Source organism: Triticum aestivum, chromosome 1A, assembly GCF_018294505.1.
Source record: "Triticum aestivum cultivar Chinese Spring chromosome 1A, IWGSC CS RefSeq v2.1, whole genome shotgun sequence".
Lineage (NCBI taxonomy): Eukaryota > Viridiplantae > Streptophyta > Magnoliopsida > Poales > Poaceae > Triticum > Triticum aestivum.
The window spans coordinates 348,197,723-348,269,811 of NC_057794.1; the positions used below are offsets into that span (position 1 = coordinate 348,197,723).

A 72,089-nucleotide genomic window follows, 5' to 3' on the forward strand; every position below is an offset into this window, starting at 1 on the left:
CAAGTTAAAGTTGAACCTAATATTGCTATTGTTAAAGATCTCTTGGCTGATAATATTGATGGGCATGTTATTTACTTTTGTGATGAGACTACTAGAATTACTAAACCTGGTGCTAAAGTTAAACATAGACCTGTGGTAGGCATGCATGTTATTTCTGTTAAAATAGGAGATCATTGTTATCATGGCTTGTGTGATATGGGTTCTAGTGCTAGTGCAATACCTATTTCCTTATACAAAGAAATTATGCATGATATTGCACCAGCTAAGATAGAAGATATCGATGTTACCATTAAGCTTGCTAATAGAGATACTATTTCACCAATTGGGATTGTTAGAGATGTTGAAGTCTTGTGTGGGAAGGTTAAATATCTTGATGATTTTCTTGTTCTTGGTTCCCCACAAGATAGCTTTTGTCCCATTATATTTGGTAGACCCTTCTTGAATACTGTTAATGCTAAGATAGACTGCAATAAGGATATTGTTTCTGTTGGTTTAGGGGCTATGTCTCATGAGTTTAATTTTGCTAAATTTAGTAGACAACTCTGTGATGAGGAATTGCCTAGTAAAGATGAAATTATTGGTCTTGCTTATATGGCCGTGCCTCCTACTGATCCTTTAGAACAATATTTACTAGACCACGAAAATGATCTGTTCATGAATGAAAGAAGGGAAATAGATGAAGTATTCTTTAAACAAGGACCTATTCTGAAACACAACTTGCCTGTTGAAATCCTAGGGGATCCTCCTCCACCCAAGGGTGATCCCGTGTTTGCGCTTAAACCATTACCTAATACTCTTAAATATGCTTATCTTGATGAAAAGAAGATATATCCTGTTATTATTAGTGCTAACCTTTCAGAGAAGGAGGAAGAAAAATTATTGAGAACTCTAAAGAAGCACTGTGCTGCTATTGGATATACTCTTGATGATCTTAAGGGCATTAGTCCCACTCTATGTCAACACAAAATAAATTTGGAGAAAGATGACAAACCAGTTATTGATCACCAACGATGGCTGGATCCTAAGATGAAAGAAGTGGTAAGAAAAGAAATACTAAAGCTCCTTGAGGCAGGTATAATTTATCCCATTGCTGATAGTCAGTGGGTAAGTCCTGTCCATTGTGTCCCTAAGAAGGGAGGTATTGTTGTTGTTCCTAATGATAAAGATGAATTGATTCCACAAAGAATTATTACAGGTTATAGGATGGTAATTGATTTCCGAAAATTAAATAAAGCTACTAAAAAGATCATTACCCTTTGCCTTTTATTGATCAAATGCTAGAAAGATTATCCAAACATACACATTTTTGCTCTCTAGATGGTTACTCTAGCTTCTCTCAAATTCTTGTGTCAGCTGATGATCAAGCAAAGACCACTTTTACTTTCCCTTTCAGTACTTTTGCTTATAGATGTATGCCTTTTGGTTTATGTAATGCACCTGCTACCTTTCAAAGATGCATGATGGCTATATTCTTTGACATTTGTGAAAAGATTTGTGAGGTTTTCATGGACGATTTCTCCGTTAATGGATCCTCTTTTGATGATTTCTTGAGTAACCTTGATCGAGTTTTGTAGAGATGTGAAGAAACTAATCTTGTCTCGAACTGGGAGAAGTGCCACTTTATGGTTAATGAAGGTATTGTCTTGGGGCATAAAATTTCTGAAAGAGGTATTGAAGTTGATAAAGCTAAAGTCGATGCTATTGAAAAGATGATGTGTCCCAAGGACATCAAAGGTATAAGAAGTTTCCTTGGTCATGCCAGTTTTTATAGGAGGTTCATTAAGGATTTCCCAAAAATTTCTCGGCCTCTGACTAACCTATTACAAAAAGATATCCCTTCTGTCTTTGATGATGATTGTGTAGAAGCATTTGAAATACTTAAGAAAGCCCTGATTTCTGCACCACCTGATTGGAATTTACCCTTTGAAATTATGTGTGATGCTAGTGATTAGGCTATAGGGGCTGTTCTAGGACAAAGAGTTGATAAGAAATTAAATGTTATCCAATATGCTAGTAAAATCCTAGACGGTGCCCAAAGAAATTATGCTACTACTGAAAAGGAATTCTTAGCAGTTGTATTTACTTGTGATAAGTTCAAACCTTATATTGTTGATTATAAAGTAACTATTCACACTGATCATGCTGCTATTAAATGCCTTATGGAAAAGAAAGATGCTAAACCTAAACTTATTAGATGGGTTCTCCTGCTACAAGAATTTGATTTGCATATTATTGATAGAAAGGGAGCCGAGAACCCCGTTGCAGACAACTTGTCTAGGTTAGAAAATGTTCTTGATGACCCACTACCTATTGATGATAGCTTTCCTGATGAACAATTAAATGTCATAAATGCTTCTCGAACTGCTCCATGGTATGCTGATTATGCTAATTATATTGTTGCTAAATTTATACCACCTAGTTTCACATACCAGCAAAAGAAAAAGTTCTTCTATGATTTGAGACATTACTTTTGGGATGACCCACATCTTTATAAAGAAGGAGTAGATGGTATTATTAGATGTTGTGTACCTGAGCATGAACAGGAATAGATCCTACGCAAGTGTCACTCCGAGGCTTATGGAGGACACCATGCTGGAGATAGAACTGCACATAAGGTATTGCAATCCGGTTTTTATTGGCCTACTATCTTCAAGGATGCCCGTAAGTTTGTCTTGTCTTGTGATGAATGTCAAAGAATTGGTAATATTAGTAGACGTCAAGAAATTCCTATGAATTATTCACTTGTTATTGAACCATTTGATGTTTGGGGCTTTGATTATATGGGACCACTTCCTTCCTCTAATGGGTATACACATATTTTAGTTGTTGTTGATTACATTACTAAGTGGGTAGAAGCTATTCCAAGTAGTAGTGCTAATCATAACACCTCTATTAAGATGCTTAAAGAAGTTATTTTCCCGAGTTTGGAGTCCTAGATATTTAATGACTGATGGTGGTTCACACTTTATTCATGGTGCCTTTCGCAAAATGCTTGCTAAGTATGATGTTAATCATAGAATTGCATCTCCTTATCACCCACAGTCTAGTGGTCAAGTAGAATTAAGTAATAGAGAGCTCAAATTAATTTTGCAAAAGACTGTTAATAGATCTAGAAAGAATTGGTCCAAGAAACTTGATGATGCATTACGGGCTTATAGAATTTCATATAATAATCCTATGGGTATGTCTCCGTAGAAAATGGTTTATGGCAAAGCATGCCACTTACCTCTTGAGCTAGAACATAAGGCATATTGGGCCATTAAAGAGCTCAATTATGATTTCAAACTTGCCGGTGAGAAGAGGTTATTTGACATTAGCTCACTTGATGAATGGAGAACCCAGGCCTATCTGAATGCCAAACTATTTAAAGAAAAAGTTAAAATATGGCATGACAAAAGGATACAAAAGCGTGAGTTTAATGTAGGTGATTATGTATTGCTATACACCTCTCGTTTAAGATTTTTTTTGCAGGCAAACTTCTCTCTAAATGGGAAGGTCCTTACGTTATCGAGGAGGTCTATCGTTCCGGTGCCATAAAAATCAACAACTTCGAAGGCACAAATCCGAAGGTGGTGAACGGTCAAAGAATCAAACATTATATCTCAGGTAATCCCATAAATGATGAAACTAATATTATTGAAACCGTAACCCCGGAGGAATAGATAAGGGACACTTTTCGGAACATTTTAGACTCCGAAAAGGAATAGGTACGTGGTACGGTAAGTAAACCGACTCCAAAACAGTTCTAATGGCAATAATTCTTTGTTTTGGAATATTTAAGAAAATAGGAAAATAAGAAGCAGTCCGGGAAGGACATGAGGCTTCCATGGGGGTGGGAGGCGCTCCCTACACCCCTGGGCGCGCCCCCTGCCTCGTGGGCACCTCGTGCGCTTTCCAGACTCTGATTTCTTGCACGGTACTTCTTTTGGTCAGTAAAAATTCATTATATAATATCCCGAAGGTTTTGACCACCGTACCACGCAAATATCCTCTGTTCTTGTTTCGAGCTGTTTTCTGTCAAGGTTGTCAAGGCCAGGCATCATGTCATCCCCCTCCTCCAACAATGGTGACAATGATGCTTGGCTAATGAAGATAGAGCTGAAGAGGGAAGAACCCATGGAGATTAACAAGGATGAAGGGATCAAGAAGGCCACGTAGGACCAAGTTCCGGAAGCAGAAGACATCCTTCAACTTGATCACAATCTTCTTACCCCAACTGAGATCGAAGCTTTCAAGATGATTGAGTTAGCTCGTATACAAAACAAGTAGCTCACAGGTGAAAATATTTTGTTGAAGGAGCATATCATCGCACTCAAGGGCATTATCCGCAAGTTGGAGGACCTCCTACGCTCGATGTGCGACTATCCATCGTCACCTCCATCTCCTTCACCAGCAAAAGAAATATAATCACGTGGGTATGGGCACTCCCCTTGGCAACTGCCAAGATTGGGGGAGTGCCCCAGTATTGTATCACCATCACTTTTATCTTTACCATTTTTCTTAGTTTGATCCTTTTGATAATATCTTGATCTAGTAGAATAAAGTTTTAGTATGATCTAGTTGTGAGTTTTGCTTTATGATCTTCTTGTGTAATCGAGTCCGTGAGCTATATATAATAAAGTTTAGTGTTGAGTCAAGGGCCTGATTATTTTGCTATGATCTTGAGGGAATAAAATAAAAAGCGAAAGAATAAAAAGAAATAAAGAGATCATATGGATCTTATGGAGAGTAATGAGCTCACATATAAAGAGTATGACGAATAAAAGTTCTTGACAGTTGACAAACATAGTTTTGGTCATCGTTGCAATTAATAAGAAGTAATAAAGAAAGAGAGGTTCACATATAAATATACTATCTTGGACATCTTTTATGATTGTGAGCACTCATTAAAGTATGATATGCTAAAGAGTTGACGTTGGACAAGGAAGACAACTTAATGGGTTATCTTTTCTTTCATCTGAGATAAATTATATTGTCATGGCTCATCCAACATGTTGAGCTTGCCTTTCCCTCTCTTGCTAGCCAATTTCTTTGCACCAAGTAGAGATACTACTTGTGCTTCCAAATATCCCTAAACCCAGTTTTGCCATGAGAGTCCACCATACCTACCAATGGATTGAGTAAGATTCTTCAAGTAAGTTGTCATAGGTGCATGCAATAAAAATTGCCTTCTAAATATGTATGATTTATTAATGTGTAGAAAATAAGCTTTATACTATCTTGTGATATGGAAGAAATAAAAGCGACGGACTGCATAATAAAGTTCCATATCACAAGTGGCAATATAAAGTGACGTTCTTTTGCATTAAGATTTTGAGCATGCAACCATAAAAGCGCATGACAACCTCTGCTTCCCTCTGTGAAGGGCCTATCTTTTACTTTTATCTTCTACCTTACATAAGAGTCATGGTGATCTTCACCTTTCATTTTTACATTTTATCCTTTGGCAAGCACAATGTGTTGGAGAGATCCTGATATATATAGCTAATTGGATGTGAGTCTTCATGAACTATTATTGTTGACATTACCCTTGAGGTAAAACGTTGGGAGGCAAAACTATAAGCCCCTATCTTTCTCTGTGTCTGATTAAAACTTCATACCCATAAATATTGCGTGAGTGTTAGCAATTGTGAAAGACTAAAAGATGGTTGGGTATGTGGACTTGCTGAAAAGCTCTTATATTGACTCTTTCCTATGTTATGATAAATTGCAATTGCCTCAATGACTGAGATTAGAGTTTGTTGGTTCTCAATGAAGTTTATGATTCATACTTGAAATTGTGATTGAATTGTTACTTTAGCATAAGAGATCATATGAAAATATATATATATATGTTGTTCTAAGAATGATCATGATGCCCTCATGTCTGTATTTTATTTTTATCGACACCTCCACCTCTAAACATGTGGACATATTTTTTGATTTCGGCTTTCGCTTGAGGACAAGCGAGGTCTACGCTTGGGGGAGTTGATACGTCCATTTTGCATCATGCTTTTATATCGATATTTATTGCATTATGGGATGTTATTACACATTATGTCACAATACTTATGCCTATTCTCTCTTATTTTACAAGGTTTACATGAAGAGGGGGGATGCCAGCAGCTGGAATTCTGGGCTGGAAAAGGAGAAAATATTAGGGCCCTATTCTGCACATCTCCAAAAGTCCTGAAACTCCATGGGATCACTTTTTAGAATATATAAAAAATATTGGGTGCAAGAAATACCAGAGGGGGCCATACCCTGGCCACGAGGGTGGGGGCGCGCCCTACCCCCTGGTCACGCCCCCTACCTCGTGGGCTCCCCGGTGGCCCTCCGATGCCCATCTTCTGCTATATGAGGTCTTTCGTCCGAGAAAAATAAGAAGCAAGCTTACAGGACGAAACTCCGCCGCCACGAGGCGGAACCTTGGCGGAACCAATCTAGGGCTCTAGCGGAGCTGTTCTGCCGGGGAAACTTCCCTCCGGGAGGGGGAAATCATCACCAACGATCCTCTCATCGGGAGGGGGTCAATACCCATCAACATATTCACCAGCACCATCTCATCTCAAACCCTAGTTCATCTCTTGTATCCAAACCTCAGATTGGTACCTGTGGGTTGCTAGTAGTGTTGATTACTCCTTGTAGTTGATGCTAGTTGGTTTACTTGGTGGAAGATCATATGTTCAGATCCATTATGCATATTAATACCCCTATGATTATGAACATGAATATGCTTTTTGAGTAGTTACGTTTGTTCCCGAGGACATGGGAGAAGTCTTGCTATTAGTAGTCATGTGAATTTGGTATTCGTTCGATATTTTGATGAGATGTATGTTATCATCCCTCTAGTGGTGTCATGTGAACATCGACTACATGACACTTCAACATTGTTTGGGCCCAGAGAGAGGCATTGGGAAGTAGTAATTAGATGATGGGTTGCTATAGTGACAGAAGCTTAAACCCTAGTTTATGCATTGCTTCGTAAGGGGCTGATTTGGATCCATATGTTTCATGCTATGGTTAGGTTTACCTTAATACTTCTGTTGTAGTTGCGGATGCTTGCAATAGGGGTTAATCATAAGTGGGATGCTTGTCCAAGTAAGGACAGTACCCAAGCACCGGTCCACCCACATATCAAATTATCAAAGTACCGAACGTGAATCATATGATCGTGATGAAAACTAGCTTGACAATAATTCCCATGTGTCCTCGGGAGCGCTTTCCTTCATATAAGAGTTTGTCTAGTCTTGTCTTTGCTACAAAAAGGATTGGGCCATCTTGCTGCACCTTATTTACTTTTATTACTTGCTACTCATTACAAATTACCTTATCAGAAAACTATCTGTTACCGATAATTTCAGTGCTTGCAAAGAATACCTTACTGAAAACTGCTTATCATTTCCTTCTGCTCCTCGTTGGGTTCGACACTCTTACTTATCGAAAAGGCTATGATAGATCCCCTATACTTGTGGGTCATCAGGGAGCTTGAATAATGTCGGACCAAGCTAATTGTTGTCACCGCCGAACTGGAGAAGTCCAAGAAGGCGTCGAATGGTATGGTCAATCACTATCCGGAGAATACGATTCTGTGCCAACAATGTTTTTTAAATATACACTGTTTTGTTTACGGCGGTAGGATCACCGGATCAACTGGAGGATGGACTGAAGGCTGCGCAGGCGGATAAACAGCATACCGAAAGGCAAGAAGCTGCTGGTCAACGTATATTGACACGGACCAGGGATGAGAAGAACAAACTATAGGATGCCAACATCAAGCAAGCCGAGGAGCTAAAGGACGTAAGAGTCCAACAGTCAGATGCCTTGAAAGAGAACCGAAAGCTGAAAGGAGGCATATTTAGTATGTCCCTAAACCTAACTTTCATAAGATCCCCTGATGAAATTTTTTACGAGATTTATTCTTGTAAGTTTGTTAACTGGGCGGCCCGAAGGGGAAGTGTCTGAATTTCAGGGCAACCTGCTGCAAGAGCTATCCAAAGTGCACGAGCGAGCTCGGAAAGCAATGAGGAATATGGCTAAGGCTTTATGGCCATCCGATTCTCCTCCAGGACTAATGGGGGAGCTTGCGGAGCTATTCAAAGGAGCTCGTCTTCGTTTTCAGCCGTGGAAGGCATCAGCATGTCGAGAGGGTGCACGAGAGGCCTGGACCATGGTGAAAATGCGGTATACCGGTCTTGATCCGAATCATATGGCCTGGGTCGGACCTTGGGGATCAGACGGACAAGAAATTCCGGTTAGTTTGGTGTACGATCAAGTAAAGATAGACGCCAAATTTTCACAACAGGACTGTAAGCTAGACAGCCTGATAGGTGGCATAGATAAAGAGTAGGCGTGCGATTTTATGTGACAATACACTTTATTAGCAAACTTGTCTCCGGCCAAATTGTAAAAGATTGTTATGGCAGATCTACCGCTTCAACCTCCGAAACCCAAGGGTGGAGTGTTTTCGAATACTATACATGTGGGAAACACCAAGTATGTTCGGAAACCAGGAGATCCGGTCATAATGCTTGAACATACAAACTATATTCGGGGAGTTATGTTATATTAATTTTTAACGTAAGAAACATCTTCCAGAAAGAATAGTTCCATTAAGGGTTCCTCTCCCTGGGACGGCATGTGTTTGTGCATGACTAAACCGTGATGCGAAAGAATCACAGGAGTCCTTGTTTTTCGGTAGTTTATATTTCTACAAAGGCAGTTTGTCGTTTGTCCGCCGACCAAATATTCCCTTAAGAATGCTAGCTTCCGGCATCACCCATCTGAGGTACATGTCCGGATGACCCGATTGTAACAACCGTAGAGGTTCTCCCTTTATGCCCTAGTCGAACAAGCGGGAACGTAGGGCATAAGCACAGGAGCCAGGCAACCCACCTTGGCAAAAACTTAAGTCATAGAGGTGCATATAGTGGCGAAGACAGGACGTATGTGAGCAAACAACACATATGTATGGTGAGCTTTATGCCCAAAATAATAAGCTTCCATTGAGAGAAGCCCCCAGTTATGATGGTGCATGTGCATTTAAGGATGCATACCCCTCAATTGTGCAGCTTACTCGAACACACACTAGAAGCCGTAAAAGAAATGAAAATAAAAAGGGAAAAAGGAGAAAAAGGTAATGAACAATGTGTCCGGACTTGGGCGTAGAATATTCAGAGTCGAGCAATGTTCCATGGGTTCGGCTCCAAGCGATTATCTGATGCATTGTGAAGGCGATAGGCTCCTCCAGTGAGAACTTCATCTATAATGAAGGGACCCTCCCATTTGGGCTTGAGTTTGTCCTTTTTCTTCTCTGGTGGCGCAGAACGAGTTCTCCGACATTGTAAGTATTTGCCCGCACTTCTCTACTTTGGTATCTTCGAGCTTGTTGTTGATAGAATGCGGAACGGGCTTTTGCAATGTCGCGCTCCTCCTGCAGGCCGTCTAAGTCATCCTGCCGATCGAGCTCGGCCTCTCTCTCCTCATACATGCGCACTCGAGGTGAGTCATGAATAATATCACAGGGCAAGACAGCCTCTGCGCCGTACACCATGAAGAACGGTGTGTATCCGGTCGTGCGATTGGGTGTGGTTCGTAGACCCCAGAGTACGGAGTCTAGCTCCTCGACCCAGTATTTGTCTGACTCCTTTAAGGATCGCACTAGTCTGGGTTTGATGCCACTCATTATCAGGCCATTTGTAGGATCGAAAGTATGTCTAGAGGGGGGGTGATTAGACTACTTGACCAAATAAAAATCTAGCCTTTTCCCAATTTTAGTTCTTGGCAGATTTTAGCAACTTTGGACAAGTCAAGCAATCTTAACACAATTCAAGCAAGCATGCATAGAGTATATGAGCAGCAGAAAGTAAAGCATGTAACTTGCAAGAATGTAAAGGGAAGGGTTTGGAGGATTCAAGCGCAATTTGAGACACAGATGTTTTTGTCGTGGTTCTGATAGGTGGTGCTATCATACATCCATGTTGATGGAACTTTAACCCACGAAGGGTAACGGTTGCGCGAGTCCACGGAGGGCTCCACCCACGAAGGGTCCACGAAGAAGCAACCTTGTCTATCCCACCATGGCCATCGCCCACGAAGGACTTGCCTCACTAGCGGTAGATCTTCACGAAGTAGGCGATCTCCTTGCCCTTACAAACTCCTTGGTTCAACTCCACAATCTTGTCGGAGGCTCTCAAGTGACACCTAGCCAATCTAGGAGACACCACTCTCCAAGAAGTAACAAATGGTGTGTTGATGATGAACTCCTTCTCTTGTGCTTCAAATGATAGTCTCCCCAACACTCAACTCTCTCTCACAGGATTTGGATTTGGTGGAAAGAAGATTTGAGTGGAAAGCAACTTGGGGAAGGCTACAGATCAAGATTCATATGGTAGGAATGGAATATCTTGGTCTCAACACAAGTGTAGGTGGTTCTCTCTTAGAAAATATAGGTTGGAAGTGTAGGTTTGTTCTGATGGATCTCTCCACGAATGAAGAGGAGGTGGAGGGGTATTTATAGCCTCCACACAAAATCTAACCGTTACACATAACTTCCTAAACTCGGTGGGACCGAATGGTTAAACTCGGTCTGACCGATTTAGCAAGCTAGTGACCGTTAGGGTTTTCGGTGGGACCGACATGCAACTCGGTAGGACCGATATGATTAGGGTTAGGGCATAACATAATCTCGGTGAGACCGATTTTGGTAATAAGCTGACCAGAGAGTTGGTCAGGTAAACTCGGTGAGACCGATCGCTCATTTCGGTGAGACCAAAATGTTACGAAGGGAAAACAGAGAGTTTACATTGCAATCTCGGTGGGACTGATCGCTCATCTCGTTGAGACCGAAATGTTATGAAGGGAAACACAGAGATTACAACCCCATCTCGGTGAGACCGAGATCCCTATCGGTGAGACCGATTTGCCTAGGGTTTGTGGCAGTGGCTAAGACATTTGAAACTCGGTGGCGCCGGATAGGAAAATCGGTGGGGCCGAGTTTGACTTTTGGTTTAGGTCATATGTGGATGTGAGAAAGTAGTTGAGGGTTTTGGAGCATATCACTAAGCATTTTGAGCAAGAACCTCATTAAGCAACACCTCATCCCTCCTTGATAGTATTGGCTTTTCCTATAGACTCAATGTGATCTTAGATCAGTAAAATAGAAAATGTAGAGTCTTGAGCTTTGAGCTAGAGCCAATCCTTTGTCCTTAGCATTTTGAGGGGTCCACTTTTCTCATCCATGTCATGCCAATCATTGAGCTTTCCTGAGATATTAATCTTGAAATAGCATTAGCTCAATGAGCTATATGTTGTTAGGAATTACCAAAACCACCTAGGGATAGTTGCACTTTCAATCTCGCCCTTTTTGGTAATTGATGACAACATATAGATCAAAGCTCCGACAAATGATAATAAGAGTGAAAAACATTGTCGCTTTGAGAAGTGTGTGAAAAGCAAGAGCTCCCCCTAAGTTTGTTCATAGTTTAAGATTTGCTTTGGACTGCAAATGCACAAAGAATTGGGATCATGGGTTACTCTTCCATGTCACATACATCTTGGTGGAGCGCTCAAAATGATAATAATTAAAATACATGCACTCATCACCAAGCAAAGTGAGTGATCACATAAAAAGGATAATGTCATTCAGCAAGCATTAAGGTAGCATATGGTCAAACACATGATCATCCAAGTATCACAAAGGCATAAAGTATCTCAACCAAGCAAATAAACGAAGTTTAACCACAAAACAAAAGGAGAGAATAAAAAGCAACGCTCTCTCTCGAAGCCTATGATCTATACATTTTCTCCCTCTTTGGCAACAAGTTACCAAAAAGTTCATAAAAATGCATAGTGCTAAATCGACTCTCAGGCTTGGTCTTTAGGTGGTGGTGTAGAGAGAACTCCAAGGACGAAGGCATCAGTTGATGTAGATGGAGCGGGGTGGAGTAGGTGCTGGAGCTGGTGGCACTGAAGTTGTAGCTGGTCCAGATGAAGTTGCTCTGGTGTCTGGAATAGGCACTGCAGCAGACCTCTGACCTCTAGGCACTCTAGCAAAAGCATCAGTGGTTGTCTTGCCCTTCTTCTCCTGCACTTCATCCTGAAGTTGCTCAATGACTGATTGGATCTCAGTGACCTTCACATCTAGGTCATAGAACTTCTGCTCCACGATCCTCTCCAAGCTCTCCTGGTTTTGAGTCAGGGTAGCCAATCCCTTATCAATCCTCATAGTGGAGGCAATCAAGTAGCCAAGTTGTTCATGCGTGCTCTTCAGAAGATACTGAGATGCCTCTTCAGTGGTTGGCATCTTTGCAGCCTTTTCAGCCCTTGCCTTCTCCTTCTTGGCTTGTGCGTGCACAGAAGATGGTTCATTTTCATCCATCACCACAGTGTTGTCCTCAAAGTCTGGATAGATGGGCAAGTGCTCCTTGTCCAGCAAATATGTGCCAGTGCCCATCTTGGAGTTAATCGGCTCCTGGATCTGTGGGGCATATCCACAACTCCTCTTCTGATCTGCAGCTGTCCTCTTTATGGTTTCCACAATTAGGCTTGTGACTTTGAACTTCTGTGGGACATCAAAGATGTGAAGCAAGTTAATTGCATGGCCTCTGATCATCTTGTGATCACCTGACTTTGGCAAGAGAGTGTGCCTGAGGATCCAGTTGATTGTTGGCAAGCCTGACAAAAGGTAATGTACTGATCCAAACTTGTGTGTCTCAAGAGCAGCATGTGGGATCTCCTTGTACATGTGTGCCATCGTGTTGTGATCCTTCTTTTTCTTGGCATAGACATCCAAGTCATCTTCACTCTCTTCTGGGGCATTGATCAACTTAGCCCATTATGCAACTATTGTCTGGTACCTAGTACCTTCAGACATCCAGACAATCCTTCCATCTGGGTAGAAGTGAGCTGTGGAGTAGAACTGCATGATGAGCTCATCATTCCACTTTGTGAGCTTCTGAGCCACAAACTCATCAAGTCCACAAGCCTTGAAGTTGTCATATACACGAGGGAAGTGATCCTCATTCTCCTCAATGAATGTCCAATCGACCCATCTCATGTCACACACTATGGGCTTCTTGTCAAGTAGGATAGTCTCATAGAAGTCATGTTGTTCCTTTGTGTGGAACCTGTAGTCCACAGCAGTCCTTCTCCTGGTGGCATATGGATCAGACTCTCTTCATAGCCTTAGACCAAAATCCTTCCTTATCTTCATGTTTTCAGCTACTGGATGAGCATCATTGTGATCTGGAATTTTTGGCTTCAACTTCCTTAACACGACAGAATCATCTTCTTCAGTTGCAGCTTCAGGCACTGGGGCCTTGTTCTTCTATGCTGCTGGGATATTCCTGGTGCTCCTTTTGGGTGCAGTTTTGGGTTTTGGAGCAGCTGGCTTAAGAGTTCCTTTGGGCTTAGATGGAGCAGCCCCTGATCTTATGGCATCTCCCATAAGCTTCTGAGCTTTGGGTGCTGGTGTTGCATCCTCTTCCTCTTCTTCAGAGTCTTTCATTATTGAAGATCTCCCAATCACTCTGGCAGTGGTCTTCTTGACCCTTTCCTTTCTTTTCTTTTCTGCCACGACCTGCTCTTTGGGTGCAGATCCCAAAGTCTCTTGAGTGGATGTTCTGGCTTTTGACATTGGAGCTCTCTTGGCAGGAACCTTTTGCTTCATCCCTGGCTTAGTGGTAGCAGTTATGCCATATTCCTTTTTCAGGACTTTCCTCTTTGAGGTGGCTTCTTCCTCCTCAGCTACATAGTCCTCATCCTCTGACTCTGAGGTTCTTTTCTTGCTGGCCCTGGTGGCAGCCTTTGGCAGATTGCTTGGTGTGCTCCTGCTGCCATCATCTGAGCTGCTAGAGGGACTAGTGCCCTCACTCAAGTGAACATGTTCCTCTGACTTGTTCTGACTGTCACTCTGATCTGACATGATGCAAACACTGACAGCAGACCCTGTGAATAGATTATAGATGAGGTAGAGTGGATGAGCATCACAAAGTATAGAGGTTTTGCAAAAGAATGAATCAAAAACTTAGTTTTAGTTTTCCACAGAAAGCATTTCGGATCTACCGATTTGCAAAGTCGATGATACCGAAGCAGCTTTTGGAACCTAAATTAGTGAACTCGGTCAGACCGAGTCACAGTTCGGTGGCACCGAGACTGCTAGGGTTTCACAAAGTGCTGAACTCGGTCACACCGATTTGCAATTCTCGTTCAGACCGAGAATCACATGTGCAATGGCCTTAGCCAAATCGGTGGAACCGGTTTCATCAACTCGGTCGGTCCGAGATGGTTTCGGCGGAAACCTAACCCTAAATTTTCAATTCATGACTAAACTACGGAGTGTTTTCGATGGATAGAATGATCTCAATCGTGGCAAGATACATGGCAAAGCAATGTGTTAGGGAATCAGAGTGAGAATAGCACAAAGATCAAGTCCATAGCCTAGTTCGGCGATGAACTTGCTACGGCGGCAACGGCGGAGATGATCCCGTTGACGGTGGTGGAGACCAGCGACAGGAGGCGGCTGACGACGAGGAGGATGATCCGGAGACCCAGGGAGGCAGAGAAGGCTAAGCGCGGGTGAAGAGGTTCGGAAAGTTTTCCAACATTTGGGCCGCAGATATATATAGCCTGACTCTGTCGGTGTGACCGAGTGGAACAACTCGGTGGCACCGAGATTCACAACTACAAGCAGTTACTGAAACTCGGTGTGACCGAAAATTTCAAATCGGTTGCACCGAGAGTGAAAACCTAGGTCGACTTAGTGATCTCTGTATGACTGAAATGGATGAATCGGTCAGAGCGAAACACACAAAGAAGTTTTGTATTCTTAAGTCTATGACGAATCAGGGACTCCAAGTGCTCCTCACATAGAGTGGTTCGAATCTGACTTGATCAAACTTTGTGATGCAGCATGAATAGAGTTTGAGACGAGAAAAGCATAGATAGCTAGAGAAGGTTCTTAGGCATTCTTGTCCATCCACTTGGCAAAAGAAAAAAACAATCAATCAAAACAACAAGTGGATGTCCTTGAATGAGTAAATTATGCAACCAACATGCTCACATAATAAAATGACAAATGAAATATGTGGCAAAGCATTCACAAACAATTCTAGCATCTATCAAACAATTGGCGATGACTAGGTCATCTATATATGAGTATATTGACTTAGGAGTCAAATGAGAACATTTGATCATAGGTCATACTCATCGTTTAAGCACAAGTGGGGTTACCACTTTTACATAAAGTCTTGTTGTGTTCACACCATTAGAGTTGCTTTAGCTCAATTTTTAGAGTAAAGCTCCCCGTAGATGTGAGATCCCCCTTAAGAGGGGTGAACTAACCTTGGGTTTTGTCGATGATGACTTCATGTAGGTGTTGAAGATGTGGATGCTCTAAGTTGATGTAGATCATTCGGAGCTATCCTTTGGAGTGAGTTGCACTTTTAATACCTACACGGGTTAGTCCCACAAGGAACAAACAGGGATATCCATAGACATAGAGTGATGCACACACAAGATGATGTCCGTGAAAGCATTAGGTTACCTTGTCCCTTGCCTTACCAACAAGAGGGTTTGTGACTCCTTGAACTAGCGCAAGATGTGGAAGTTGATTGCACTTGTTCTTGCCAAAATGATAACAGTGAAGTATGTTGGTGGAGTCACCCTCAAGAACTCTCTAGTTCTTCTTCTTCGGGATCCACACCATCTTGATGGGAATCCTTGGAGTTGTAGTTGTACTTGATGAAGTGGAACTTGAAGTAGTCTTGGGAACCCACTTGACCAAGGCCTTAGGAGCTTCTTCAAATGCATCAATTTCCTCTTGAAGCTTGTCCTTACCTTTTTCCTTGTGGTCTTGTGGTGGAAGATCATCTTGAGCTTGTGTCCCTTTGAAAGAAGTAGGATCATACTTCTCTTGTTGAGGAACAAACTTCATCTTGGGGTATTGATCTTCTTCCCACTCAACTCCATTGGCATTGAACTTTCGTTCAAAACCAATACCTTGGTTCTTCCGGTGCCTTCCTTGCTTGCGTACAATTTCCTCGAATTGCTTACTCCCGGCAAGGCTCTTGTAAACACCTTTATCTATGATTCCCTTCAATAAGCTATTTTCTTGCTCAAGTGTAACTTGGCTAAGAGAATTATTAGTGGAATCAAGAGAACTACTAGAAGCAACAACATTGGATTTAGCATGATTATTGTTACTACTAGAGGAAGAATCCTTCTTGTTCTTGTTACTAGACTTAACTTGAGGCATGTAAGTGGATAAGATTAAACGCTTGGCAATGTAAGAAGAATTTTTCTTGCAAAGATCATCATTGATTGCCTTTAAGAACTCATGCTCTTGCTCAAGATTGAGCTTCTCAAAACGTAATTTCTCATGAGTCCTTAAAACTTCTCGATGATCTCCTAAGATAGTTTCATGAGCTAACTTAAGAGTGTTTAGTTCTTTAGTTAGAGACTCAATCTTCTCCTTATCATTGTCAATCATTTCATCTTGATTAGCATGATTAATTGACATTTGATCATAGTATTCATCACTAGAGTTGTCAACAAGTAAATCATCATCACCTAACAAGTCATCTTCATCACTATTGAAATCAACATACTCGGGTGTGATACCTTTGGGCCTTTAGCCATGAAGCACCTTCAATTCCTTCATTTGGTGAATCAAATATGTTGTAGGAGTTGGTTGACACAAGTGCTAGACCGGCAACACCTTCATCTTGAGTATATTCGGAGTCGGAGTGATAGCTTCTCTCAGAGTCATTGTCGGAGTCCGAGCCGGATACCCATTCACCAACATGGGCTTGATGTCTTCGTTTTGTCTAACTCCTTGATGACTTGTCCTTCCTTTTTGAATCTTTGCTTCTCCGGGCTGTTCTTCATTCATAACGATCATCTCTACTCCTCTCTCTTGACGGTGATTCTTCTCTTCTACTTCTTCCTTTTGGAGAATCTTCTCTTCTCTTGTAGGGTGTCGTACACTCATTGGAATAGTGTCCGGGTCTTCCACAATTGTAGCAGTTTCGCTCTCGACTAGAAGATCTTTTGTCATTGTAGGACCCTGACTTGGAACTTCTCTCTTTGCTTCTACTCCATTAGGCTCAATTCTTCATTGAAGGTTTGTTTCTCACTTTATGATGTGGGAGCTTCACATGAGGCTTTGTAAGCACCACTTGACTTGTTATGGAGCTCATCCTTATCCCTGAGTGACATCTCATGAGCAACAATTCTTCAAGTGACTTCCGTTGGCTTGAGATCTTTGTAATTTGGCATCATTTGGATCAATGTGCATACGGTATCATATTTTCCATCCAAGGCTCTTAGGATCTTCTTGATGATGAATTTGTCGGTCATCTCTTCACTTCCTAAGCCGGCAATCTCATTTGTGATAAGAGCAAGCCTAGAGTACATTTCAGTGACACCTTCACCATCCTTCATTTTGAACTTGTCAAGTTGACTTTGAAGCACATCCAACTTGGATTCCTTGACGGAGTCGATACCTTCGTGCATATCAATCAAAGTATCCCAAATTTCCTTTGCATTCTCAAGACGGGTGATTTTGTTGAATTCTTCGGGGCACAATTCGTTGAATAGGATATCACAAGCTTGAGCATTGTATTGTAGCATCTTCAACTCTTCCGCGGTAGCTTCACGGTTCGGTTCTCTCCCATCAAAGAATTCACCTTGCAAGCCAACACACACAATAGCCCAAACGACGGGGTTATGTCCAAGAATATGCATATTCATCTTATGCTTCCAACTAGCAAAATTAGTTCCATCAAAGTAAGGACCTCTATGGTGGTAATTTCCCTCGCTAGACGCCATACTCTCCTAGGTTGTGAAACCAAGGCTATGACTTCCAAAAGCTATGAAAATCAAAGCAAATGGAGACCAAAGCTCTGATACCACTTGTAGGATCGAAAGTATGTCTAGAGGGGGGGTGATTAGACTACTTGACCAAATAAAAATCAAGCCTTATCCCAATTTTAGTTCTTGGCAGATTTTAGCAACTTTGGACAAGTCAAGCAATCTTAACACAATTCCAGAAAGCATGCATAGAGTATATGAGCAGCAGAAAGTAAAGCATGTAACTTGCAAGAATGTAAAGGGAAGGGTTTGGAGGATTCAAACGCGATTTGAGACACGGATGTTTTTGTCGTGGTTCCGATAGGTGGTGCTATCGTACATCCACGTTGATAAAGAATTCAACCCACGAAGGGTAACGGTTGCACGAGTCCACGGAGGGCTCCACCCACGAAGGGTCCACGAAGAAGCAACCTTGTCTATCCCACCATGGCCATCGCCCACGAAGGACTTGCCTCACTAGTGGTAGATCTTCATGAAGTAGGCGATATCCTTGCCCTTACAAACTCCTTGGTTCAACTCCACAATCTTGTCGGAGGCTCCCAAGTGACACCTAGCCAATCTAGGAGACACCACTCTCCAAGAGGTAACAAATGGTGTGTTGATGATGAACTCCTTGCTCTTGTGCTTCAAATGATAGTCTCCCCAACACTCAACTCTCTCTCTCAGGATTTGGATTTGGTGGAAAGAAGATTTGAGTGGAAAGAAACTTGGGGAAGGCTAGAGATCAAGATTCATATGGTAGGAATGGAATATCTTGGTCTCAACACAAGGGTAGGTGGTTCTCTCTCAGAAAATATAGGTTGGAAGTGTAGGTTTGTTCTGATGGCTCTCTCCATGAATGAAGAGGAGGTGGAGGGGTATTTATAGCCTCCACACAAAATCTAACCATTACACATAACTTCCCAAACTCGGTGGGACCGAATGGTTAAACTCGGTCTGGCCGATTTAGCAAAGCTAGTGACCATTAGTGTTTTCGGTGGGACCGACATGCAACTCGGTAGGACCGATATGATTAGGGTTAGGGCATAACGTAATCTCGTTGAGACCGATTACACAAACGCGATGAGACCGATTTTGGTAATAAGATAACTAGAGAGTTGGTCAGGTAAACTCGGTGAGACCAATCGCTCATTTCGGTGAGACCAAAACGTTACAAAGGGAAAACAGAGAGTTTACATTGCAATCTCGGTGGGAGTGATCGCTCATCTCGGTGAGACCGAAATGTTACAAAGGGAAACAGAGAGATTACAACCCCATCTCGGTGAGACCGAGATCCCTATCAGTGAGACCGATTTGCCTAGGGTTTGTGGCAGTGGCTAAGACATTTGAAACTCGGTGGCGCCGGATAGGAAAAATCGGTGGGGCCGAGTTTGACTTTTGGTTTAGGTCATATGTGGATGTGAGAAAGTACTTGAGGGTTTTGGAGCATATCACTAAGCATTTTGAGCAAGAACCTCATTAAGCAACACCTCGTCCCTCCTTGATAGTATTGGCTTTTCCTATAGACTCAATGTGATCTTGGATCACTAAAATAGAAAATGTAGAGTCTTGAGCTTTGAGCTTGAGCCAATCCTTTGTACTTAGCATTTTGAGGGGTCCACTTTTCTCATCCATGCCATGCCAATCATTGAGCTTTCCTAAGATATTAATCTTGAAATGGCATTAGCCCAATGAGCTATATGTTGTTAGGAATTACCAAAACCACCTAGGGATAGTTGCACTTTCACCATTGGCCCGTTCAACTTGACCGTTTGATTGAGGGTGATGTACGGAGGCGTAATCGAGCTTAATGCCCATATTTGCACACCAAGTTTTCACCTTGTCAACTGTAAAGTTAGAGCTGTTGTTAGTAATAATGTTGTGTGGGACACCATAACGGTGTACGACCCCAGATATAAAGTCTATCATTGGTCCGGCTTCAGCCGTTTTAAATGGTTTAGCCTCTATCCATTTAGTGAATTTATCTACCATGACCAGCAATTTTTTTTCTTATGGCTCCCCCTTTAAGGGGTCCGACCATGTCCAGCCCCCAGACCGCGAAAGGCCAAGTAATGGGGATTGTTTGTAGGGAAGTGGGCGGCATATGGCTCTGATTGGCGAAAAGCTGGCACCCGTCGTAGTGTTGTACGAGGTCCTGTGCGTCTGCTCAGGCCGTGGGCCAAAAGAAACCTATATGGAAGGCCTTACTTACAAGGGCCCGAGCTGCGGTGTGATGGCCACCAAGACCAGCATGTATTTCGACCAAGAGTTGTCGTCCCTCCTCTTCGGAGATACATCTTTGAAGGACTCCAGTAGTGCTTTTCTTGTAGAGCTCTCCTTCATGAACCTTGTAGGCTTTCAAACGTCAAACAGTGCAACGAGCCTCATTCTTCTCCTTAGGGAGCTCCCGGCTATTAAGGTAGGCCAGGAAGGGTTTGGTCCATGGAGCGATTACTACCATGATTACATGGGCGAAAAGCATTGGTTCTGTGCCCGAGCCCCCGATGATGTCTGAATCATGTTCGGCGTCCGGGGGTGTGATCGGCGCCAGACTGGTATTTCCACTCTCGTCCTGCCATACCATGGATGGCTTAAAGAGCCTTTCAATGAAGGTGTTAGGCAGGACCGGGTCGCGTTTAGCGCCCATTCAAGCAAGGATGTCCGTTGCTTGGTTACTGTCTCGGGCCACGTGATGAAACTCAAGCCCCTCGAACCGAGCTAATATTTTGAGCACGACATTGCGGTAAGCTACCATCTTTGGATCGTTTGCATAGAATTATCCATTCATTTGGGATATAGCGAGGTTTGAGTCCCCGCGCACCTCGAGGCGTTGTATGCCCATAGAAACAACCATCCGGAGGCCATGCAATAGTGCCTCATATTCGGCTGTGTTATTGGAGTCCGTATACATGATTTGTAATACGTAACAGACTGTGTCCCCTATGGGGGATGTTAGGATGACATCAGCCCCCACTCTGGCTAACATTTTAAAGCCGTTTAAGTACATCACCTAGTTGGAGTATGTGTCGTACTCTTTAGGGAGTTCGGCTTCTGTCCACTCGGTGACAAAGTCAGCCAACACCTAAGATTTGATAGCTCGGCGTGGCTTGTATGTTATTTCAAATGGTAAGAGCTCGATAGCCCATTTTGCGATGCGGCCGATGGTGTCTAGATTGTTTATGATGTCATTGAGTGGTACCTCGGAGGCCACCATGATCGAACACTCTTGAAAGTAGTGTCGCAACTTTTGAGATGCCATGAAAACCGCATATGCTATCTTTTGATAGTGCGGGTATCGGGATTTGCATGGTGTGAGAACCGCCGATACATAGTATACTGGTTTTTGGAGTGGTAATTTATGTCCTTCTTCCTCTCGTTCAACGACGAGAACAGGGCTCACCACCTGGTGAGCTGAAGGTATATACATCAACATAGGTTCGCCGATGTTAGGTACGGCAAGGATTGGGTTGTTTGCTAACAAAGTTTTGATTTCTTCCAACCCGGCAGTTGCTGCATCCGTCCACTCAAAGTGGTCGGTGCGTCGGACCAGGCGATATAGCGGCAACGCCTTCTCTCCCAATCTAGAGATAAAGCGGCTCAAGGCTGCCATGCACCCAACTAGTTTTTGGACCTACTTTAGGTTTGTTGGTATTGCCGACTGTGACAAGGCCTGAATTTTGGCCGGGTTTGCTTCGATTCCTCTATTGGAAACAATGAACCCGAGCAGCTTTCCAGCCGGAGCGCCGAAAATGCATTTTTCCGGATTGAGCCATATGTCATATGTTCGAAGGTTGTCGAATGTAAGATGTAAGTTGTCCACCAATGATTCGACATGTTTAGTTTTGATGACTACATCATCTACATATGCCTCCGCCGTTTTGCCAATTTGTTTTTCCAGGCATGTTTGAATCATGCGTTGGTAGGTGGAGCCGACGTTTTTGAGTCTGAAAGGCATAGTGTTGAAGCAGAAAGGCCTGTACGGAGTGATAAATGCCGATGCAGCCTGATTGGATTCCTTCATCTTAATATGATGGTATCCAGAATATGCATCGAGGAAACACAGTTAATCATGTCATGCGGTTGCAGCAATGATTTGATCGATGAGGCGCAGTGGGAAGGGGTCCTTAGGGCAGGCCTTATTGAGGTCTTTGAAATCGACACAAAGGCGCCAGGATTTGTCCTTCTTTGGTATCATGACCAGGTTTGCTAGCCAATCCGGGTGTTTTATCTCTCGAATAAACCCGGCTTCAAGTAGTTTGACCAGGATTTGTCGCTTGGGTTTGGAAAATCACCGCAACGTTTGCTTAATTGGCTTGAACCCCTTTATTATGTTGAGGCTGTGTTCGGCCAGTCTGCGTGGGATTCCTGGCATATCCGAAGGGTGCCAGGCAAAGATGTCCAAATTCTCGTCCAGGAATGCTCTTAGAGCGGCGTCGACCATCGGATCCCGCTGTGCTCCAACGGCTGCTGTTTTAGTAGGATCCGTTGGGTGGACTTGGAATTTTACTATTTCGTCTGTCGGCTTGAAAGAAGTGGATTTAGGCCTTTTATCGAGGATTACATCGTCTCTATCCACTGTGGAACGTAGAGCGGTGAGCTCCTTGGTCGCAAGGGCCTCAGATAGTGCCTCTAGGGCCAAGGATGCGGTCTTGTTTTCGGCGCGAAGTGCTATGTCCGGATCGCTGGTGATAGTGATAACTCCATTGGGCCCGGGCATTTTGAGCTTCATGTACCCGTAATGAGGTATGGCTTGAAAGCGTGTGAATGCATCTCGCCCCAACAGTGCGTGATATCCGCTGTTGAAAGGTGCCACTTGGAAGATTAACTCTTCGGACCTGTAGTTCTCCGGTGTGCCGAATACCACATCAAGTTTAATTTTTCCCGAACATCGCGCTTCTTGATTGGGGATAATGCCTCAGAAGGTTGTGGTGCTCTGCTCGATGTGGCTCTTGTCCATTTTCATTTTGTCAAGCATGTCCTCATAGATGAGGTTCAATTCGCTCCCACCGTCCATGAGCACTTTAGTGAGCCGAAAGCCGTCCACAATTGGGTTTAGGACTAAAGCGGCTGGTGCTCGGACTGATCGGGCCCGTGGTTCGTTAGTGGCATTAAAAGTTATCGCCATGTCATTCCAAGGATTTATTGCGGTTACTTGGTTAACTTCGGCGAGGTCGCGGAGCGCCCTTTTACGCCGATTATTCAAGAAAAAGGTCTCAAAGACCGTAAGTACATTGAGATCGTTATCCTCTAGGGAGTACTTCTCTGGAGTAGAGTTGGCGAGGATGGCCTCACCACTCTTAGCCACCTGTCGGAGTATCCAACATGCCCAAAGGCTATGTGTTGGTTCAGAATTCGGCATCGTGTGTATCTGACAAGGCTTGTCGAGCCATTCGTCAAGGACAGTTCTATGTCCCGTTAGGGGCTTAATTTTCTTGTCCGTGGAGTGATGATCAGGTGCTCCATGAGGGTGCATCCATTTTGCCCGACCAGTGGGTGGCTTAAAGGACGGTGGTTCCCACCGAGCTGTCTGGGCTTTCCAGGCGCTTTCCATTGCGCAGTACTTCTGTACTATGTGTGCCAAATCCACAAAGTGCAGTATGCGGCGTTGGTTGAGGGCATTGAGGATCCCCTCTTCTGTACAGTTGCGGCAAAAGACTGATATCGCTTCGTCGTCGCAGCAATCTTTGATCTTGTTTTTAACAAGTAGGAATCTAGCCCAAAAGTGATGGACGGTTTCCTGAGGTTGCTTCCACACATACATTAAGTCCCATATGTGCGGGGGGGGGGGGGGCTGAATTGCTTGGAGAGTATTGCTTGTGGTGAGTGGGTGGGTTTAAATCCGAGCCCTGGCCCACCGTGGAATCCGGAATTTGAAGGATTTCTGAGGTTACCGGCCCAGGATCCAGAGTGTCCTGGGGATTTTTAGGCTCAACGCCTGGTTCTATGTTCGGAGGACGGAAGGTCTCTTCTCGAAGATGGGTGTCCGACTCGCAAGGCTCGGAGATTCGAACATAGTTTGTTCTCAGCATAGGAGGAGAGGTATCCTCAAGTTGCTCTTCAACAACTGTCACCAGGTGGGTGACTGGTGGGGACCTGATTTCCCTCTGATCGGGTTTAAGCCTAATCAGATCATAATCTGTTGCGATCCCTAGAGCGGCGATGCAGTCTAGCAGTTCGTTCAAAGACGAGATATCTGTCGGATCCATCTTATCGATGTTTTTAGGGTTGATGCGGAGATCATTTTTGGCAATCTGAGGGACCACCTTGGGCTTAATGGCCGGGCAGGTGTCCTTAGTGAAACTGCCAAGCTGGAGGATCTTCCTAGGAGCTAGGGCCCTTCTAGAGGTGATTTTGTCATTGACGACAAGGCGAGCCATCGATCCTTCTATTGACAACACAGAGGAACTCTCAATGAAAGCACCAATGTCGGTGTCAAAACCGGCTGATCTCGGGTAGGGGGTTCCGAATTGTGCGTCTGAGGATCGAAGGTAACAAGAGACAAGGGACACGATGTTTACCCAGGTTCGGGCCCTCTTAATGGAGGTAATACCCTATTTCCTGCTTGATTGACTTTGATAAGTATAGGGGTTACAAGAGTTGATCTACCTCGAGGTCGTAATGGCTAAACCCTATATGTCTAGTCTGTATGATTGTGATTGCCTCTACGAACTAAACCCTCCGGTTTATATAGACACCAGAGGGGGCCAGGGTTGTACAAAGTCGGTTTACAGAGAAAGAAACTATGCGACTAGCCACCAAACTTGTTACCCACGCCAAGGAGAGTCCCATCCGGACATGGGGAGATGCCTTCCATCTTGTATCTTCACGGCCCATTAGCCTGGCCCACGCCATATAGCCCGACCATCCAAGGACCCCTTAATCCAGGACTCCCTCGGCTATTTCCACCGCTATCATAACTATCATATTACTGTTCTACTGATCACTTTGCTGTAGATATTTAATCTCTAGGTGTGGTTGAATTGACAGCTCAACTGCTAATACTTACAAATATTCTTTGGCTCCCCTTGTGTCGAATCTATAAATTTGGGTTGAATACTCTACCCTCGAAACCTATTATGATCCCTTATACTTGTGGGTTATCAAGGGCGCGGTCTGGGGGCGGCCTATTGTCACGTCCCATCATGCGCGTGGCCTGGCAGGGCCTTGCCCGCCGTGGGTCTACACGCGGCGGCCCGTCGGGATGCAGTGGGTGTGAATCGCTGCACAAAGTTAAGTTGTGGCCGGCGGGCGTTTCGGTTTCCCGCCAGGGCCGGACGCTTTGATCCGTCTTCCAGAAGCCGGCATCTAGTGGGTGTTGCCGGCGTCCACGGGCCAAAACCGGCATCTGGGTCGCCAGCGCCACCCACCTGGACGCATATACTTCACCAACAAACTGCCTGCTCAGGGGGGTAATCCCCAAGTATGGTTGAATTGACAAATGCTAATACTCAAAGTTGTAAAGGCCCGTCAGCTTCAATAACATCGGGGCAGCCGACACCCCTCAATCTGCATGGCCAGCCCGCCGGCTCCCCAGCATGTGCCAGCTCTGCCCAGCCGGCTGGCCGCAAGCCGGTTGGCCGTAACTCAACGACCGGTCCTTCTGGACGTACAGAAGGACATGATACGTCTCCAACGTATCTATAATTTTTGCTTGTTCCATGCTGTTATATTATCATTCTTCGATGTTTTACAATCATTTTATATCAACTTTATATCATTTTTTGGGACTAACCTATTGACATAGTGCCCAGTGCCAGTTGCTATTTTTTGCTTGTTTTTAATTTGCCGATTATCCATATCAAAAGGGGTCCAAATGGAGTGAAACTTTTTCTGGATTTTTTTGAACCAAAAGGCACCTTGGGGACCAAGAAAGCACCCGAGGGGGGGCCTGTGCGGACTACATCCCACTAGGGCGTGCTCAGGGGATTGTGAGGCCCATGGGGGTCTCCTCCACTGCCTATTCGCCCTATAAATTCCCAAATATTCCAGAAACCCTAGGGGAGTCGATGAAACAGAATTCCAGCTGCCGCAAGTTCTAGAACCACGAGATCCAATCTAACACCATCACGGATGGGTTCATCATCCTCATTGGTGCCTCTCCGATGATGCGTGAGTAGTCCATCATAGACCTAAGGGTCCGTAGGCATTAGCTAGATGGCTTCTTCTCTCTTTTTGATTCTCAATACAATGGTCTCTTGGAGATCTATTTGATGTAACTATTTTTGCGGTGTGTTTGTTGGGATCCGATGAACTTTGAGTTTATGATCAGATCTATCCATGAATAGTATTTGAGCCTTCTTTGATCTCTTATATGCATGATTATTTATAGCCTCGTATTTCTTCTTTGGATCTTTGGTTTAGTTAGGCCAACTAGATTGATTTTTCTTGCCATGGGAAGAGGTGCTTTGTGATGGGGTCGATCTTGCGGTGTTTTCTTTCCCAGTGACAGAAGGGGCAACAAGACATGCGTGTATCGTTGCTATTAAGGATAACAAGATGGGGGCTATTCCTACATGAATAGATCTTGTCTACATCATGTCATCGTTCTTATTGCATTACTCTGTTTTTCCATCAACTTAATACACTAGATGCTTGCTGGATAGCGGTCAACGTGTGGAGTAATAGTAGTAGATGCAGGCAGGAGTCGGTCTACTAATCTTGGACGTGATGCCTATATATTGATCATTGCCTTGGATATCATCATAATTATTCGATCTTCTATCAATTGCCCAACAGTAATTTGTTTACCCACCGTGTGTTATTTCTTGAGAGAAGCCACTAATGAAATCTATGGCCCCTGAGTCTACTCTTTATCATATTTGCTTTCCGAATTTGCCACTTTTATTTTTAGATCTATTGTTCCAAAAACCCAAAAATACCTTGTTGTACTTTTTTATTACTTATTTTATTTCATGTTTTATCGAGAGCTATTTATCCATTCTACCACAAACTTATCTATCTTTTTACCATGGAGGGATTGACAACCCCTCTTACGCGTCGGGTTGCAAGTATTTGTTCTTTGTGTGCAGGTCCGTTTACATAGTGTTGCTTGGTTCTCCTACTGGATTGATACCTTGGTTTCACAACTGAGGGAAATACCTACCGTAGTTGTACTGCACCATCCCTTCCTCTTTGGGGAAATACCGACACAGTTTCAAGCGACATCAAAAGGAATTTCTGAAGCCGTTGCCGGGAAGACATCATCAACATATATCAGGTTCCTAATCACAAATCTTATCTCCTTGCAATTTATATTATTTGCCATTTGCCTCTCGTTTTCATCTCCCCTGCTTCACAAAAAAATTCCCTTTTTTATTCGCCTTCTTTTTCGTTCGCCTTTTTCTCATCAGATCTATCTTTTTGCTTGTCTACTTTGACGATATGGCTAGTTCTTTCTCTATTGCATGTACCCCCGAGAACGAGGTTCTTAATTTTAAACAAAGGGGAGGGAAGAATCTAAAATATGCTTGCTATAGGATTTGCAATGCTCATAATAGATTTGTTCGTAAGAAATCTACGGTTATTGTTCTTTGCATTTTTTATGTGGGCATCACCACTTAGTATAGATTCATCCTTGATACGATTAGCGGTGGAAATTTCTTGATGTGTCCATCTTTGGATGCTTTTAATTCTATGGGAGATCTAGTAGGTGCACCACCTATCATTATTAATGAAACAATCTTAACTCTTGAGCATGTTATGCAAAGATTAGATGCCATTGAAAAGAAGATGGTCACCTTAGAGCAAATTGAAAACTTGGACACAAAGATGTAGAATCTTGCTAATAAATTTTGGTCAAAAGCGGGCGATGTTTTCAAATTACTAAGGGAAAAGGAAACCATAATTAACGAAAGAATTGGAGAGAGTCCTTATTGGATTGATAAGTTGGAAGAAATATTTAGTAATTTAAGCTCGGCTTTTGTTTCTGCCAAAACTATTGAAAAAACTCCTATAAAAATTGGCAAGACTACTCAAGTCACTAAGAACAATGGCGCAACTTCTAATAATAACAAAGAAGGTCTTAAGATGATTAGTATTCACCCCGACTTTGTTGAAGTTGTAAGAAACCCTACTTGCAAGAACGAATTCTTCAATCTTATTCCTAGAAGTATTATTATAGATAATATGCATGCTAAATATTTGAACACTATTGGTTGTGTGATTGAGCAATTGGAAACTGAAGATGACAATACTTGAATCTGTGCATTATGCCTAGCTAGGGGCATAAAACGACAACGCTTGTTGGGAGGCAACCCAATGAATACAATTTTGTATTTTTGCCTTCTTCTTTCTATTCTTGAGTGTTTGCACAATTGTGCTACTATTATAGTTGTGCTTTTTATGTTTTAATTAGCGTTTCTTCCAAGTAAAGCTGGCCTTTGGGATCATGTTTGGTGATAGTTGATCTGATCTTGTCAAAACATAGAAACTTTTGCGCCCAGTAGCAGAACTGTTAAAAATCACAGAAGTGTGATAAAATTCTGAATTTTTTACAAATGATTTATATACAAATTACCTATGTTATCCTAATTTTTCAGAATTTTTGGAGTTACAGAAGTATGCACAAAGTCTAGATTACTACAGACTGTTCTGTTTTTGATAGATTATGTTTTCTTTGCATTGTGTGCTTATTTTGATGAATCTATGGATTGTATTGGGGGGTATTAGCCATGGAAAAGTTGGAATATAGTAGATATAATGCAAATATAAAATTTTAATGGGTTTGCAACAATACTTATAGTAGTGATTTGCTTTATTATACTAACGGATCTCACCAAGGTTTTGTTAAGTTTTGTGTGATTGAAGTTTTCAAGTTTTGGGGGAGATCACGATGGATGAAGGAATAAGGAGTGAAAATATCCTAAGCTTAGCGATGCCCGTGGCACCCCAAGTTAATATTCAAGGAGAACCAAACAACTAAGATTGGGAATGCCCTAGAAGGCATCCCCTCTTTCTTCTAATGACCATCGGTAATTCTGCTTGGAGCTATATTTTTATTCGTCACATATCATGAGTTTTGCTTGGAGCGTCTTGTATTATATGAGTCTTTCCTTGTTTTGATTTTTAGTTTGTCACAAGTATCCTTGCTGGACACACCTATTTGAGAGAGCCAAAATTATGCTATGATTTGTTAGAATTGCTCTTTATGCTTCACTTAAATTTGTTGAGCTATGGAATTGCTCTAGTGCTTCACTTATATCTTTTTTAGCATGGTGTGCTTTAATATTTTTGAAGAAATACTCTCATGCTTCACTTAGATTTATTTGAGAGTTAGTAAAATATTTGAAGAAATTCTCTCATGCTTCACTTATATTACTTGGAGAGATTGAAATCTTTATGCTCATGTTCTTCACTTAGATTTGTTTGAGCTTGTCAAAAGCAATTGCAACCTATGAAATTAGTCCCAAAGTGATAGATATTCAAGAGGGATATAATAAAAACTTTCATGAAGATCGTTGGACAAAATAAACTTGATTCTTTGTAATAGTTTTGAAATATGATGATAGTAATATGTGAGCCATGTTGGTGAGTAATTATGCTTTAGTAAGAATGTTGGTGTTAAGGTTTGTGATTCCCTATGCAAGCATGAAAGTCAATGGTTATGCAATGAAACGACATCCTATTTGTGGTGCATTATTTGGTGTTAGTTATGCTCAATGCTCTCTTATGTCAATTTTCGTTTCTTGGTTGGTTGCTTCCCAATCTTTTTGCTAGCCTCCACTTGTACTAAGTAGAGATAATACTTGTGCATCCAAAATCCTTAAACCCAGTTTTGCCATATGAGTCCACCATACCTACCTATATGCGGTATATCCGTGCCGTTCTAAGTAAATTTGTATGTGCATCTCTAATTTTCAAAATGAATTTCTTTTTTGTGTGCCCGTACCGCTCATGAAGCGATAGGGGGTGGCCATTATTTTCCACACTAGATGTGTTATTTCTCAAGATGAGTGTTTATTCACTTGTCATTGCACGAGAGTACGGCGGTAATAGGGATGCCCAGTCCTGAAATGGAAAAGAAATTTACTTTATGTTGTCAACTAATAAATTCCTTGAAAAGTGTTGGTATGGAAGGCGTGGATGCCTCTCAAATTTTTTTATCTCTCAATTTTTGCTTTGAGCTATGGCACCTCTACAAATCCCTACTTCCCTCTATGAAGGGCCTTTCTATTTAATTTATGCAATTTTTATTTGAGTCTCTGTCTTCTCTTATAAAACACCAACTAGGGAGCACTATGATCATACTTGAGCATTGAATGTAGCTAATATGCGAGTATGTTTCGTGAATGGATCAATGATTGCTAGGGATAACTTTCTTTAGTGTTGATATTTTGAAAGACATGGTTGCCTCTTGATATGCTTGAGTATTGAAATCTTCATGTCAAAACTAGACTATTGCTTTGAACCATATAAAAATACAAATGTCCATGCTACAAAAGAAGAGAATATGTGATGAACATGTTAGGCAGCATTCCACATCAATTTTTTTGTTTTTATCATTTACCTACTGGAGGAAGAATAGGAATTAAGCTTGGGGATGCTGATACGTCTCCAACGTATCTATAATTTTTGCTTGTTCCATGCTGTTATATTATCATTCTTGCATGTTTTACAATCATTTTATAGCAACTTTATATCATTTTGGGGGACTAACCTATTGACCTAGTGCCCAATGCCAGTTGCTATTTTTTTGCTTTTTTTACTTTGCTGAATATCCATATCAAATGGAGTCCAAACACAGTGAAACTTTTTATAGATTGTTTTTGGATCAGAAGACACCTTAGGGACCAAGAAAGCACCTGGGGAGGCCTGTGGGGACCACAACCCACCAGGACACGCCCGGGAGCCAGGGGTTGTGGGGCCCACGGGGTCTCCTCCACCGCCTCTTCACCCTATAAATTCCTAAATATTCCAGAAGGAGTCGATGAAACACAATTCCAGCCGCCGCAAGTTCCAGAACCACGAGATCCAATCTAACACCATCACGGAGGGGCTCATCATCCTCATTGGTGCCTCTTCGATGATACGTGAGTAGTCCACCATAGACCTAAGTGTCTGTAGGCAGTAGCTAGATGGCTTCTTCTCTCTTTTTGATTCTCAATACAATGGTCTCTTGGAGATCTATTTGATGTAACCATTTTTGCGGTGTGTTTGTTGGGATTCGATGAACTTTGAGTTTATGATCAGGTATATATCCATGAATATTATTTGAGTCTTCTTTGATCTCTTATATGCATGATTATTTATAGCCTCATATTTCTTCTTCGAATATTTGGTTTAGTTAGGCCAACTAGATCGATTTTTCTTGCCATGGGAAGAGATGCTTTGTGATGGGTTCGATCATGCGGTGTTCTTTCCCAGTGATAGAAGGGGCAGCAAGAAACGCATGTATCATTGCTATTAAGGATAACAAGATGGGGGCTATTCCTACATGAATAGATCTCGTCTACACCATGTCATTGTTCTTATTGCATTACTCCATTTCTCCATGAACTTAATACACTAGATGCATGCTGGATAGCAGTCGATGTGTGGAGTAATAGTAGTAGATGCAGACAGGAGTCGATCTACTAATCTTAGACGTGATGCCTATATATTGATCATTGCCTTGAATATTTCCATAATTATTCGATCTTCTATCAATTGCCCAACAGTATTTTGTTTATCCACCGTGTGTTATTTCTCAAGAGAAGCCACTAGTGAAATCTATGGCTCCCGGGTCTATTATTTATCAATTTTGCTATATTTGCTGTTTTTATTTTCAGATTTATTATTCCAAAAACCCAAAATACCTTGTTGCACTTTTTTATTACTTATTTTATTTCGCGTTTTATCGAAAACTATTTATCCAATCTGCCACAAATTGATCTATCTTTTTACTGTGGAGGGATTTACAACCCCTCTTACGGGTCAGGTTGCAAGTATTTGTACTTTGTGTGCAGATACCGTTTACACAGTGTTGTTTGGTTCTCCTGGATTGATACATTGGTTTCACAACTGAGGGAAATACCTACTGTAGCTATACTGCATCATCCCTTCCTCTTTGGAAAAATACCGACACGGTTTCAAGTGACATCACCACCCTTCCTGCCTCTGCCAATCACCACCTGCCAACATGGACGCTCTGTAGGACCCGATGTGTTCCTCGTCACCCTGATTTGGGCTTCTCTTGTCGTCGCCGGCACATAAATCGGCGGATCTACGGCTCTCGCCGCCGGCGCCAGATTTTACGCATCCAGCCAGCCACCGGCCTCGTCGCCTTTTTTCATGGATTGGACGGGTATCAAACCGCATAGCCTATGCACCGACTCTGCTCTGCATATCGGTATGGCCTCCTTCTCTAGTCGCTTGGATCTCACTCGTCGACTGACCACCGTCATAGCCACGCCCGGCGGGCGTTGGATGGGCTTGGCACTAGCCCAGCAGCTACGTCAGCTCCTCGCTGTCGGTCCTCAGGTGTGACCACTGCCCACGGCTAATGTTGCGCCAAGTTTCGAGCACGCAAAATCATCCAGCGTGGGTGTTCTTCAAGAGTGAAAAGGATGGGTGAGTTCTTGTTGCTACGGTTTGCTCAAAAAAATTATATGATGGGATTTCTATTAGTGTATAATTGTGGTTCTAGTTTTTTTTATCGGTTCTCTTGGCGAAGATTTGATGAATCATGTACTACGGTGTTTTAAGATGACGCTCAGTAAAATAAAAAAGTAGTGAAGTTATTTCGGTGGCCGAAAATAAAATGGATTTGATAAAATAAAGTACTCCAATAAATTTAGAAGATCAGTTAGGTCCGATCAAAATTTAGTGAAGTAAAAATAGTCCCCTAATCTTTACTCGGCGGTTTACTCCTGCATTTTTTAGGGAGATGCTCTTAGTTTAGAAAAGGATTTCCGCTAAAAAAATCCATCAAAGTGTTTTTTTTTAGAGAAAATCCATCAAAGTGTTGATCCTCTAGTTTTAAGCAAAGACACTTGGTAAATCCGAAGAGAGAATATGCATATACCACAAGCACACACAATAAAAAAACATTTTTTGATTCCCTAGAGTGAAGAGGTCGTAGACCAAGAGAGAGAGAGAGTAGAGAGAGAAAGCCCTGGTCCCAATTCCCCATCTCGCTTCAGCGTCTACTGCTAGATAGAGTAGTATTAAATGTACTAGCAGGCAGCTCACTCCCGCAAGGCTCCCCTTCATCTCACCCTGCTCCAAGCCTCTCTCTCGCACGCATCCCACCCCACCCCACCCGACCGCGTCGAGTCGAGTCCAATCGATGGAGCAGCAGCCTGTGGCGGCAGCGGAGCCGGAGGTACCGGCGGGGCTTGGGCTGACGGCCGCGGAGTACGCGCAGCTGCTGCCCACGGTGGAGGCGTACCACCGGTACGCCGTGGGGCCAGGCCAATGCTCCTCGCTCGTGGCGCAGCGTATCGAGGCGCCGCCAGCCGCCGTCTGGGCCATCGTCCGCCGCTTTGACTGCCCCCAGGTGTACAAGCACTTCATCCGCAGCTGCGCGCTCCGCCCGGACCCCGAGGCCGGCGACGAGCTCCGCCCGGGCCGCCTCCGCGAGGTCAGCGTCATCTCCGGCCTCCCCGCCAGCACCAGCACCGAGCGCCTCGACCTCCTGGACGACGCGCGCAGGGCCTTCGGCTTCACCATCACCGGCGGCGAGCACCGCCTCCGCAACTACCGGTCCGTCACCACCGTCTCCGAGCTCTCCCCGGCCGCGCCCGCCGAGATCTGCACCGTCGTTCTTGAGTCCTACGTCGTCGACGTCCCCGACGGCAACAGCGAGGAGGACACGCGCCTCTTCGCGGACACCGTCGTCAGGCTCAACCTCCAGAAGCTCAAGTCCGTCGCCGAGGCCAACGCCGCCGCCGCCGCGGCCACGCCCGCGCCGCCGGCAGAATAACGGCGGCCGGATGCTGTGATACTCTTTGCTTTTTCTCGGGAGGGGGTTGCTTCGAATTGACGCATGCAGGGGCTTCGAATAGGTGTGATTCCTGAGGTGCTGCCTGTAATAAAACTCTTTCCATGGACTCCTCCATCCCCTTTCTTTTCCTTTCCTTTGGAATTCTTTCACCTTTCTGTCGTGCTTGCAATTGGAATTCAACTTTGCATGTCCGTGATTCATAGCTCGCTACTGCTAGATGATCAAGCCAGCTTATCACTTATAGCAGTACTACTCAATGTTCATTAGCTTGATTCATACTCTAGCCCTTGTTGCTAAATGATGATGAGGATGATGATGAATTAGCACTTGTTGATCGATAATGATGATGAAGAAGAATTAGTACCTGCTGATCGATGATGATGATAATAATGTTAAATGGCTGCATGATTTAGTGGAAACGAAAAGAAACTAGGAGCGATGTTACTGTGATTGATTGTCTTGAGATGCTTGTTTAGTGGGTGTAGTTTTTGTCTCTTTCTTGTCATGTTTTTCTGTTGCGTGTGCTCCGGGATGCACGCATCATTGTTTCTGTTTGGAACCGGCATGAAAACACAGTGGCGATCGACACTTGTTGCTTCTCTAGTTCCCTGGAGTAGAAAACAACACTTCCATTTCCCAGGCCACACTGCAAATTTTTGGTGAATTTATGTCCAACTTGTGCATATCTGAATATGTTATCAGCGACTGTAGCAGTCATGTCATGTGATCCATTTGTGTTAGCCGAGCCTTCCAGAAGCCATCCATATCATGTGATGAATACTATTGCCAAGCAAGTTTTACCTCATATTTTTCATGATCAATCCATTGCTATTGCTATGTTGGTGCTTAAAGATTCAGACATGAATGAAGAAAGCCAGCACAGTAGCACAGTAGCAGCAAGAATGCAAGATGCTCATGAGACCCAGCGAGCATCTTCTTTTCTTTTTTCTTTTCAATCAATCTGTCAATCTCCTCCTTTCCGGAGACAAATCAGTTTGGAACTTACTACAAGTGAAAAAACGAAAGCTTTCGCGAAAAACAAAAGTGAAAAAACGAAAGATGCAGGCCGCCAAAGAGCTCACTAATGCAAATTAGGTGCTCCACTTGCCATTAGTGGGGTTCCCCCTCCACCAATCCCCTTGCCCCATTGTCAATTTGGCATCATCATGATTCATGAAGAAAGGAATAATGACTAGATCTTCCTCCCATTTCCAGTTCCATATAGTACATCACCCCAATTCAGATTCTCTCTCTCCCTCTGATCAACATCGGCATATCACGTTGACAAGCTTCCGAAGAGACGCAGCGCGGCACCATCGGCGGAGGTCTGCTGATCGGCAGCAACGGGGGCAGGCAGGGCCCTGGGTTTCATTGATGGTGCTGGTGGTGGGCGCCCGGCGCCGGCGTCGGGGACGAGACGATCGAGACGACGACAGAAGCATTGAAGGCGTAGCGATGGATGGCGTTTCACATGGCGCTGTCTTTCAGACGGACATGGACCTGACACTCGCTCATCCACTTGCGCAACTTGCTTGCCCCCAATAATCAAAGCCAGAAAAGACTCCACCTTTTATTCTCCCTTTTTCTCTTACGTCCAGGACAACGGACTCCGACCTTATTATTTTAATAAATATAATGGAAAAAGAAAACGCTTTATATTCACCCCGCCCCTACACGCTGATCAATGGACAAGATGCAGTAATTGGTCGAGAAGATGGCTGTTTTTTCATTCTCCATATATCTGATCAGTGACTCGCAACCAGATTGGGTCAGTGTCTGATGGACTAGTGGCAACTACTGTTGACTGCTTCTGCTTTTGCTTGAGAGGAACACTGCAGAGAAATGCAAGATAAAAAATTAAAAATTCGCAGTCACAAAAATCAAAAAAGAAATGGGGTGAGAGAGGCTCGACCTCTCGACCTCAGGATCACTCGCTATAGCTATGAGAGCTACGCGCTAGCCAACTGCGCCACCACCCCGTTGTGATGATGACTGGTCCTCAAGTTATAAGTACAGGATACTGTAAACCAGTTCTTTATCCTCATGGGCGAACAAAAGGGTAGGTCTGAGTTGTGCCAAAAGAGACCCAGCACCATTTATTTTTTCTGTCAACTTGGACGGAGTTGAACTGCGAGCCGGGCTTGAGGTCAGCAGCATCCATCACCATCCCATTCCTTTTGAACGGGGGAAGGAATCACTAGCTCCTACTCCTACTCCTACTCCTACAGCATACCGATGAAGATGAACCAACCTGTCCTATACTACTACTCCCTCGGTCTAGATACATCCCTTTTTATTCGTTTTGATGACAAGTATTTTTAGAAGGATGGAGTACGTACAATGAACCTCAACCGTGTCGCCGCTCACCAGCCATGAAACGAGAGTCGTCGAGGCGACACATGGTTAGGATTCCACATCGTCTTTGTCTGCGATTCTCTTCCAGTAGGTTACTCGATCAACTACACAAGACAAGATAATGGAGCTAGGTAGATGTGGGCGGCGTGGGGAAGAAGAGGAAACTTCACATGGCAGGCCAAGGGCAACAGGAGACGCACCATACGGTGGCAATGCACAACGAACTGATGATATACATGTCTTGGTCTCTTAGGGAAGGAAGCATCTTTGCATCGTGTGGCGAAAGGAACTAACGACGTGTCTTGATGTGGTCAAGCTAAGGAAGCATCTTGACGTGTTGATGGATGTATGCATTGTATGATGCAGAGGCCAAGGTTATCCCCTTTTTAAAATAAAAAATCAGCCTCTCACCAAGTATACAAGCAACTAGGGTTCCCTGTACGTCTAGGCGCCACCGCTGGTTCTCCTCGCCTCCGAGTGCAAGAAAAATCCGGTTTGAACATTGGATGTGGACTTTGCGTCGTCTTAGGGCATCTCTAATTGAATCCTTAAGAACGTTTGAATCCTTAATAAATTTTGTTCGAGAAGTTAAGCCGTGTCAAACTGAACCCTCAAACATTTTAACTCTTCAAAATTTCAGGAGAAGCGTCAGCCGCTGCTTAAATTTGAGGAGCCAGACGCAACTCTTAGCAAAAGATTCCCTCCTCGCGATCGCCTCTCTCTTTTGCTCAGCCGCCTCCACACCAGTGCCACCCATGTCGTGTTCCTCGCCTCTGTCGACCACCGGGCAACCCCACCGACCTCTGACCGCCAAATTCTAGTGAGAACCAGGCGAACTTCTTCTCCTTCTTCTTCTTCTTCTTCCTCTTCCTCTTCTTCTTCTTCACTTCTCAGTCATCTCCGGCCACGGTTGTGCTGCTCCTCATCGTCCCTATCATGGTGTTCTTTCCCGTCGTTCCCGGCCATGAGCAAAATTGCACCACTCGTGGAGGGGCACCTTGCGGAGAAAAGTGGCTGCCGGCCGCATCACTGATTTCGATGAAACCTTGCGCTCCAGATCACACCATTGTGCCACTAGAAGAAGGATGAGGGGAAGAACCCTTCAGATGAAGAAACGCCCAGGCCATGACCTGTGGATGACGAATTTCGCCTACTTTCTCAACTACGTTGTCGCAGGCTTACATTGTATACAATGATCTTCCATCAAATTACTTTTGCGGAGCATCTATTATAGGTCCTAGATAGCTCATGGACATACTCTAGTGGCGAGAAGTCGTAGTTGGCCGTGCAGAAGGAAGAAGATGAGAGAACGAAGAAGAGGGAGAGAGATTTCCATGTATGGTCTGTTGACACCTGATTTTGGCAAGATACAGATTGCAATGAAGATGGTCTCGAGTGAACGGGTTTCAGCATGAAAAGATTCACGTCGCCGAGTGGAACCACTTTGATGTTTCGGTTATATTCATTCGACTTTATCTTACAGACTGAAACTTTACTCCGAGTGGCATAATTCAATGTTCCAAGTGTTTTTTGGCCAATCACGTCTTCAAGATGACCTCGGATGAAGGAGCACTCTTAAGGAATTGTCTTTGTCTCGTCGAGGCAATCGACTTTGATATATAAATCATCTCAATCCGAGTTCATATGCAAAAGTTAGAGGCAATACACTGCAGACTGAACCTCAACGGAAATATGGCGCGAGGTGCCAGACACTTGTCTGATAGGTTGCGCGAGTAATTCGGCCATCAAGACGGCCTTGAATCGAAAAACCTTCAACACAAAAAAGTTTTGTCTCGTCGAGCCGATCGTTTTTCATATAAAATTTGTCTCAATCCGAGGTCGTATGCAACCTGGAGAGGCAAATCAAGATCAGGCTGTGTTTTCAGTCGGGAAATCCGAGTGAAAAGTTTACCATCCGAGTGAAAACCTACCGATCGAGTAAAAGGTCGAGTGAAAAACTTATTGATCGAGTAAAAGATTGACTTCCGAGTGAAAATATAGTAATCCGAGTGAAATTATCATCCGAGTGAAGTTATTCCGAGTGAAAAGATTACCATCGGAATGAAAACTTGACGTTCGAGTAAGATATTGCCTTCCGAGCGAAATATAGTCATCCGAGTGAAAGATTGTCTTCCGAGTGAAATTATAGTCATCTGAGTGAAAGATTGTCTTCCGAGTGAAAGACTCTAACATCCGAGTGAAAAGGTCCAGTCGGACGAAAAACTCAATATCCGAGTGGATGAGCTCGGATCCGAGTGAAACTAAAGATGTGCCCGAAAGGTAATCCAGATGACCTCGGATGGAAAAGTGATCAACACGGAAGTTGTTCGCATCGTCAAAACGGTGAACTTTGGTTTTGGAGTCATTATCATATGAGATAGTATACGGCCTCTAAGTTCACTATGAGACTCGGACAATCCAGTCCGTTACATGACTGAGTCCGACTTGATATTAAAGATGGCTTCGTAGAATATTCAAGATGGTCTTATTTGGAAAATTGTTCAACATAAGGATTGTTCGTCTCGTCGAGGCGCACAAGTTTCATATTTGGGCCGTCTTGATCGGAGGTCATATGCAAGCTCAGCGGCCCGCGCAAGGAGGAAGACAGAAGTTGGGCCAAATTCAGACTGAATCCGAGTTGGAATAGAACTAGGACTCTAGGACGTGAATTGATGTAATTTTTTGTAAGGAAAGCCTAGATGAATCCTTTGCTTGTATGGGATGTCCAGCTGCCTCTTATATATGTTGGGGGTGATGGCCGATTGAACAACACACAATCGAACAAATCAACATACTACTTTTTCATCTACGTTTTATCTCTCCACCGTTTTTCTAGCTCGTTCTTCGCCGTTCTTCGTGTTTGAGAGCTGCGAATCCCGAGGCTCTAGGGGCGAGCGAATCGACCTAGGGCAGCCCATAGCCGCCGCACTCCCTAACGGGGTCCCTCCCGGGGGTGTGGGGTTTTCGGGTCTGCAAAAGCGCCTGTCGACTGTCTTGCGTATCGCGCTGTCGGTCGGGTCTCCTTCGACGTGAGCTGCGGTGCATCACCCCCGGCGTCGAGGGTACACGTGACATGTTCATGTGTCAACACACTTTTTGGCGACTCCGCTGGGGATCGAAGATCAATCATCATCATCCACCATGTCCGATCTTCCCAAGCCATCTGAGGTAGACGCCGATAACATCATTAAGCCCAGTCTTGATGAGATATCGGCCAATCATCGCCAAGTCTATGAGGAGTACAAGAAGGCGCGCGAGGAGAAGGACCTGCAGGAGTTCCTTGCAAAATTTAAGAAAGATCGCCAAGGCAACATCACTCCGATTGAAGAAATTAAGTTTCCTCCTCTTCAAACTGGACAGGTTAAACCCTCTGTAAGCACTGCCTTTTCTCCTGAGCAGTGGGCTGAGATTGAAAGTCGTATTGCTGATGGTAAAAATCTAGTCTATCAAACTTTTATAGAAAATACTAATGCTCAGAAGAATATATCTCAATCGTCTAGTGGTAATAATGGTGTAGCTGCTAGTGTGCAAAACCCTAATCTGGCTTTACCTATTGCATCGGCACCTCCCGTACTGATGACTTATTATCCTACCCAAACAAATCAGATTGTGACTACACCCATTAATCCTATTATGAGCATGACAGGTTCGGTAGCAACGCCGAACCAAACTCTGCCTACAGCTACAACCACTCGACCACTACCAAATTATGGGTCGACATACATGCCACAATTCCTACCTACAGCTAGTAACCATACTCTTCCTATGTCACTGCCACAAGCTTCATCGTCCACTACGGATGATGGTCTAGCTAATCTTAGAGAGGAGATGGCTAAGATGCTTAGAGAGAATTTTGGAGTTGAGTTACCTCGGAATCGGATTTACCAAAAGCCGTACCCCGAGTACTTTGATGCCATCCAGTGCCCTCCGGGATATAAGATTCCAGATTTTGTTAAGTTCAATGGAGAGGGCACAAAAACCACATGGGAGCATGTTAGTCAATACTTAGCACAACTAGGTGAAGCAGGCTCACTAAATGAGTTGAAAGTGCGTTTGTTTCCTTTATTTTTAACTGGTACTGCATTTTCATGGTTTCCTTCTTTACCACATGGTTCCATTCTGGTTTGGTCGCAGCTAGAGCAGAAATTTCATGATCACTTTTATAGCGGCGACAATGAACTCAAGTTATCACATCTAACATCGGTTAAACAGAAGCATGATGAATCGGTCTCCGATTACGTCAAGAGATTCAGAGAAACAAAAAACCGGTGTTTTAGTTTGGTGATAACCGAGAGAGACTTGGCAGACCTAGTGCTGAGTGGTTTGAGAACTCCCATTAGAGAAAAGCTAGAAGGTTATGAGTTCTTAAATATCAACCAAGTCTTACAAAGGGCTTTGGCTCAGGAAAGCCGAAGCAAAGATCTCAAAGAAGTGCATAGATACAAAGCCGATCGTCCAAAGATGAATATGGTGGAATATGATAGTGATCACTCGGACGATGAGGGTGATGTTTTTGCTACTGAATTTGTTTGGCAATCTAAGGCCAAACCCTTTACTTGCAATGATCTGAAACCGATTCATAAGAATCATGATGAAGAGATGTAGTTTACTTTTAACATTGCTAAATGTGATATAATATTTGATGCTTTGCTGCAGGCTAAGATTATTAGAATATCTCATACTTTACCGCCGTTTGAAGAGCTAAAACGGCGTTCTTATTGCATGTATCATAATTCTTTTTCTCATGCTACTAACGATTGCAATGTTTTTCGATGACAGATACAATCGGCCATTAATGACGGACGATTGAACTTTTCTGAGATGCAAGTTGATAAACAACCTTTTCCAATGAATACCATGGATTTGGAGGGGAAGAAGCTACTCATTCGGCCTGAGGTAGCCGAATCTGCTAATAAAGCTAATATCATTATTGGTGAGCCCAGGAAAGACAAGGAAGGCAGCACGGTCTTGGGGAGACATGTTGTGCTTGATAAGCAGCCCGATGGCAAGGAAGTAATCAAAATCACCATCAAGAATCCTACACTCGGGGGGCAACCGCAAGTGCAAGAAAATACTCGAGTTAAATTTGTCAAACCCAAGAGTCCAGAAGTTGGCAAGTGGAAGAGGAATGAAGCTAAAGTGCAACGCAAGCGGATCAAGCCAACTTTTGATATGTTGCTATCCAAATATGCTAATCAGTTGGTTGGTCCCAGCTCTAACCGGCCATCATACTTGAAGCGACCAAGGTCACCATCAGATGATATGTTCAGTCAGTATATGAAACTGAGTGGACCAAAGGTGTTGTTTCCAGAAGAGCAAAGGCAAACTGTTTGGGGTCGACTTGAATACTCATATAATGGCCGACTGAACATCGGTAACTATCGGTCGGCTGGTCAAAACATGCGACCGGATGGAAATTATCCGAGTGTAAGAATGCACCCAGGTGGAAGCTATCCGAGTGAAAAATGTGTCCGAGTAGATTCCATCCGACTGAACTCCATCCGAGTGATATCCATCCGAGTGGATTCCATCAGAGTAAAAAGGTGCGCCCGAGTGGAAATTTCATGCATCTGGAAAGTCGAAAAGAATGGCGTGTTAAATCACCAAGTGTTGCAGCAGTTGAGTCGGGAAAAGGCAAGGAGAAAATGGATGTCGAGTCACTTATCTTGGGCACCGAAACATTCGCCATACAGCAGCCGATTGTGCATAGCAATCCGACTGAGCCGATACTTGCTATCACGCCAAAGCACTCGGCTAATGACCATGAGGCAAGCACCAACCAGGTAAAAACGAGAGATCCTAAATACACTCATCCAAAGTGGTGTCCTCCAGGGCTAACAAAGACACAAAAGAGGAAACTACAGAGGTTAAGGAGTCAAGAGATGGTAGAACAGGAGGCCGAGAAACAAAAGGATAAGTTGTTCAATGACACTCGACCCATGGTTCCACCAAAACAAGTGTGGAGGCCTAAACAAATACAAGATACATCAACTTCTACATCTATCACAGCAATACCTACATCACCAAAGGAGGACAATGCAACATATATGACATTGTCTGCGACTCTTCTTACTTCTCCTTCACTCGGACAAATTTCAGAATCTGTGGATGCACTCGAGGAGGAGGCTGATATGTTGGACTATGATTCTACGCCGGTTCATGAAGGTATGGATATCAATATGGTGTATTACTTACCTGCTGAGTTTCGTGCTGTAGATGAAGAAGGGGAGGTGGCTCAGCTGGATTTTGGCCCTAAAACACAATATTCGAGAAGCCAAAAGAACCAGTAACGCATCTTAATCCATTATATCTCAGAGGTCATATCAATGGGTCGCCGCTCACTCGGATGCTTGTTGATGGTGGTGCTGTGGTAAATCTTATGCCCTATTCGGTCTTCAAGAAATTGGGTTTGCCTGATGAAGAATTGATCAAGACCAATATGGTGCTCAACGGATTTGAAGTCAAAGAGAAAACTGAAGCCAAAGGTGTGATGTATGTGGAGCTTACAGTCGGAAGCAAAACTTTGGCTACTGCATTCTTTGTCGCTGAGGTGCAAGGTAACTACAACGTCATACTAGGCCACGATTGGGTTCATGCAAACTAGTGCGTGCCATCCACTATGCACCAGTTTTTGATTCAGTGGGTTGATGATGAAGTGGAAGTTATTCATGCGGATAACTCGGCCTGTGTTGCTTTGGCCGATGCATCGGTGGATTGGCAACATCCCAATGCTACTTGCTTGACGGGACGTGACTTATCAGAATTTGATTTTCTTAGCGCGACCAAGAATGGTTTTGTGCCCGTCTCTTTAAAGTCGAGTGAATGCAATCGGCTCCAAGGTATGATATGTTTAAATGGATCCTAATCCCGAGTGGTTACAAAAACGTCTTGTAAAGTATCGGTCCAATGAGAACGATATGTATGAGTCTATAGAGGAGTTGGATGACATGGATAAACTTGGACAAGGTTTTACATCAGCCGATCCGTTAGAAGAGGTAGATATTGGAGATGGTTCAGTCACTCGACCGACATTTATAAACAAAAATTTGAAGGCCGATTGTAAGGCTAAGTTAATTGAGCTATTGAAAGAATATGTTTGTTGCTTTGCATGGGAATATCATGAGATGCCAGGGTTAAGCCGAGAGCTAGTGGAACATCGGTTGCCTATAAAGGCCGGTTTTAGACCTTATAAACAGTCGGCCAGAAAATTTAATCCGAAAACATATGACTGGATCAAGGAAGAGATCGGTCGACTGCTTGAAGCTAATTTCATTCGACCTTGCAGGTATGCCGAGTGGATTTCTAGCATTGTCCCAGTAGAGAAGAAAGGATCTAGCAAGTTGAGGGTGTGCATTGATTTCAGAGATTTGAATAGGGCTACACCCAAAGATGAGTATCCTATGCCAATAGCCGATATGCTTATTAATGATGCTTCTTGACATAAGGTTATTAGCTTTCTAGATGGTAATGCCGGATACAATCAAATTTTTATGGCCGAAGAGGACATGTACAAAACGGCTTTCCGAATGTCCTGGTTTCCTTGGTTTATTCAAGTGGAAAGTGATGACATTCGGATTAAAAAATGCTGGAGGCACGTATCAAAGGGCTATGAATTTAATTTTTCATGATTTACTCGGTGTCATACTTGAAGTTTATATTGATGATATTGTTGTCAAATCGGATGCTTTTGAATCTCACTTGGCCGATTTGCGTTTAGCTTTCGAAAGAATGAAAAAGTATGGACTGAAGATGAATCCTTTAAAGTGTGCATTCGGTGTATCAGCTGGCAAGTTTTTGGGTTTTATTATTCATGAAGATGGCATAGAGATTGATCCCAAAAAGATAGAGGCCATACATAAAGTGGAGGCTCCAACATGCAAGAGAGATATGCAAAAGTTTCTTGGCAAGGTCAATTATTTGAGAAGGTTCATAACTAATCTATCAGGGAAAGTTGATGCATTTACTCCTATCCTTCGGTTAAAGAATGATGCTGATTTCACTTGGGGGCAAAATAGCAAGAAGGATTTGATATTATCAAGAATTATTTGTGCACTCCTCCGGTGATGAAAGTACCCAAGCATAGGGAACCCTTCAGACTTTACATTGCAGCAGAGGAAGGAGTTATTGGTGCTGTTCTAACTCAAGAGACCGAAGGAAAAGAGCATGCCATCACTTATTTGAGCCACTGCCTATTGGACGCAGAGACAAGGTATACATTTATTGAAAAATTATGTCTATGTTTATATTATGCTTGCACAAAATTGAGACGTTATTTAGTACCGAGTGCTTGCATAGCAGCTTGTCAGACCGATGTCATTAAATACATGTTACATAGACCAATTCTTAGTGGTAGAATTGGCAAGTGGGCTTATGCTTTGATTGAATATGATTTGGCCTATGAATCTCTAAAATCCATGAAAGGCCAAATCGTTGCTAATTTTATTGTTGAACATCGGATTGATGACAAGCATGATGTTGATATAAACCTTGTCTCAATAGTACCATGGAGATTATATTTTGATGGTTTAGTTTGTACCAATGGCCAAGGTGTTGGTATTGTTTACATATCTCCTCATAGTGCTGTTTTTGAAGCCTCATGCCGCTTAGAATATTTTTGTACAAACAATCAAGCCAAATATGAAGCATTATTATTCGGCCTAGAGATGTTACTTGCTATAGGTGTTACACATATTGAGGCTTATGGTGATTCGTTACTAGTGGTGCAGCAAATATCCAAAGTATTTCAGTGTTTGGACGAATCACTTAATGTTTATCTTGATAAATTTCTAGATATAATTTCTACTTTGGATTGCTTTAGCATTGCTCATATATCTAGATATGACAATTGGAAAGCAAATAAATTGGCACAACAAGCATCCGGATATCATGTTGATCATGGCATGTTTCATATCTCTCAAAGACCGATGTCTTGTCTTGCCAATATGGGAGAGGCCGAACCTGAACCCACTGATTAGGCCATTAACAAAAAGTCTAGTGCAGGTGACAATCTCGACGGGAGGAAGCCCATTGTTGATTACTTGTGCAATCCGAGTGAAAGGGTGGACAGGGCTGTTCGGCGTATGGCTTTCAAGTATACAATGAGAGATGATGGTCTTTATCGCCGAACAGTCGATGATGTTCTTCTAAAGTGTTTAGATGAGGACCAGGCAAGAGTTGCTATGGGAGAGGTACATGAAGGCATTTGTGGCACTCACCAGTCGGCTCCCAAGATGAAATGGTTATTGCGACGTGCTGAGTTTTATTGGCCGACTATGATTAATGATTGCTTCAGATATTATAAAGGGTGCGAAGCTTGTCCAAAATTTGGTGATATTCAATTGGCTCCTGCTGCTATGTTGCATCCTATTATCAAGCCGTGGCCTTTCAGAGAATGGGGTTTAGACTTTATTGGGAAAATTCATCCATCTTCCTCAAAGGGGCATCGGTTCATATTGGTGGCAACTGATTATTTCACTAAATGGTCTGAAGCAGTACCTCTCAAGAACATGACACATACAGAGGTAATTCAATTCATAACAGAGCACATTATTCATAGATTCGGTATTCCTCAAACGTTAACAATAGATCAAGGTTCATCTTTCATGTCACACCAAGTCAGAGAGTTTGCCGGATCTTATAACATAAAGTTGCTCAGTTCCTCTCCATATTATGCCCAAGCTAATGGACAAGCTGAGTCTAGCAATAAAATTTTAATCAAACTCATCAAGAAAAAGATTGAAGCTAATCCAAGGAGATGGCATGAGTTGTTGTCTGAAACTTTGTGGGCACATAGAATTTCAAGGCATGGTGCTACGAAGGTGACCCCATATGAGCTAGTATATGGTCAAGAGGCTGTTTTACCAGTGGAAGTAAATTTGAATGCTTTGAGAATAGCCAAACAAAATGATTTATCGACAGTAGACTTTTATAACTTGATGATGGACAATATTGATGAGGCTGCCGATAAATGTTTGGTTGCTTTGAAGTCCATAGAGAGAGACAATTGAGGGTTGCAAGAGCTTACAATAAGAAAGTTAAGTTGAAGAATTTTCAAGTTGGTGATCTCGTCTGGAAAGTGATTCTGCCGATTGGTTCAAGAGATAGAAAATTCGGGAAGTGGTCTCCAAGTTGGGAAGGTCCTTTTAGAATTATAAGAGTTGTTCCCGGAAATTCATATTTGGTGGAATCAATACAAGGGGCATTGTTACCTCGAGCTCTCAATGGCAAATATTTGAAGAAGTACCACCCGAGTGTGTGGCAGGAAGCCTAAGTAGGCAATGGCCGATATACGATTATCGCCCTTAGCACAAACATGGCCGATACATAATTATCGCCCTGAGAAAAATAAATGGCCGATGGAGTGTTGATATCGTCCTTAGAACAAACACTATGCATATTATTTTTCGGCGTGCAAGCTTTGCCGAAAAACAGGGGGGCATGTGTTGACACCTGATTTTGGCAAGATACAGATTGCAATGAAGATGGTCTCGAGTGAACGGGTTTTCAGCATGAAAATATTCACGTCGCCGAGTGGAACCACTTTGATGTTTAATTTATATTCATTCGACTTTATCTTACGGACCGAAACTTTACTCCGAGTGGCATAATTCAATATTCCAAGTGGTTTTTGGCCAATCACGTCTTCAAGATGACCTCGGATGAAGGAGAACTCTTAAGGAATTGTCTTCGTCTCGTCGAGGCAATCGATTTTGATATATAAATCATCTCAATCCGAGTTCATATGCAAAAGTTAGAGGCAATACACTGCAGACCGAACCTCAACGGAAATATGGCGCGAGGTGCCAGACACTTGTCTGATAGGTTGCGCGTGTAATTCGGCCATCAAGACGGCCTTGAATCGAAAAACCTTCAACACGAAAAAGTTTTCTATCGTCGAGCCGATAGTTTTTCATATAAAATTTGTCTCAATCCGAGGTCGTATGCAACCTGGAGAGGCAAATCAAGATCAGGCTGTGTTTTTGGTCGGGAAATCCGAGTGAAAAGTTTACCATCCGAGTGAAAACCTACCGATCGAGTAAAAGGTCGAGTGAAAAACTTATCGATCAAGTAAAAGATTGGCTTCCGAGTGAAAATATAGTAATCCGAGTGAAATTATCATCCGAGTGAAGTTATTCCGAGTGAAACGATTACCATCGGAATGAAAACTTGACGTTCGAGTAAGATATTGCCTTCCGAGCGAAATATAGTCATCCGAGTGAAAGATTGTCTTCCGAGTGAAATTATAGTCATCCGAGTGAAAGATTGTCTTTCGACTGAAAGACTCTAACATCCGAGTGAAAAGGTCCAGTCGGACGAAAAACTCTAATATCCGAGTGGATGAGCTCGGATCCGAGTGAAACTAAAGATGTGCCCGAAAGGTAATCCAGATGACCTCGGATGGAAAAGTGATCAACACGGAAGTTGTGCGCATCGTCAAAACTGTGAACTTTGGTTTTGGAGTCATTATCATATGAGATAGTATACGGCCTCTAAATTCACTACGAGACTCGGACAATCCAGTCTGTTACATGACTGAGTCCGACTGGATATTAAAGATGGCTTCGTAGAATATTCAAGATGGTCTTATTTGGAAAAGTGATCAACATAAGGATTGTTCGTCTCATCGAGGTGCACAAGTTTCATATTTGGGCCGTCTTGATCGGAGGTCATATGCAAGCTCAGCGGCCCGCGCAAGGAGGAAGGCAGAAATTGGGCCAGATTCAGACTGAATCCAAGTTGGAATAGAACTAGGACTCTAGGACGTGAATTGATGTAATTTTTTGTAAGGAAAGCCTAGGTGAATCCTTTGCTTGTATGGGATGTCCAGCCGCCTCTTATATATGTTGGGGGTGATGGTCGATTGAACAACACACAATCGAACAAATCAACATACTACTTTTTCATCTACATTTTATCTCTCTGCCGTTTTTCTATCTCGTTCTTCGCCGTTCTTCGTGTCTGAGAGCTACGAATCCCGAGGCTCTAGGGGTGAGCGAATCGACCTAGGGCATCCCATAGCAGCCGCACTCCCTGACGGGGTCCCTCCCGGGGGTGTGGGGTTTTCGGGTCTGCAAAAGCGCCTGTCGACTGTCTTGCGTATCGCGATGTCGGTCGGGTCTCCTTCGACGTGAGCTGCGGTGCATCACCCTCGGCATCGAGGGTACACGTGACGTGTTCGTGTGTCAACATGGTCTAGTTCGTTTGAGGAGTTACGTCAAGGGTTTTTCGTTAGCTCCACACTTTTTTAACTCCTTATATTTAAGAAGTTTTTTTAAGAAAGACAACACTTCATTGATTAAGGAACATCATAATACAGTTCGTCTCGGATACAATCCGGAGCCAGACCATGATAAAAGCAGTTTACAGCTAGCTCACAACTCTGGGCTAATTTATGTGCCACTACATTCAATCCACGCTTGACATGTAAGAAATTACACTGGGTAAAAATAACAGCCAGAGACTTGATGTCGGAGACAACAACACCCAAACTTGAACGATCTTGGGCAGGAGATCTGTCGTGGTTTTGTCATGGCAGATGTCCTCGTGAAAAGACTAAGTCTGGAGGCCATCGCAACTAGGTGGTTGCTTGAATGGGGTTGATCGGGAACGAAGGACACATGTTTACCCAGGTTCGGCCCCTCATGGTGGACGTAAATACCTACTTCCTTCTTGATTGATATTGACGATGATCTTGATCACAAGAATGCGGATTCACTAACCTAGCTTTCGAGAGATTGCAACTTAGTCTTTTTCGTCCTAGGGGCTTCCCTCTATATAACAGGTTGAGTCCCTAGGTTTACAGAAGATTTCGGGTCGTACTGTCAACCCGTATCCTACTCTAATTCCTCTATGTCTTGTTTCCCAAGTTAGGAAACTTGCCATTTCGGCCTTCTCATCAAGCCGGCTCACTTATGAGTCGGCCTTTGGCAAATGTATTCCTAGGCCTTCGCGCCCTCTCCTCTCCTCCATGACCCACGGAAAGTTGTGACCCATGAAGCCTCCGTGCTTCTGGTCGGGTGAAGACACTTGCCAGGTTTTGATCATGGGGAACATCCCCAACATTAGCTCTCAGTTTAACTTTGATTTATCTAGCTTAAGCTCCATCTTGAAAATAAGACAAGGGCGAATTGTAAAGGATTAAGTGAAACATAGATCTTCGAGCCGGCATCTTTCATCCTTCCTTTATGAGGCTTCCAACCGGGTCAATCCAATTACCGGCTGATACGTCTCCAATGTATCTATAATTTTTGATTGCTCCATGCTATATTATCTACTGTTTTGGATGTTTATGGGCTTTATTATACACTTTTATATCATTTTTGGGACTAACCTATTAACCCAGAGCCCAGTGCTAGTTTCTGTTTTTACCTTGTTTTAGGGATTCAAAGAAAAGGAAAATCAAACGGAGTCCAATTAACCTGAAACTTCATGGAACTCATTTTTGGAAGGAAAGAAGCCCATGAGACTTGGAGTGCACGTCAGGGGACCTTCGAGGAGGCCACGAGGTAGGGGGGCGCGCCCACCCCCCTAGGGAGCGCCCTCCACCCTCATGCCCCCCCTGACATACTTCTTCCGCCTATATATCTCCATATACCCTAAAACTTCCGAAGAACACAATAGATCGGGAGTTCCGCCGCTAGAAGCCTCCGTAGCCACCGAAAGCCAATCTAGACCCGTTTCGGCACCCTGCCGGAGGTGGAATCCTTCTCCGGTGGCCATCTTCATCATCCCAGTGCTCTCCATGACGAGGAGGGAGTAGTTCTCCCTCGGGGCTAAGGGTATGTACCATTAGCTATGTGTTTAATCTCTCTATCTCGTGTTCTTGAGGTGATACAATCTTGATGTATCGTGAGCTTTGCTATTATATTTGGATCCTATGACGTTTCTTCCCCCCTCTACTCTCTTGTAATGGATTGAGTTTCCCCTTTGAAGTTGTCTTATCGGATTGAGTCTTTAAATATTTGAGAACACTTGATGTATGTCTTGCCGTGCGTATCTGTGGTGACAATGGGATACCACGTGATTCACTTGATGTATGTTTTGGTGATCAACTTGCGGGTTCCGGCCATGAACCTATGCATAGGGGTTGGCGCATGTTTTCGTCGTGATTCTCCGGTAGAAACTTTGGGGCACTCTTTGAGGTTCTATGTGTTGGTTGAATAGATGAATCTGAGATTGTGTGATGCATATCGTATAATCATACCCATGGGTACTTGAGGTGACATTGGAGTATCTAGGTGACATTAGGGTTTTGGTTGATTTGTGTCTTAAGGTGTTATTCTAGTACGAACTCTAGGGCTGTTTGTGACACTTACAGGAATAGCCCAATGGATTGATTCGAAAGAATAACTTTGAGGTGGTTTCGTACCCTACCATAATCTCTTCGTTTGTTCTCCGCTATTAGTGACTTTGGAGTGACTCTTTGTTGCATGTTGAGGGATAGTTATGTGATCCAATTATGTTATTATTGTTGAAAGGACTTGCACTAGTGAAAGTATGAACCCTAGGCCTTGTTTCATATCATTGCAATACCGTTTACGCTCACTTTTATCATTAGTTACCTTGCTGTTTTTATATTTTCATATTAGAGAAACCTTTATCTACTATCCATATACCACTTGTATCACCATCTCTTCGCCGAACTAGTGCACCTATACAATTTACCATTGTATTGGGTGTGTTGGGGACACAGGAGACTCTTTGTTATTTGGTTGCAGGGTTGCTTGAGAGAGACCATCTTCATCCTACACCTCCTACGGATTGATAAACCTTAGGTCATCCACTTGAGGGAAATTTGCTACTGTCCTACAAACCTCTCCACTTGGAGGCCCAACAATGTCTACAAGAAGAAGGTTGTGTAGTAGACATCAAGATCTTTTCTGGTGCCGTTGCCGGGGAGGTTAGCGCTTGAAGGTATATCTTTAGATTTTGGAATCGGGTCTTTTAGTTTCTTGTTTTATCACTAGTTTAGTTTATAAAAGAAAACTATAAAAAATGGAATTGAGTTTGTCTCATACGCTTCACCTTTTTAATATCTTTCGTGAGTATGATGGAAAGGATAATTGTGCTCAAGTGCTAGAAGATGAAATCTGTAAAATGTTTGGCACTAAATATTTGAATGATGAGCATGATTGCAATGTTGTTAGTACGAGTTCTTTGAATATCCATGATACTAATGATGATTGCACTAGTTATGATGAAAATGTCTCCTATAAACATGTCAATTTTTGTGGAGTGCATTGGGTTTGTAAGTACACACCAAATAGGGAAGATAGATATTGCAAGAGGCATAAGTATTTAGAAACTAAATTGTTGCAAGAAAGGCTAGATGATTGTGCTGAAAATTTAAATTTTCTTAGCCATACTTGTGGACTTTGCAATGAAAGTGGTCATTTAGCTATCCGATGCAAATTGTTTCATGATCTAATCGTTTTCAAAAATTGTGATGACTTGATTTCCCTTGCACATTATAATGAACTCAGTTTGCTTATGGGTTATGAAGAAATGAAACGTTTAACTAATCATCTTCCAGAATTTGCCCGTTACAAACTTCTTCGCTTTGATCTAGAGGAAATTTATATGTATTGTGCGGTGAATTGTATTCAAAATCCTTATATTGCCAACTACATAAAGAAAAGAAAACAAATAGAAGATGAAGAGAATACTAATGAAAGGGAAGAGACTTCCCAATATCCTCCTATTATTTCTTATAATGAATCAGGTAACGAGGAGGAGCCTCCTATTCAACCAATCTCATTAATAAGGAGCTCCGAAAAGAGGATTGAACCCACACATGATGTGGTGATGAAGAAGAAAAGAAAAAGGAAGAGAGTTAAAAAGATATCTCTCCCAAATAATGCTGCTCCTATTACGATTGTGCCTCATGAAAATATAATTATGGAAGATAATGATACTTCTTATGATCTTGAAAATCTTTTTGGCACTTGCTTGGAAGAATATGATAATTGCTATACTATTGGTGCTATCCATACTATTAATGATGAGAGTGATTATGCTTATGATATGAAAAGGTCCAAGCTTGGGGATGCTATGTTTTATGAAGATGATGTTTTTGAGAATATATTTGCTGCAATTAATGTTTGTCCCAAGCTTGGGGAAGCTATGTTTAATGAAGATGATATGTTTAGTCTCCCAAGTTTTGATATGCATATTTATAATGATGATAGCATGCCTCCTACTTATGATGATTATTGTGATGATACTTATGCTATAAAAAGTAGTGATTATATTTATAAACCTTGTAATGATTATGATTACCCCTTTTCTGAACATTACTCTTTTAATGTGGAAACAATTTGTAGTATTCAGGTCTCTTATGATACTCCCACTATCCCGAATGAGAAGAATTTTGCTTATGTGGAGAGTAGTAAATTTTCTATGCTTGTAGATCATGAAAAGAATGCTTTAGGTGCTGGTTATATTGTTGAATTCATTCATGATGCTACTGAAAATTATTATGAGGGAGGAATATATGCTTGTAGGAATTGCAATAATATCAAGTTTCCTCTCTATGTGCTTAAAATTTTTAAGTTATGCTTGTTTTATCTTCCTATGCCAGTTGATTCTTATTCCCATAAGTTGTTTGCTCAAAAAATCCCTATGCATAGGAAGTGGGTTAGACTTAAATGTGCTAGTAATATTCTTCATGATGCTCTCTTTATGTTACAATTCTTATCTTTTATGTGAGCATCGTTGAAATCATCATGCCTAGCTAGAGGCGTTAAACGATAGCGCATGTTGGGAGGCAACCCAACTTTCTTTTTATTACTTGCTTTTTGTTCCTGTTTAGTAATAAATAATTAATCTAGCCTCTGCTTAGATGTGGTTTTATGCTTTTAATTAGTGTTTGTGCCAAGTAGAACCTTTGGGAAGACTTGGGGGAAGTCTTGTTGATCATGCTGTAAAAAACAGAAACTTTAGCGCTCACGAGAATTGCTGACATTTTTATTGGAGAGTGCTATTGAGTTAATTATTTTTGAATATGATTAATAGATAAATTACTCAGGTCCAGAAATTTATTTGAGAATTTTATGAGTTCCAGAAGTATACGTTTGATCCAGATTACTACAGACTGTTCTGTTTTTGACAGATTCTGTTTTTCATGTGTTGTTTACTTATTTTGATGAATCTATGGCTAGTAAAATAGTTTATAAACCATAGAGAAGTTGGAATACAGTAGGTTTAACACCAATATAAATAAATAATGAGTTCATTACAGTAACTTGATGTGGTGATTTATTTTCTTATACTAACGGAGCTTACGAGTTTTCTGTTAAGTTTTGTGTTGTGAAGTTTTCAAGTTTTGGGTAAGGATTCGATGGAATATGGAATAAGGAGTGGAAAGAGCCTAAGCTTGGGGATTCCAAAGGCACCCCAAGGTAATATTCAAGGATAGCCAAGAGCCTAAGCTTGGGGATGCCCCGGAAGGCATCCCCTCTTTCGTCTTCGTTCATCGGTAACTTTAATTGGAGCTATATTTTTATTCACCACATGATATGTGTTTTGCTTGGAGTGTCATTTCATTTTATTTTGCTTTGCTTGCTGTTTGAATAAAATACCAAGATCTGAAATTATTAAATGTTACAGAGTCTTCACATAGCTGCATAATTATTCGACTACTCATTGATCTTCACTCATATCTTTCGGAGTAGTTTGTCATTTGCTCTAGTGCTTCACTTATATCTTTTTAGAGCATGGTGGTAGTTTTATTTTGAGAAATAGATGAACTCTCATGCTTCACTTAGATTATTTTGAGAGTCTTAAATAGCATGGTAATCTGCTTAAAATCCTAATATGCTAGGTATTCAAGATTAGTAAAATTTTCTTATGAGTGTTTTGAATACTAAGAGAAGTTTGATGCTTAATGATTGTTTTGAGATATGGAGGTAATAATATCAAAGTCGTGCTAGTTGAGTAGTTGTGAAATTGAGAAATGCTTGTGTTGAAGTTTGCAAGTCCCGTAGCATGCACTTATGGTAAATGTTATGTAACAAATTTGAAACATGAGGTGTTATTTGATTGTCCTCCTTATGAGTGGCGGTCGGGGACGAGCGATGGTCTTTTCCTACCAATCTATCCCCCTAGGAGCATGCGCATAGTACCGAGGTTTTTGATGACTTTTATATTTTGGCAATAATTATGTGAGTTCTTTATGACTAATGTTGAGTCCATGGATTATACACACTCTCACCCTTCCATCATTGCTAGCCTCTTCGGTACCGTGCATTGCCCTTTCTCACATTGAGAGTTGGTGCAAACTTCGTCGGTGCATCCAAACCCCGTGATATGATACACTCTATCACACATAAACCTCCTTATATCTTCCTCAAAACAGCCACCATACCTACCTTTTATGGCATTTCTATAGCAATCCCGAGATATATTGCCATGCAGCTTTCCACCATTCCGTTTATCATGACACATTCATCATTGTCATATTGCTTAGCATGATCATGTAGTTGACATAGTATTTGTGGCAAAGCCACCGTTCATAATTATTTCATACATGTCACTCTTGATTCATTGCATATCCCGGTACACCATCGAAGGCATTCATATAGAGTCATACTTTGTTCTAGTATCGAGTTGTAATCATTGAGTTGTAAATAAATAGAAGTGTGATGATCATCATTTTCTAGAGCATTGTCCCAAGTGAGGAATAAAAAAGAAAAAAAAGAAAAAGGCCATACAAAAAAGAGAAGGCCCAAAAAAAGAAGAGAAAGGCCATAAAAAAGAGAAGGCCCAAAAAAATGAAAATGAGAGAAAAAGAGAGAAGGGACAATGCTACTATCCTTTGCCACACTTGTGCTTCAAAGAAGCACCATGATCTTCATGATATAGAGTCTCTTGTTTTGTCACTTTCATATACTAGTGGGACTTTTTCATTATAGAACTTGGCTTGTATATTCCAACAATGGGCCTCCTCAAGTGCCCTAGGTCTTAGTGAGCAAGCAAGTTGGATGCACACCCACTTAGTTTCTTTTGTTGAGCTTTCATACATTTATAGCTCTAGTGCATCCGTTGCATGGCAATCCCTACTCCTTGCATCAACATCAATTGATGGGCATCTCCATAGCCCATTGATTAGACTCGTTGATGTGAGAATTTCTCCTTTTTGTCTTCTCCACATAACCCCCTCATTATATTCTATTCCATCCATAGTGCTATATCCATGGCCCGCGCTCATGTATTGCATGAAAGTTTATAGGTTTGAGATTATGAAAGTATGAAACAATTGCTTGGCTTGTCATCGGGGTTGTGCATGATGAGAGCATTCTTGTGTGACGAAAATGGAGCATGACCAAACTATATGATTTTATAGGGATGAACTTTCTTTGGCCATATTATTTTGAGAAGACATGATTGCTTAGTTAGTATACTTGAAGTAGTATTATTTTTATGTCAATATGAACTTTTGTCTTGAATCTTTCGGATCTGAATATTCATGCCACAATTAAGAAGAATTACATTAAAATTATGCCAAGTAGCACTACGCATCAAAAATTCTGTTTTTATCATTAACCTACTCGAGGACGAGTAGGAATTAAGCTTGGGGATGCTGATACGTCTCCAACGTATCTATAATTTTTGATTGCTCCATGCTATATTATCTACTGTTTTGGATGTTTATGGGCTTTATTATACACTTTTATATCATTTTTGGGACTGACCTATTAACCCAGAGCCCAGTGCCAGTTTCTGTTTTTACCTTGTTTTATGGTTTCGAAAAGGAAAATCAAACGGAGTCCAATTGACCTGAAACTTCACGGAACTCATTTTTGGAAGGAAAGAAGCCCACAAGACTTGGAGTGCACGTCAGGGGACCTTCGAGGAGGCCACGAGGTAGGGGGCGCGCCCTCCACCCTCGTGGGACCCTCGTGCCCCCCCCCTGACGTACTTCTTCCGCCTATATATCTCCGTATACCCTAAAACTTCCGAAGAACACAATAGATCGGGAGTTCCGCCTCCAGAAGCCTCCGTAGCCACCGAAAGCCAATCTAGACCCGTTCTAGCACCCTGCCGGAGGGGAATCCTTCTCCGGTGGCCATCTTCACCATCCCGGCGCTCTCCATGACGAGGAGGGAGTAATTCTCCCTCGGGGCTGAGGGTATGTACCAGTAGCTATGTGTTTGATCTCTCTCTCTCTCTCTCTCTCTCTCTCTCTCTCGTGTTCTTGAGGTGATACGATCTTGATGTATCGCGAGCTTTGCTATTATATTTGGATCCTATGATGTTTCTTCCCCCCTCTACTCTCTTGTAATGGAATGAGTTTCCCCTTTGAAATTATCTTATCGGATTGAGTCTTTAAATATTTGAGAACACTTGATGTATGTCTTGCCGTGCGTATCTGTGGTGACAATGGGATACCACATGATTCACTTGATGTATGTTTTGGTGATCAACTTGCGGGTTCCGCCCATGAACCTATGCAGAGGGGTTGGCACACGTTTTCATCGTGATTCTCTGGTAGAAACTTTTGGGCACTCTTTGAGGTTCTATGTGTTGGTTGAATAGATGAATATGAGATTTTGTGATGCATATCGTATAATCATACCCATGGGTACTTGAGGTGACATTGGAGTATCTAGGTGACATTAGGGTTTTGGTTTATTTGTGTCTTAAGGTGTTATTCTAGTACGAACTCTAGGGCTGTTTGTCACACTTATAGGAATAGCCGAACGGATTGATTGGAAAGAATAACTTTGAGGTGGTTTCGTACCCTACCATAATCTCTTCGTTTGTTCTCCGCTATTAGTGACTTTGGAGTGACTCTTTATTGCATGTTGAGGGATAGTTATGTGATCCAATTATGTTATTATTGTTGAGAGGACTTGCACTAGTGAAAGTATGAACCCTAGGCCTTGTTTCATATCATTGCAATACCGTTTACGCTCACTTTTATCATTAGTTACCTGTTTTTATATTTTCAGATTACAGAAACCTTTATCTACTATCCATATACCACTTGTATCACCATCTCTTCGCCGAACTAGTGCACCTATTCAATTTACCATTGTATTGGGTGTGTTGTGACACAAGAGACTCTTTGTTATTTGGTTGCAGGGTTGCTTGAGAGAGACCATCTTCATCCTACGCCTCCTAAGGATTGATAAACCTTAGGTCATCCACTTGAGGGAAATTTGCTACTGTCCTACAAACCTCTGCACTTGGAGGCCCAACAACGTCTACAAGAAGAAGGTTGTGTAGTAGACATCACCGGCTTGCCCAACTTACTCCATACTTAGCATCTTTCTGCCATTCCACACCATGACATCACCCTAGTGACCTCTGACATCTACGCATGACAACACATCGAATCTTTTGGGTGGATACTTCAAATCTTGTCAATCTCAAAAATCGAGGCATCTCTTTAGCCTAAATTTACTATACACACTCGGGTTTCATGCCCGTTGTTTTGGATTCTTCTCCCTTCTAAATCACATGGCGGACCTCCAGGGCTCACTTTGACTTCTCTGCCTTTCTTCTTCCTCTCGCCCTGACGAGAAGCGCCGCTTCAAGCTCGCCATCGTACAAGTCAGCAATAGCACCAACGACTGCATTGTCACCAGCACTTGTTGGAATCGCTGTGGCCACGCCCGCGACCTTCAATATCCTCAAATCCTTCTTTACAGATTTGTAAGTGACGCACTTCATCTCCATGCCACTTTACCATTGTAGTTCATCACTAGTTCGCCGGAGCTCTTCAAAAAATGCATCTATAAATCGATCCTATCCGTGAATTGTTGCTTATGGGATGTTCAACTACCTTCACTACTCAACTAATCACATTTTAGATCCCTTTTTGTCACACCCAATGGACCCAAATGCCGCTTCTTTACCTAGTAGCTCCGCCATACCTAGGTTTTTCTTTTCCTTTTTAGTCATTTTCTATATCTATAGTTGTAACCAAATCCGAACATTTTCCGTTTTTGTTTGCTTTGACCCGGACTTTGCTTCACCACCTGTCAAATTGTGAATTACATTGGTATTTTTTGCCAGCTTACACTATTGTCGGCTCTCAAATCATAGTAGTCCATGGAAGTTTCTTAGTATTATGTAGACCTCTGATTATTTAATAATCGCAATCCGGGTGCTCATAGCCGGCTTGTAATTTGATTTGCAGCTGCCATATCACGGACTTTAGGGTTATTTTTTGCTGGCTTATACCTCTGCGTCGCTCTTATTCATCCTTCAATGCTTGCTCCATACATCATAGTCGGCTTATACTTGTTGTAAGGGCATATTTCTCCCTATGTGGTTTTCGTGACTGATGACAATGCTTTCGCGGACTAATCATGTGCATTGAGCATTTCAGATATCTCATGTCTAGGCGCAAGACGATTCGGTGCCTATCGGTGTCAAAACCGGCAGATCTCAGGTAGGGGGTCCCGAACTGTGCATCTAAGGATCGATGGTAATAGGAGACAGGGGACACGATGTTTACCCAGGTTCGGGCCCTCTTGATGGAGGTAATACCCTACTTCCTGCTTGATTGACTTTGATGAGTATAAGGGTTACAAGAGTTGATCTACCTCGAGATCGTATGCTGTGGTCTAAACCCTACAGGTATGATGAGTAATGTCATAATCATCTATTGACTAGCCTGGCCTCGGCTTATATAACATACCAGAGGCCTAGGATAACAAGAGTCCTAGTCGAATACATCGATGGAGAAGAGTCCTTGTCTTGATCACCAAGTCTTGTGGAATCTTCCTCGTATATGTCTTCGGCTGTCCGAACTGGCCCATGAGTAAATGGCCATGGGGGGTCCTCGACCCAATCCAACTGATCGGGAGACGATGTGGTGAGTACCCCCTAGTCTAGGACACCGTTAGTAGCCCCCTGAACCGGTCTTCAAGTTGGGGACGCTCCTCGGTTCTTCCGAACTGTTATTCGTCTTCGGTCGTCGGTCTTGAAAACTGGTTCAACAAATCTTCCCATCTTCTATCTTGAGGATTGCCGAGCTAAATCTGAAGATCTCACACGTCGGGTATCCGAGGATCCCTTTAAGTCTTCGGCCTTTATCAATGCCTCGTTATTTTTATGCCACACCTCGGGTTTGAAGTTGTTCCCGGGCGGCAGTGTCCTCTTGCGTCTGATCTCCAACGCCGGACTATATTCGAGGTATCTTTTGCAGATGAGCACCAACGCCGGACCGCTTCCGAGCTCCAACGCCGGAATGTATCCAAGCTCTAATGCTGGACTATGTCCAAGCTCCAACGCCGGACTATGTCCAAGCTCCAACGCCGGACTATATCCGAGGTGTCATAGATCACCTTGGTTCAAAAAAGTTAAAGGAGTTTAGCCAAGCTTAATGCCGGAAATGCCCTCTATGGAGCCAGCCACTGGCGCCCGAGCTTTATGCCGGACTGCTTCCGAGGTGGTGCACTGATATGTCTCCAATGTATCTATAATTTTTGATTGCTCCATGCTATATTATCTTCTGTTTTGGATGTTTATGAGCTTTATTATACACTTTTATATTATTTTTGGGACTAACCTATTAACCCAGAGCCCAGTGCCAGTTTCTTTTTTTCCTTGTTTTAGAGTATCACAGAAAAGGAAAATCAAACGGAGTCCAATTGACGTGAAACTTCACGGAGCTTATTTTTGGAAGAAAAGCAACCCGGGAGACTTGGAGTCCATGTCAAGGAAGCTTCGAGGAAGCCACGAGGTAGGGGGCGCGCCCACCCCCCTGGGCGCGCCCTCCACCCTTGTGGGCCCCTCGTGGCTCCCCTGACGTACTTCTTCCGCCTATATATCTCCATATACCCTAAAACGACCGGGGAGCACAATAGATCGGGAGTTCCGCCGCCAGAAACCTCCGTAGCCACCGAAAGCCAATCTAGACCAGTTCCGGCACCCTGCCGGAGGGGGAATCCCTCTCTGATGGCCATCTTCATCATCCCGGTGCTCTCCATGACGAGGAGGGAGTAGTTCTCCCTCGGAGCTAAGGGTATGTACCAGTAGCTATGTGTTTGATCTCTCTCTCTCTTTCTCGTGTTCTTGAGGTGATACAATCTTGATGTATCGCGAGCTTTGCTATTATATTTGGATCCTATGATGTTTCTTCCCCCCTCTACTCTCTTGTAATTGATTGAGTTTTCCCTTTGAAGTTATCTTATCGGATTGAGTCTTTAAGGATTTGAGAACACTTGATGTATGTCTTGCGTGGGACACCTGTAGTGACAATGGAGTATTATATGATCCACTTGATGTATGTTTTGGTGATCAACTTGCGGGTTCCACCCATGAACCTATGCATAGGGGTTGACACACGTTTTCGTCTTGACTCTCCGGTAGAAACTTTGGGGCACTCTTTGAGGTTCTATGTGTTTGTTGAATAGATGAATCTGAGATTGTGTGATGCATATCGTATAATTATACCGACGGATACTTGGGGTGACATTGGAGTATCTAGGTGACATTAGAGTTTTGGTTGATTTGTGTCTTAAGGTGTTATTCTAGTACGAACTCTAGGTCTATTTGTGACACTTATAGGAATAGCCCAACGGATTGATTGGAAAGAATAACTTTGAGGTGGTTTCATACCCTACCATAATCTCTTCGTTTTTTCTCCGCTATTAGTGACTTTGGAGTGACTCTTTGTTGCATGTTGAGCGATAGTTATATGATCCAATTATGTTATTATTGTTGAGAGAACTTGCACTAGTGAAAGTATGAACCCTAGGCCTTGTTTCCTAGCATTGCAATACCGTTTGTGCTCACTTTTATCATTAGTTACCTTGCTGTTTTTATATTTTCAGATTACAAAAACCTATATCTACCATCCATATACCACTTGTATCACCATCTCTTCGGCGAACTAGTGCACCTATACAATTTACCATTGTATTGGGTGTGTTGGGGACACAAGAGACTCTTTGTTATTTGGTTGCAGGGTTGCTTGAGAGAGACCATCTTCATCCTACGCCTCCTACAGATTGATAAACCTTAGGTCATCCACTTGAGGGAAATTTGCTACTGTCCTACAAACCTCTGCACTTGGAGGCCCAACAACGTCTACAAGAAGAAGGTTGTGTAGTAGACATCAAGCTCTTTTCTAGCGCCGTTGCCGGGGAGGTGAGTGCTTGAAGGTATATCTTTAGATCTTGCAATCGAGTCTTTTAGTTTCTTGTTTTATCACTAGTTTAGTTTATAAAAGAAAACTACAAAAAAATATGGAATTGAGTTTGCCTCATACGCTTCATCTTTTTAATATCTTTTGTGAGTATGATGGAAAGGAAAATTGTGCCAAAGTTTTAGAAGAAGAATGCATTAAAATGTTTGGCACTAAATATTTGAATGATGAGCATGATTGCAATGTTGTTAGTATGAATTTCTTGAATATGCACGATGCTAATGATATGCAAAGCCACAATCTTGGGGAAGCTATGTTTGATGAAGATGATATTTTTTTGTCCCCAAGTTTTGATGAGCAAATTTATTATGATGAAAGCATGCCTCCTATTTATTATGATTATATTTATGAAAGTGGATTTGGAGAGGTCATGACTTTATTTTGTGATGAATCCACCATTCCGGAAGAGGTTCCAATTGATTATGAGAACAAAGTTGCTATCTATGATGATTACTGTGATAACTTGTATGCTATAAAGAATAATGATGTCCATGAAACTTGTCATCATGATTTTAGTTTTCAATTGGATTATGCCTCACATGATAATTATTTTGTTGAGTTTGCTCCCACTATTATTCATGAGAAGAATTTTGCTTGTGTGGAAAGTAGTAAATTTTATATGCTTGTAGATCATGAAAAGAATGCTTTAGGTGCTGGTTATATTGTTGAATTCATTCATGATGCTACTGAAAATTATTATGAGGGAGGAATATATGCTTGTATGAATTGCAATAATATCAAGTTTCCTCTCTCTATGTGCTTAAAGTTTTAAAGTTATGCTTGTTTTACCTTCCTATGCAAGTTGATTCTTGTTCCCACAAGTTGTTTGCTCACAAAATCCCTATGCATAGGAAGTGGGTTAGACTTAAATGTTCTATTCATATTCTTCATGATGCTCTCTTTATGTTTCAATTCTTATCCATTATGTGAGCATCATTGAAATCATCATGCCTAGCTAGGGGCGTTAAATGATAGCGCTTGTTGGGAGGCAACCCAAATTTATTTTTGTTCCTGTTTAGTAATAAATAATTCATCTATCCTCTGTTTATATGTGGTTTTATGCTTTTAATTAGTGTTTGTACCAAGTAGAACCTTTGGGAAGACTTTGGGAAAGTCTTGTTGATCTTGCTGTAAAAAACAGAAACTTTAGTGCTCACGAGATTAGCTGCCATTTTTTTATTGGAGAGTGATATTTAGTTAATTCTTTTTGAATATGATTAATAGATAAATTCCTCAGTTCCAGAAATTTATTTGAGAATTTTATGAGTTCCATAAGTATACGTTTGATTCAGATTACTACAGACTGTTCTGTTTTTGACAGATTCTGTTTTTCATGTGTTGTTTACTTATTTTAATGAATCTATGGCTAGTAAAAGAGTTTATAAACCATAGAGAAGTTGGAATACAGTAGGTTTAATACCAATATAAATAAATAATGAGTTCATTACAGTACCTTGAAGTAGTGTTTTGTTTTCTTTCGCTAACAGAGCTTACGAGTTTTCTGTTAAGTTTTGTGTTGTGAAGTTTTCAAGATTTGGGTAAGGATTCGATGGACTATGGAATAAGGAGTGGCAAGAGCCTAAGCTTGGGGATGCCCAAGGCACCCCCAGGTAATATTCAAGGATAGCCAAGAGCCTAAGCTTGGGGATGCCCCGGAAGGCATCTCCTCTTTCGTCTTCGTTCATCGGTAACTTTACTTGGAGCTATATTTTTATTCACCACATGATATGTGTTTTGATTGGAGCGTCAATTTATTTTGTTAGGATTTGCTAACAATGTTTTTCATCTTTTATTTCAATAAAAGTGGCATTGATAGCCTTTACTATGCCTATTTTAGAAGTCCATATGTTGTTGTTTGAAAACAGAAAGTTTACCGCTGTTGCAATAATTCCCTAGAAAAGTCAGAATGTGATAAAATGTTGAAACCTTTTGCATATTAAGATCTGATAAATTTACTACAGTGGGAATTTTCTTTCATAATTGTTGGAGCTAGGGAAGTATGGATGTTGCTGCATTCTTTACAGACTGTCCTGTTTAGGCAGATTGCTGTTATGTTTGCATTGTTTGCATATATTTGCTTCTTTAATGATTCTATTTGAGGATAGGAATATTAAATATGCAGAGGCATTTAGTATGCAATGTTGAATAATAATTTTAGTGATTTGCTACAGCAGAGTATGATAAGGTTTTGGCAATGGTTCATACTAACTTATTTCACGAGTCCTTGTTGAGTTTTGTGTGGATGAAGCTTTTGAGATTTAGGGAGACCGTGATATGAGAGGAATTAAGGAGACACAAAAGCTCAAGCTTGGGAATGCCCAAGGCACCCCAAGATAATATTTCAAGAAGTCTCAAGCGTCTAAGCTTGGGGATGCCCCGGTTGGCATCCCACCTTTCTTCTTCAACAACTATCGGTTAGTATCGGTTGATGCTAAGTTTTTGCTTCTTCACATGATGTTTGCTATTCTTAGATGTCATTTTATTTTGTTTTGCTTGCTGTTTGAATAAAATACCAAGATCTGAAATTATTAAATGTTAGAGAGTCTTCACATAGTTGCATAATTATTCGACTACTCATTGATCTTCACTTTTATCATTCGGAGTAGTTTGTCATTTGCTCTAGTGCTTCACTTATATCTTTTTAGAGCACGGTGGTGGTTTTATTTTGAAGAAATAGATGAACTCTCGTGCTTCACTTATATTATTTTGAGAGTCCTAAACATCATGGTAATTTGCTTTGGTTATGAATTTAGTCCTAATATGATGGGCATCCAAGAGGGATATAATAAAAACTTTCATATAGAGTGCATTGAATACTATGAGAAGTTTGATACTTGATGATTGTTTTGAGATATGGAGATGGTGATATTAGAGTCATGCTAGTTGAGTAGTTGTGGATTTGAGAGATAGTTGTGTTGAAGTTTGTGATTCCTGTAGCATGCACGTATGGTGAACCGTTATGTGATGAAGTCGGAGCATGATGTATTTATTGATTGTCCTCCTTATGAGTGGCGGTCTGGGACGAGCGATGGTCTTTTCCTACCAATCTATCCCCCTAGGAGCATGCGCGTAGTACTTTGTTTCGATAACTAATAGATTTTTTCAATAAGTATGTGAGTTCTTTATGACTAATGTCGAGTCCATGGATTATACGCACTCTCACCCTTCCACCATTGCTAGCCTCTCTAGTACCGCGCAACTTTCCCCGGTACCATAAACCCACCATATACCTTCCTCAAAACAGCCACCATACCTACCTATCATGGCATTTCCGTAGCCATTCCGAGATATATTTCCATGCAACTTTCACCGTTCCGTTATTATGACACGCGTCATCATTGTCATATTGCTTTGCATGATCATGTAGTTGACATTGTATTTGTGGCAAAGCCACCGTTCATAATTCTTTCATACATGTCACTCATGCATCATTGCACATCCTGGTACACTGCCGGAGGCATTCATATAGTCATATTTTGTTCTAAAATCGAGTTGTAATTCTTGAGTTGTAAGTAAATAAAAGTGTGATGATCATCATTATTAGAGCATTATCCCAGTGAGGAAAGGATGATGGAGACTATGATTCCCCCAAAAGTTGGTATGAGACTCCAGATGAAAATAAATAAATAAAAGAGGCCAAAGAAGCCCAAAAAAAAGAGGCCAAAAAAGAAAAAAAGATAAAGGCCCAAATAAAAAAAGAAATGAGAGAAAAAGAGAGAAGGGGCAATGCTACTATCCTTTTACCACACTTGTGCTTCAAAGTAGCACCATGATCTTCATGATAGAGAGTCTCCTCTGTTGTCACTTTCATATACTAGTGGGAATCTTTCATTATAGAACTTGGCTTGTATATTCTAATGATGGGCTTCCTCAAAATGCCCTAGGTCTTTGTGAGCAAGCGAGTTGGATGCACACCCACTAGTTTCTTTTGTTGAGCTTTCATACATTTATAGCTCTAGTGCATCCGTTGCATGGCAATCCCTACTCACTCACATTGATATCTATTGATGGGCATCTCCATAGCCCGTTGATATGCCTGGTTGATGTGAGACTATCTTCTCCCTTTTTGTATTCTCCACAACCACCATTCTATTCCACCTATAGTGCTATATCCATGGCTCGCGTTCATGTATTGCGTGAAGATTGAAAAAGTTTGAGAACACCAAAAGTATGAAACAATTTCTTGGCTTGTCATCAGGGTTGTGCATGATTTAAATACTTTGTGTGGTGAAGATGGAGCATAGCCAGACCATATGATTTTGTAGGGATAGCTCTCTTTGGCCATGTTATTTTGAGAAGACATGATTACTTGGTTAGTATGCTTGAAGTATTATTATTTCTATGTCAATATTAAACTTTTGTCTTGAATCTTATGGATCTGAACATTCATGCCACAATAAAGAGAATTACTTAGAGAAATATGTTAGGTAGCATTCCACATCAAAAATTCTGTTTTTATCATTTACCTACTCGAGGACGAGCATGAATTAAGCTTGGGGATGCTGATACGTCTCCAACGTATCTATAATTTTTGATTGTTCCATGCTATTATATTATCAACCATGGATGTTGTATATGAATTTATATGCTATTTTATATGATTTTTGGGACTAACCTATTAACCCAGAGCCTAGTGCCTATTTCTGTTTTTTCCTTGTTTTAGAATATCACAGAAAAGGAAAATCAAACGGAATCCAATTGACCTGAAACTTCACGGAACTTATTTTTGGATTAGAAGAAGCCCAGAAGACTTGGAGTCCATGTAAGGGAAGCTTCGAGGAGGCCACAAGGTAGGGGGCGCGCCCACTGTTGGGTAACGTAGCAGAAATTCAAAATTTTCCTACGTGTCACCAAGATCTATCTATGGAGAAACCAGCAACGAGGGGAAGGAGAGTGCCTCTACATACCCTTGTAGATCGCTATGCGGAAGCGTTCAAGAGAACGGGGTTGAAGGAGTCATACTCGTCGTGATCCAAATCACCGGAGATCCTAGTGCCGAACGAACGACACCTCCGCGTTCAACACACATACAGCTCGGTGACGTCTCCCATGCCTTGATCCAGCAAGGAGAGAGGGAGAGGTTGAGGAAGACTCCATCCAGCAGCCGCACAACGGCATGGTGGTGGTGGAGGAGCGTGGTACTCCAGCAGGGCTTCGCCAAGCACCGCAAGAGACGAGGAGGAGAGAGGTAGGGCTGCGCCAGGGAGAGATCAAATCGTCTTCTGTTGGGCAGCCCCAAACCTCAACTATTTATAGGAGGAGGGGAGGAGGGTGCTCCCCCTCTAGGGTTCCCACCCCTAGAGGGGCGGCAGCCCTAGATGGGAAGGGGGGCGGCCAAGAGGGGGAGAGGGGGCGCGCCCTAGGGTGGGCCTTAGGCCCATCTGTGCCTAGGGTTTCCCCTTTCTCCTCCTAGCTGCGCCTTGGGCCCTGTGGGAGGCGCACAAGCCCACTCAGGGGCTGGTCCCTTACCACTTTTGGCCCATGCAAGCCTCCGGGGCTGGTGGCCCCACTTGGTGGACCCCCGGGACCCTCCCGGTGGTCCCGGTACGTTATCGATAAAACCCGAAACTTTTCCGGTGACCAAAACAGGACTTCCCATATATAAATCTTTACCTCCGGACCATTCTGGAACTCCTCGTGACGTCCGGGATCTCATCCGGGACTCCGAACAACATTCGGTAACCACATACAAACTTCCTTTATAACCCTAGCGTCATCGAACCTTAAGTGTGTAGACCCTACGGGTTCGGGAACCATGCAGACATGACCGAGACGTTCTCCGGTCAATAACCAACAGCGGGATCTGGATACCCATGTTGGTTACCACATGTTCCACGATGAATCCCGTATACAATTCCCTTTGTCTAGCTGTATTGTACTTGCCCGAGATTCAATCGTCAGTATCCCGGTACCTTGTTCAATCTCGTTACCGGCAAGTCTATTTACTCATTCCGTAACACATCATCCCGTGATCAACTCCTTGATCACATTGTGCACATTATGATGATGTCCTACTGAGTGGGCCCAGAGATACCTCTCCGTCACACAGAGTGACAAATCCCAGTCTCGATTCGTGCCAACCCAACAGACACTTTCGGAGATACCTGTAGTGTACCTTTATAGCCACCCAGTTACGTTGTGACGTTTGGCACACCCAAAGTATTCCTACGGTATCCGGGAGTTGCACAATCTCATGGTCTAAGGAAATGATACTGGACATTAGAAAAAGCTTTAGCATACGAACTACATGATCTTTGTGCTAGGCTTAGGATTGGGTCTTGTCCATCACATCATTCTCCCAATGATGTGATCCCGTTATCAACGACATCCAATGTCCATGGTCAGGAAACCGTAACCATCTATTGATCAATGAGCTAGTCAACTAGAGGCTTACTAGGGACATGGTGTTGTCTATGTATCCACACATGTATCTGAGTTTCCTATCAACACAATTCTAGCATGGATAATAAACAATTATCATGAACAAGGAAATATAATAATAATCAATTTATTATTGCCTCTAGGGCATATTTCCAACACCCACCCCCCTGGGCGCGCCTTCCACCCTCGTGGCTCCCCTCACGTACTTCTTCCGCCTATATAACTCCATATACCCTAAAAACATCCGGGAGCACAATAGATCGTGAGTTCCGTCGCCAGAAGCCTCCGTAGCCACCGAAAACCAATCTAGACCCGTTCCGGCACCCTGCCGGAGGGGGTAATCCCTCTCCGGTGGCCATCTTCATCATCCCGGTGCTCTCCATGACTAGGAGGGAGTAGATCTCCCTCGGGGCTAAGGGTATGTACCAGTAGCTATGTGTTTGATCTCTCTCTCTCTCTCTCTCTCTCTCTCTCTCTCGTGTCTTGAGGTGGTACGATCTTGATGTATCGCGAGCTTTGCTATTATAGTTGGATCTTATGATGTTTTCTCCCCCCTCTACTCTCTTGTAATGGATTGAGTTTCCCCTTTGAAGTTATCTTATCGGATTGAGTCTTTAAAGATTTGGGAACACTTGATGTATGTCTTGCCGTGCATATCTGTGGTGACAATGGGATATCACGTGATTCACTTGATGTATGTTTTGGTGATCAACTTGCGGGTTCTGCCCATGAACCTATGCATAGGGGTTGGCACACGTTTTCGTCGTGATTCTCCGGTACAAACTTTGGGGCACTCTTTGAGGTTCTATGCGTTGGTTGAATAGATGAATCTGAGATTGTGTGATGCATATCGTATAATAATACCCACGGGTACTTGAGGTGACATTGGAGTATCTAGGTGACATTAGGGTTTTGGTTGATTTGTGTCTTAAGGTGTTATTCTAGTATGAACTCTAGGGCTGTTTGTGACACTTATAGGAATAGCCCAACGGATTGATTGGAAAGAATAACTTTGAGGTGCTTTCGTACCCTACCATAATCTCTTCGTTTGTTCTCCGCTATTAGTGACTTTGGAGTGACTCTTTGTTGCATGTTAAGGGATAGTTATGTGATCCAATTATGTTATTATTGTTGAGAGGACTTGTGTAACACCCCGGATGTAATTTACCTAATATGTACTCCAACTCTTGCCGTTTCCGGCGCTAAGTTATTTTATTTCCTCGGGTTGGGGTTTTTGTCTCCGTGTGTTGTTGTCGTTGTCATGCATCTCATATCATGTCATCATGTGCATTGAATTTGCATACGTGTTCATCTCATGCATCCGAGCATTTTCCCCGTTGTCCGTTTTGCATTCCGGCGCTCCGTTCTCCTCCGGTGGTCATTTCTACCTTCTTTTCGTGTGTGGGGATTAAACATTTCTGGATTGGACCGAGACTTGCCAAGCGGCCTCGGTTTACTACCGGTAGACTGCCTGTCAAGTTTCGTACCATTTGGACTTCGTTTGATACTCCAACGGTTAACCGAGGGACCGAGAAGGCCTCGTGTGTGTTGCAGCCCAACACCCCTCCAATTTGGCCCAAAACCCACCAAAACCCTCTCCATCATCTAGAGCGTTCGATCACGATCGCGTGTCCGAAAACCGCACCTCATTTGGACTCTCCTAGCTCCTCCTATGCCTATTTATAGACCCGCCTCCGAAATCCACGGGTTCTTCTCCCCCGAAACCCTAATTCCCCGCTCCTCCCCGCACCGAACACGTCCGGTCCGGCCGGACGTTGTCCGCCCGCCGCCGCCGACCTATCAGGGAGCACCACGTGCCCCCCGAGCCCCACTTCGCCGCCCAGCGCTGCCGGCCCGCCCGGGCCCAAGGCGGGCCCACTTCCCGCGCCGATCCAGGCCGCTGCGCCCGACTGCCCTGCCGCCGTCTTCCTCGGGGCCGGTCGCCACCGCCCGTGCGCCGCCTCTCCACCGGCGGAGCCCCGCCGTGCTGCACCGCCCGGCTTCGCCCGATCCGCCGCCGACGGCCGCCGACGCCTCGCCGCGCCCGGCGACCGCCGCCACCTTCCTCGCCCGGGGTCGGCGAGCTCCTCCATGCCAAGTCCGGCCTCCTCCACCTCTTCTCCGGCGAAGTTCCGGCGACCTCGACTTCCGCGCATGAACAGTGATCCCGGCCGGATCTGGATCTGAGTTGGGACGGTTGACTTTTTATCCCTGAAACCCTAATAATTTGCATTTTTCATCATGCTATATCTCCGCATCCGTAGATCTGTTTTGGGCGTGTAGCATATCAAAATGTTCGCCTCACAGAGTACATCATTTCATCTCATTGCATCATTTTCATTTGAGCTCATCTTGATGCTCGAAATGCTATTGGAAGAGAGCTATTTGAGTTAATTGTCAGATCTGCTGCACCAAATAGCTAATTGTCATTTTTGCCATGATTATTGTGTGCATGATATGCTCATGAGCTCTACATGTGTTTTGTTATATGCTTTGCCATATTTCCATATGTGCTATCCATGTATTTTTGTGATGTGTGCGGTGACTATTACAAGCTTGCAAAGTGGTTCATTCGTTAATGCTGATTTCAGGGACTTAGCAATTCCACTAAGTCTTTGATCTGTTTTTATCAATATACCATATGTTCATGTTGTTTCCTAGTGATTCGTGCCTCTTTTGAGGATGATCAGTAAGGATGATTTGTTAATATTCTGGTGCTATATCCATCCATGTCTTTGTTTGCATTTATGGAGCACCCTAGCTTGAGTCAATTGAGCTCTACTTTTGCTATTTCGTGAATCTGGGCAGATTGTCTACTTAGCGATTTTGCCGAGGATGTTGTTGTTGATGTGTGCATGCTATGTTGTTGTTATTGCCATTTATAGCTTATATAATGTGTATTCTTGATGGGTGTATGCTTAGATTGTCATTCCATGCTCTGTAGTGAGTGCATCGAGCTCGTGAACATGCCTACTCGTTAACAGATTTGCATGCTCTAGTTTTTCTCTAAGTCTGTAACCTGATTATGTTTTTCCCATGTTCACATGCTTGCAATTGTATTTTCTGATCCCTTTTGGCTCAAGGTCACTAAGGGACTTTTGTTAAGCTCTTTGAGTAGCTCCATGCCATGCCTTGTTTTGCCATGTTAAGTTCCTGTAACATCTAGTTTTCATGCTTCAAAGTGTGCTACCTGATCTGAAATTCCAGGCTTGTGTTAATTTCACCAAGTCTGAAATCTATTTATCGTTTGCACTTTTGCCATGCTTGTTTGAACCTGTTAATGGATGAAGTGGCCATAGCTCAGTGTTCATATTTTGTTAAACATTATGAATGGATCCCTTCCATGTATTTTGTTGCCATGTTTGAGTGCTGTAGCATGTTTATCTTGTTGCATTTAGATGGCTACTTGCTGTTTATCGCAGACCGGTGCCATATTTGTTTTGCTTGCCATTTCCAAACCGTGCATCCGATTCCGGTGTTCTTTATATCGATTTCAACCGAAATCACCTCACCTTTACAGTGGCACTCTTGGATTTCCAAGTTGAGGCCAGGTTCATTCATTGCTTGTCAAATCTTGCATATGCATCACATATCGCATCCCGCATAGCATACCATGTTTGCATCATGTTGTTTGAGCTTTGCACGTGGTTGATTGTGTTCCTCTTGTTTGTTTGTCTTGTTTGGGTAGAGCCGGAAGATGAGTTCGCTAACGAGGAGCCCGTTGAGTTTTATTTTGAGGATCCAGTCAACTCTGACAACTTTGCAGGCAAGATGATCATACCCTCGAAATCACTTCTATCTTTGCTTTGCTAGATGCTCGCTCTTTTGCTATGCCTATGCTATGATGCCTACCACTTGCTTATCATGCCTCCCAAATTGCCATGTCAAACCTCTAACCCACCATGTACTAGCAAACCGTTGATTGGCTATGTTACCGCTTTGCTCAGCCCCTCTTATAGCGTTGCTAGTTGCAGGTGAAGATTGAAGACCGTTCCTTGTTGGAACATTATTTTTCTTGTTGGGATATCACTATATTGTCTTGTTATCTTAATGCATCTATATACTTGGTAAAGGGTGGAAGACTCGGCCTCTTGCCTAGTGTTTTGTTCCACTCTTGCTGCCCTAGTTTCCGTCATATCGGTGGTATGTTCCCGGATTTTGCGTTCCTTACGCGGTTGGGTGATAATGGGAACCCCTTGACAGTTCGCCTTGAATAAAGCTCCTCCAGCATTGCCCAACCTTGGTTTTACCATTTGCCACGTAGCCTCTTTTTCCCTTGGGTTTCCGGAGCCCGAGGGTCATCTTATTTAAACCCCCCGGGCCAGTGCTCCTCTGAGTGTTGGTCCGAACTGGGCAGTCTGCGGGGCCACCTCGGGGAAACTCGAGGGTTGGTTTTACTCGTAGCTTGACCTATCTGAGTGTGCCCTGAGAACGAGATAT

At 42.8% G+C, this 72,089-nt stretch overlaps 1 protein-coding gene across 1 annotated transcript; it reads left to right on the plus strand.

The window, feature by feature from the left end:
* Positions 1-32,987: 32,987 nt before the first annotated feature.
* LOC123050078 (abscisic acid receptor PYL10) lies at positions 32,988-34,132 on the plus strand. Its single transcript, XM_044472926.1, has one exon. It carries the CDS (start codon positions 33,095-33,097, stop codon positions 33,728-33,730), a length of 636 nt encoding a protein of 211 aa, XP_044328861.1. The 5' UTR covers positions 32,988-33,094; the 3' UTR covers positions 33,731-34,132.
* The last annotated feature ends 37,957 nt before the right edge of the window (positions 34,133-72,089 follow it).

Coding starts and splice junctions, on each gene's coding strand:
- LOC123050078 (XM_044472926.1), top strand. CDS start 33,095: ATGGAGCAGCAGCCTGTGGCGGCAGCGGAGCCGGAGGTACCGGCGGGG.